At 48.1% G+C, this 71,119-nt stretch overlaps 3 protein-coding genes and 1 non-coding gene across 17 annotated transcripts in view; all 4 read left to right on the top strand.

The window, feature by feature from the left end:
• Positions 1-1,538: 1,538 nt before the first annotated feature.
• Positions 1,539-26,993, top strand: LOC119457779 (reticulon-3-B). 2 transcript variants are annotated; one of them, XM_037719478.2, is made up of 8 exons: positions 1,539-2,336; positions 4,435-4,470; positions 13,950-14,157; positions 16,142-16,280; positions 19,478-19,547; positions 20,979-21,025; positions 21,111-21,169; positions 25,333-26,993. In XM_037719478.2, exons 1-8 carry the CDS (start codon positions 1,724-1,726, stop codon positions 25,388-25,390), a joined length of 1,230 nt encoding a protein of 409 aa, XP_037575406.1. In that variant the 5' UTR covers positions 1,539-1,723; the 3' UTR covers positions 25,391-26,993. The 2 variants fall into 2 exon arrangements, with proteins under 2 accessions (XP_037575406.1, XP_037575407.1); XM_037719479.2 differs by lacking the exon at positions 4,435-4,470.
• A 1,131-nt stretch (positions 26,994-28,124) lies between these two features.
• Positions 28,125-28,206, top strand: Trnal-aag (transfer RNA leucine (anticodon AAG)). The gene has a single exon. It is a non-coding gene; the product is annotated as a tRNA-Leu (tRNA).
• Positions 28,207-29,064: 858 nt separating this feature from the next.
• LOC119457783 (MAP/microtubule affinity-regulating kinase 3) overlaps positions 29,065-71,119 on the top strand; it is a 171,240-nt gene continuing 129,185 nt past the window's right edge. Inside the window, exon 1 of one of the 13 annotated variants that reach the window (XM_049670455.1) lies at positions 29,065-29,534. The gene's annotated coding sequence lies outside the window, so the exon portion shown is untranslated. The remainder of the gene's footprint in view (positions 29,535-71,119) is intronic. The other 12 variants (XM_049670439.1, XM_049670440.1, XM_049670445.1 and 9 more) reach the window with 12 other exon arrangements.
• Positions 53,703-55,448, top strand: LOC119457785 (uncharacterized). Its single transcript, XM_049670458.1, has one exon. It carries the CDS (start codon positions 53,847-53,849, stop codon positions 54,426-54,428), a length of 582 nt encoding a protein of 193 aa, XP_049526415.1. The 5' UTR covers positions 53,703-53,846; the 3' UTR covers positions 54,429-55,448.

Here is a 71,119-nt window from a genome sequence, read left to right on the forward strand (position 1 = left end):
ACACTAGAGTAGTCGCAGTGGTAACACTAGAGTAGCTGATACTTTTATTAGTCGATTACATCGTTGGTCAGGGGCCACTGTCCCGATTTGATTAGCGTCAAGTGAACAGACATACATTGCGACAGTCTGCCGTTGCAACTTGACATCGTGCGACTTGAGCAGTACATATATACTCCAAAGCGGCAACGCAGCGAAGTTGCATCTACCAGTTCTTGTACACAGTGTACGCACCTGGCAGAGCACTTTGCTTTCTTCTTGACGGAAGGCAAGCTACAAAGTTCCCATGCATGAAAACCCCCAAAATTTCCCACCGCAGCTCGGTCAGACGAGCAGATATACACCGCGGCGCTTCTCATTCGTTTTGTACTACCCGAAACCAGTAAAAGCGGCATAGAGGGCGCTGTGGACCGGCGTTTCCGCACCGCCGCCTGGCTAGCGCATCACACCCATGCAGTAACTTTCCTCTGGCATGGTGAAAATTGTTTTGACAATTTGTACTTACGGATGTTCTGGTAAGATACTCTACCACACCAGAGGTTCTCCATTGTCGAATTCGCCACGTTGTCGTAGTCGGGTTTGGAATTTCCCGTTGATCTCCCGATTCAAAGGTATGGCGCTGCATACATCATCATCGGTTGGCCCACAGGGCTGCTACCACGGTTTAAAGTCGGTATCTATAAACGTTGGCCGCTACGGCATCTCTGATTGGCTATAACATCGCCATTGCAGAAAGAGATAACCGCAGGTCGCGATGATTGGACCTTGCGCACCTTTCGTGCTATGTTTTTTGTCCAAGAGCACGACTGAATTTGGCAATGTATAGCAACCTGAGGTCTGCCTTTCCTGCGAATACCAACAGTATTCACATTTTCACTCGCATCAACAAGCCCCACTAGCCACCCTAGCCCCACTACAACCTTCTCAACTGTCTCGTAACAAATCACTGATGAGACATTTGATAGTGGGGCAAATTTAGCCGAACGTCGTGGTGACTTGCCACAGAGACAGCCGCTCGAACAAAATTTAAGCGTTTTGTTCAAGCGGCCTGTGCGATTATCTACTTTCGGCCTCTGTGGCGAAACGGTTTAAAACTCGGTAGCAACGCGCTTCAGCAGTACAAAATACTAGAGCGTGCACATTCCTTGAATATGTATATTTTTCTTTCCGTACGTCTTGTCATACATTTGCATAGCGCTTCCTTCCGTGTTCTGCCAGTGCAGTCTCCGTTTAAAGTAGACGGACGTCGCTTTTCCAGAACGTTCTAATAAGCGGTCGGAAAGTCGCACTTTTTTGTTGTTTTCTGGCGCTAACTTCGAAACCATGTTTTTGTTTTGTTCGGTACCTTCGATCAATGCACAGGTTACCTTAAACAACTCCTCAAGTCCGGAGGTAAACTGAGTTTTTTTTTTTTTTCTTTCTAGGAAATAAAAAGAAAAGGGTGAAAGAAAAAAAAATAAACGTCAGAACGCTACAGCGATTCTCTTTTTGAAGGGCCATTGTGCGTTTTGACAACTGGCGCTTCGGGCGCGCCGGCGTGCTTCTCTCCGCATCTCCGCGAATGAGTCACACTCCACTGCGCGCCGCCGTTGTGTTTCCCGACTACGCTAGCAGACGACATCACTCTGACGGGCCTTCTTTCTGCCAGTGCAGACGTCGTCGACGGCATCTCCACATATAGGGCCCTCCCATCACATCCTCGCACAAAAGCTCTTCGTTCGCCGGTATGGATTTCTTGAGCAGCGACGCGGCGGCCAAAGACAGCGGTGACGATTCTCCCAACCCGCAGAAGAAGCCTTTCGTTTCCGAATCCGTGAATGCCTTGAGCGAGGACCTCGCCCAGTTCGCCACCGGCAGTGCGCTGACTGATGCGGCGCGGAGCGCCACTACGGCTTCCTCTGCATCTCCCGGCGGCAGCGGCGACGCGATATCTACGACGACCAAAGATAACCGCGATCAGCTGGACCTCCTGTCAGATTTCCAACCGAACGCCGCAAGCAGCCCCTTCGCTCCGGCCGACAGCAGCACGCCGTCGTACGCCGAGGACCTACTTCACGACGCATTGCCGGCTAGCGCGCCGCTGTTGAAGCCCAGCGCCCCGCCAGCGCCCGACAAGGTCGCGGCGCCGTCAGCGGCGCCCGATTTAGAACCTCGGCGCGAGCCGCAAAATCTGCCACCACCCAAACAGACGACGCCGGAGCCGGAGTTGTTGCCCGTTACGGACGTTAAGCCTACGCTCCCGCCCGTCACTAAGCCTAAAGCCGCCGAAATGCCGAGAGAAGCGACTTCGACCACGAGTTTCGCGAAGGATAGGCCTTCGTGCTGCATTTTTTCGCCGGGTGAGTGACTCATTTGACGCACGTTTATACTCTACGCTATTGCATCGCCGTCGCTCCTCATGTCGCCGGCGATGCGCCGCCCCAATTTCGCAACGCACGTCGATCGAGTCGAGACGATCGCCTAGCGAACGATCAAAACAACCGCCTTTTTTTTTTTTTTTTTTTTTTTTTTTCCTGCATGAATTCCCCTAGTAGCAGTTTGTCACCGGTGCCGGCAGAAAGTGCGTCACGTACTGCAGGCTTCTCTCTGCTAGATTGGGAACTTGATATGAAGAACCGGTTGTTACGCGCTGCAGTTGCAATAACGCGCAGTTTCTTCGGCTGTTCTAGCGGTGTTGGTGTGTTTACACCCGCGTGGGACGCTATTGTGTTCATCATGGCAATCATGCACTTATGTTCCGTTGTTCTGTAATAAATACGGTATAATGTATACATTCTAATCACGCCATTAACCGATTTTCATGGGCATGCGTGGTCGTGCGCGCGTCCAAATCGGCGCACTGTGCATGAAACCAATTATCTAAATGTACCCACTAACATCGAGAAAGTCGCAATAAGCTGCATCACAAGACAACCGCTGTTGTAACGCTGTGGTGGCCTAGCTGTCTTGCCGACGACGTCTTTCCTCGAGTTCTTATGAAGATGCCCGGGAGGTCGTAGGTTCGAATCCCAACGTGACGCATTCGAACTGACCATGGATGCTGGTTCCTTTCCCTTCCGTGGTCCAAAGCAATGCAAAAACAAGCGTGAGGTCGTGCGATGTTACGCGTGGTCGTCCATGCGTCGCTACGCGAGTTCACGACAGTCTCTCTCCCACGCCGTGCCGTACTCAATATTTTTTTTTTTTTTTCTTCCGACTTCGCAAGTTGCGTAAGTTGCGAAACACGACTCGGTCGGCGCCTTGAATTCCGTGCTTCCTCGTGGAGGTCAGACAGCAGAGGCCGAATGAGTTCAAGTTCGCCGCCCTCCCGACGAATGAGGAAAAATGTTAAAAAAAAAAAAGAAGATATTGGATTCTTATGTTGGCTGCCAACATCCCAAGTTGGGTCGCGGCTTCCCGCAGACCTTTATACTCTGATTTACGAATTACTCTTTGTAACGCTCTCTGTAACATGGATGTTCTGTATTCGTTCGATAACGTTTGCCGAAAGCATTAACCTCGGTGTAACGAATTAAATCTGCTGGGATGTTCAAAGGGGAAAAAAAAAAGAAAAAAAAAAAAGAAAGCATGCATGTTGTGCATTGTGCTGAATAGCGCGAGATGACATTTCGGTGATGGGCTTCGGATCTTCCCGTAGGGGTCTTTTCGTTTCTTTTTGCGCTCTTCAACCTGTCATCAACCCGACGTAATGTCCAGCGTATTGCTCTTCATGTTCAGCGTATTGCTCTTACTGCTAAAACTTCATTAAAAGTGGGAAAAACGATATTGCGGCGAGGAATTTTCGCCTGTGTGTCTACGCATATGACAGATATAATTTTCGAAGTAAAACGAGAACGTTCTCAGTGAGTCCAAAGTGGTGTGGATATGAAGTCGAGTCTTGGGTGCCGGTGAACTTTCAGGCAGGCAATCGGTTTGGTGCACCTGACCTTTTTGCCACGATGACTGCCCGTGCCACCATGGTGGTTTTCGTTGTGCGGGGAAGGGAGTTTAGCCATGTCGAAGTGCAGCGAACTAGTAGCAGTAGTAGTACGAAAAGGGGGCATTGACCTCCGGTCGCGTAGCACGTACACCATCGAGCTATTTAGCGGTGGGGCTGCTTACGTCCCATTATTGTGCGCCCCCACCGGAATGCGGCCCAGACGGGGTCTTCTTCCCTGCCTCGGATTCCGAGAAAGCAAGCCGCCTAGGCGTCTTGGGCGACGCCTGCGAGAGGCCTGTAGCATCTACGATACGCTGGACAGTACAGGGTTCATACGTTGCTACGCAATGTGGGAGCCGTAAAAAAATGTATATTTTTTTTACTGTGTGTGATTAATCTGCGCCCCATCTTCTAATTGCACGAACCCGCGCGCATTGAAGTGGTGGTTGGATAGCCCTTGTCTTCAAATAACGTGCACGTTTGTCTGAGCCCCCTAACATCGCTGTAACACTTTGCAGGATCCGGCTGGAGTCCAGCATGTCTGCATCCATGCGGTAAGCATATACAGCATATATGCGCACGTGCATGATGTTGCGATAATATGCATCCACACGTTGGTAATAAACGGTCACATGTGACAAAGCGTTTCCTGGAGACCAGGATGATCTGAAGCCGCGTATTGCGGACCCCGTCATTCCGTACCAGTGTCACCCGGGCACTTTCAATCGGGATCCAACTTTTCGATCGCGATCGACAATGATCGCTGCTTCACGGTCCAACTAACCGGATCGAGCTGAGAGGGCTCCGTGTTTGCACACGAGAATCGACGGTCGCGCCCGATCGAGGTCGGATTTACCGGTGGCGCAAGCATGGACACTTTCGATCGCCATCGAGCCCGATCACGTTATAATTTTTCGATTGGCTCATTTGCGCAAGCTGCTAATGGGCGCCAATCGCAATCGAAGAATTCGATCCCGATCGAGCTCGGTCGTGATCGGAAGTGCGCCGTGTGTGACCTGAGGGATTCATCGCGATTGCCTCCCTAGCTCCTGCGGCTTGCGCCAGTGAAGCCAATCGCGATTGCTCCGTGAGACAACTGGTACTACAATTATCGATCGATGGACGGATCGCAATTGACTAAAATTGGTATCGAACAAACTCGCGATCGGAAGTGCCCGTTGGACCGGCATTAGTTTATTTATGCTCCTTGAGCTGTTACGTCAAAGGAGCCAGCTTTAGTCAGCGTGACCCTTGATGCTATAAATGGCTCGGTCAGCCGAAAGCGCGGCCGCTAGACGCGTGTATTTTTTTTTTTTTTTAATTTTTCTTTTAACTCCAGCGAGGGGAAAGCGGTATACGTGGAAATTAAACGCGCAACTCGCTAACGCAGCGTGTCGAGCTTCCGCTGTAATGGAACCGTGCGTGACGACACTCTCTTTCCTATCTCCTTTCTTCTTCTTCGCCGCGCTCAGCATATTCCGCATAAAAAGGAAACAAATCCGCATCAGACGAAACCGGCCGACGACAGAGTCTCGTTCAGAGAATGCACAACCGTGAAGTTGGCGCGGTCTCTCGCGTGCGTCTCAGTCACGACCTACCGTGCCGTGTGCTTGGTGTTCTTTTAATTCATTCCGTTTCTTTTTCTTCTTTAACGCAACAACACAACGACGACAAAGACGCACCGTACGAAGCGCACCGTTCTGCTGTTGCCGCCGCCGACGGACGTACTACGCGACCGGGGTGCCCATCGTCGTAACATTTCCCGACGCGACGGCCGGCGCGACGTCATGTTATGTAGCAGTAAAAGGGGGGATAAGAATAAACATAACAAAAGTGCAGCTCGTTGTCGTTGGGGGGGGGGGGGGGGGGGGTCAAAATATATATAGTTGCTGCTTGCTACCCGGCTCAATCGATGTCTGCGAAAGCTGCCCGTAGCCGCCATTTTTTTTTTTTTTTTTTCGGTCGTCTGCTAACCGTCGCCTCTGTCGTCTGCTGCCGCCGCCGCTCACTCACTTTCGCTGTACTTTCGCTCTGTTTTCCGCACCTCGCTCGCGCTATGCATGCGCGAATTACGCTCCGCGTAAGAAACGCGAGGTCGTTGGATAAAGCGTATAGTTATCGCTAAAGAAAGGAGGAAAAATAGGTAAAGGAAAAAAAGAGTAACAAGTGTCGGGAACGCAGCGGCCACCATGGAACGGCAGTTTCCAGGCGGAAAGTGGACGACGACATGGGGACGAGGTCGAGGGGGCTCGACGGCGGCGCTGCGCGGGCTTTTCCGATAGCGCGCATGCGCGGTGGAGCGCGAATCGGCGTTTGGGGAGGGGCGGTGCGTTTTATTTGATTTCTTGCTCATCTGCTGCGCCTGCCTGCCCGCTGAACGGCCCGCTTCGTCGTACTACACACACCTCTCGGCAGGACAAGGTTTGGGTTTTGGGTCGGCCTGTTTTTTTCATCTCATCTCTGGAAGTGAGTGTGTAGTGTGTGTTTGCGCGCGCATCGTCGGTGAGCCCAAGTTTTCTCTCCTGGCGCCAAGAATACGGACCAAACGAACTAGCCGGCGGCTCCTGTGTGGATTGCTTTTGGACGACCGGTGGAAGTGAGAGAAAAGGCGGCCCTGCAAATGGAAGCCGATAGCAGCAACGCGGGAGACGCCAAGGCGGCGGCGCCGCAACAGTGTTCCTGCGTTTTCAAGCGCATTTTCACCGTACCGCAAGGTGAGGACGACCTCCCTCCTTCCCGGCGCTGGCTGGAGTCCGAAGGAGCGACGAACGCTTTGCAAACGCGCACAACCGATGCCATCTTCCATGCACGCCTCTCTTTTGCGTCGCATTGCTCGCTGCATGGGAAAGGTGCGCCTCTGTAGCCGCGAGCCCCGAAGTTTTCCTTTCCTTTTTATTCTCCGGAGCGCTGCGCGTGAAAACGAGGAAGCCATTACAAAGGAGGAGCTGTTTTATGGACGACGTGCGCGCGCCTGTGGCCATTATTCTTTCGTCTCGGCTTGTGTAGACGCGGGCAGCGCTTATCCTGAGCGATTAGTCCCGAATAGGCAACGCTGGTGCGATCGCCTATAGCGCCGTAGCGCTGGGGTGATAACGAGACGCGCTCTCTGCCAATGGGGTGGGTGCTGCTATTTCTCAATCCACCCGTTGTTGGACATATTATGCCATTACACTGCCTGAACGCGGCGCAGGTTTTGCACATGTATCGCGGCGCCGCATTGCAACGAAAGGGGTTACCTACCAGCGATTGCGTCAACTTTCACCCCCGTTTTTTTTTTCGATCGGTTAGTTGGTTGGGCGCTTTCGTGCGTTCGAGCCATGCTGCGGTTCGCTCTATTTTCCTGGTGGTTTTTTAAGAAGCGTAATTAAATCGCGCGCCGCGTTCCTCGCTTTGTTCGAGTTGGAGGAAAAATAAAGTTGGCGGACGAAAAGGAAGGAGGCGTGCGAAACGGCCCTGACATTGAAGAGAGAGAAAGAACCGTCGTCTTCGTCGTCTGGGGTACCTTTTTTTTCGTCACTGTGCGGAAAGAAATCCTTCAGTTGCCCACGAGTGGGTCGCTTGAAGGAGTCCCGTCTGCACCGCGTATCTGCTTGCACGGTTTTTTCTTTTTACCATAGGGTGATGTCGCAATTGTGCGGCCAGAGGTTTGCTTTCCGCTGCTTCACGACCGGTCGGTGAAGCCTGCCCTCCCAGTGTGGAGGGCCCCCCAGTGCGTTTTTTTTCTTTTTTTTTTTCCTGCACTGAACAAGCCTAAAGCAACATTCTTGCCTGCGTTTTCGCAGCCCGGCTTTACCCTAGGTCGCCATACGGTTGCAGCACCGCGACTCGTACGTAGTGTCCAAGCCCTTGGACCCCCCCCTCCCCCCTCGTTGTATCGTTGACATTGTCGCAACAGCCGCAATTTGACCTCTGGCGATCGCTCGGCGTAGCCTGTTTCCAGGAGAGTTCGAGGCTCTCGATCTGCGTGAATGTATCCTCGATATGGACCTGGAAGAAAAACGGTATTTTTTGGATACCGGCTCGCGGTGATCAGACTTGGCTTCGACAAAGGTTGCATTTTTGTTGAGGCAATTTCTTCTGACTGGTCCAAACAGCAACCAAAAAATCAGTGACTTCGTGAGCTTTGAGCTTGAATCGAATACGATGTCTGCTTTAATTTCCTCCGGAGACGAAATTGTGGTAGCGATTGCAGCAGGCGAAAGCTTCGAATCACAACGAAGCGAAACCACGAACGCAGCGAATCTTGCTGCGTGCGATACGGCGATTTTGACGATTCTGTGTGAGTGAAAACAAAGTGTCAAATCTAGACTTTCAAATCAAACGTTAAAATTCTGCCCTTTTCTCTCGCGATGCAAATTTATTCTTTAACGACGCCGTAATTTTGGCATCGTCCGCAGTGGCGTTGTTGACCATCGCTTCGTGAGCGGCGGCGTAGTAGCTCCTTTCACCGTTTTTGTCTTGTTCTTGTTCCATAGTGAAATGGCGCAACCCACTTTGAGGGTTCGGCCATGCATGAATCGGGTGGTTAAAATACTTATTATTTATTTATTTTTTTGTCACTGAGGAACAGCAATATCGTTTTTTGTTCTCCATCCTCGTTTACTGGTAAACACCGACGGCCCTGCACCCGTTCACGCTGATGATCCCCAAACCCCGCGCCTCTAATTTGCTCCTGCTAGAGAGATGAATGCAGAATGATCGGCTAGTCTTACTACTCGTGCAAAGTGAATTAGGCCTACGCTATTTGTCTTTAGTTACTTCCCTCCCTCCCCTACCGTGCCCCTCTCTAGGCCGGCGGGCCAGTGTGCAGGTCGTCGGCCCTTTTCGTTTTCGGGGGGGCCCCCACCGGAAATCGCCGCTTGGCTGGCTGCTGCATCTTTCTGCGGCAGTCGGCGGTCACACACTCGCTCCTGCTTGTTCGTGCAGTCCACTACCTTGTGTCTCAATTCTTCTTCCCCGTTCCTTCTCCACGCGTCTCTCTCCTCTCTTGTCACGCTGCTTCTTCGGCTTCACCTCTCTCTCTATCTGGAACGCCCTCTCTCGAACCTCCTCGTTCCTTGCGCCGTGTTCTGTAGCTTGGCGTTCTTGTTCGGCCACCGAGGCGAACCGAGCCAGCTAGCTCGATCGAGACCGAGGTGGTGTGTGTCTGCTCTTTTCATCCGCCAAGTTATGGGCCGAAAACGCGACACGACCGGCGTAGCCGCTTCGACCGAAGAGCCGAAGTTGGACGAGACCCAGCGTAAGCCTTTCTCAAGTTCTTGACTAGTTGTTGGACGCGGGAGGTGAAGCAACACTCGCTCTGTCAAATTGGCCCTCTTTTGTGGTCCGTGTTAGCGCGTCCCTTTCGCTTGCTTGATCATGCTTTCGCTTGATCGCGCCTGTCGTCGTGTTGGCGTGTTTTTTTTTTTTTTTTTTTTTTTTGTACGTTTTCGTCCGCATCCGCCTACACCCGTCGAACGAAAAATTGCGTAGCAGGTAGCGTTCACAGCGAGCGGTTAGTCGATTAGCTCGGTGAAATTACAGCTTCCATTTTTTTAACGGTTCGGAGGTTTCAAATGAGGAAGATGCCCGACTATGACGTCTGTTTCGTGAGCTGGCTGCCCCAGTTTTCTGCATACTTCGTTTACCGGGTCTTTAAGGAAGTAAAAGTACCCCGCTCGTTGCGTTTTTTTTTTTTTTTCTTCCTTTTCTCCTGAGAGCTGTTTGAGGTTGTTTCTCTAAAGAGAATTGAAAAGAAAATTGCGATTGTTGGGATTCGATCTAATTCGAACGCCCAAGTTTTCCGGTCGACGTCTGCTCACACGAGCATCGCCGTTAACGTGTCGTCCCGTCATTCCACCTCAGGGTCGGCACAAACGTTGGAAAACGACGAGCGGCCGATTGACCGGGGCTCATCTATCGCGTTACCAAATTTGTGTTTGCGCAGTCTTTCAAAACTAACCGTGCCTACACATTAGGTATGGATGGACCGCGTAGAAGGCGTTGTGGAACAGACGTTTTACTCTCCGTATGGTCTCTGGCGATAGCAGACGGCGTGTGTAACTTGCGGTAGCTAGTGCATTCGTGGCTGTATGATATCCCGCGTTATACATTTAACCGTAAGCTGCAGATGTGGCTCTGAGAGGTAGTAAATACGGTAGTAAATCCCGGTCGCCGTGTGCGACGCTGGAAGCGAGCGACCTGACGAGTCTATGCACGTGTTGCCACGTTGGACGCACGTTGGCGGCGCGGCGGTTTTCTTTTTTTTTTTTTTTTTTTTTTTTCACATTCACCTCAGCAGTGCAGCAGGCTGACGTTTGAGCGCACGAGATACTATGTAATGCATGGAAAGGGGTCGCCGTGGTGAACGGAGTTAATTCCTTGCTTTTTTTTTTTTTTTTTTTTAATCTTGTTTTCGGCGTTGCCTGACTTGGCTACTGGGATCCTTCTGGGTCGGTGACCTACCGGCGCATTCGGAATATGTGGAGCACCGCTCGGCATAAATTTCGAGTGGGTTATAAGCGAGGCCAGAGGTGACAAGTTTTGCATTAACTATAGGGAAGACGTCGAGTTATGCAGGTGTCACACTTTCGATCGCGGCCTAGTTGTCCTGATCGGGACCAAGTTTCACGGTCGAGATTCGGCTCCTTTGCGCAAGCTGCGGGATATGGGAGCCAATCGCGGTCGAGAACTTCGATCGGGCTCCGAATTGGCGTTTAGGGAAAAAGCACTATTATGTTTCAGGATTAGGTTTAAGTGTAAGCTTTTGATAATCAGTGTCGACTGAATTTAGATGTACGCGTGAACGTAATTGCAGTTGAATTTTACAGTTCTCTGAGGAAGAATGTAGTTGTCCTAGTAGTCGTGACCAGGCTCTGATGGCATGAATGAAGTTGGGGCATGGTAAACCTATAAAAGCTGATTGAGGTCAATCAATGGTGCGGCGTGTCGCTGAAGTGTGCCTACTTGCCGTGTACATCTCGGAGGAATCCTAGAAAAAAATATCCTAATGACTGCAGCCTGAAAATGAGAAATCTGCTGTGGCTGTCGCAACTGAAAAGTATGCAATGGCTGTGCAGAACTTTTTTCTTAACGCTTATCTCCTACGAACAACCTGTCTAAATACGAATTGGAACACGGCTGAAGCGGTGACCAGATTTCAACAAACTATGAACGTATATCGCTCTTCACCAGCTGCGTACCAATTTTTCTTTATCCTTGCCACGGTGAAGCCAGGCAAAATTTCGAAGACAGCACGCAATTCATTTCTCTCTCGGCACATGTGCCTCTATGTGCTCATTAACCTTATTTCTTTGCCCCTCTATTGCAGATTGCAGCTGGTCTTTTGCTGTGTGCGACATTTTTTTTTTTTTTTCATCTTCCTCCAGCTTTTCATCCCAAATTAAAAAACATGTTCTTTTAAAGCCAGATATTATATGGTTTTCTATATTGCCATTGTGTGTTGCATAAAGTTCAGATTTACCACGTTACGTGGTGATATAGATAACGTCAGGGACACACAACTCTCTTTGTGGTAACTGTGTGAGGGTTTATGCCAACTGCAAAAAAAAAAAAAAAAAATATGGATCAAGTAAAATAGTTGGGTTTCAATAGTGTAGATATAGCGCAGCCTCCATGCAAAATTTTATATTTAAAATATGAGTGGATGCATTACGAAAATCTAGCAAAGAACGTTTCTGATACTGCACTTGAAAAAAATGCCTTCATCGATGCTCTTAGAGCTTCGAAAACTGAGAACCAGTGCGTATTCTGGGCATGGGGGGACCTTCAAGATTAGGTGTCGCCCGTGGCAGGCTGAAAGTCGGGGTGGCGATGTGCCGAGATTTTTGTTCCATTTGCAAACCACCACCAGGTGTGGTGTCGGCTAAGGTGCTACTGGACGTCTGCTAATAAGGAAATTCGACAAAAATTAAATTGTGGGGTCTCGCGTGCCAAAACCACAATGTGATTATGACGCATGTCATAGCGGGGAGTTTGACCACGTGATGTTCTTCAACGTGCGTCTAAATCTTAAGTACACGAGCATTTTTGCACTTGACCCCGAGCTTAGCAGTGCAACGCCATAGCAGCTAAGCTACTGCGGTTGGCATTTTGACAATTATTAACCCTGTGGCTTTGTCACGATCGATTCTATAGTAAACACTGCTCATTTGTAGCTGATCTAGCCAAAGTGCAGTTTTGTTGTTGGCCTTAAAATTCTAACCACCCAAGTGTTTCGAGGTGGCTTCCTGTCTGAGCTGACATACACGTGATGTTCTTGCTCGTTGTGTCGCATGCCCCACAGTCTTGGCAGCATAGAGGTTAGTTGGCTCGGCAGTGCAGTGTTCTTTGAAAGCATGAGGAAAGGCAATAGCACTATTTGTGTTTGCACTTGGCACCAGATCAGGCTGTTCTTTTCTTGCAGCCATTTTGACTGCAGTCCTAGTATGCATTAGGCAAGTTGCCACAGCGCAGATTGTTTTACTTCAATGTGTCCTTGGCTGCTTAAATCATTTGATTGCAGTGCATCGCTGGTGTAGCTTTTCCTGTGATCAGCTCTGAAAGAGTTCCAAAATTTGGGGCGGTTTTTCTGCAGCGCTAGAAAGTATTGCGGGCACGCCTCACTAGAGTTACAGGAACACTGAAGCTAGATGGGTAACCATTGAAATGCCTTTGAAACCACTCCGGCATTTGAATGAACCATTTAGTTAATTTCCAGCCAGCAGTGAAGCAGTTCAGTTACCATTGGGTGGAACAGATGACTGAACTTGGGACTGCCCGCACATGGAGCTTTGGCAGCCCGCAGTTTTATAGCTTGAGAGCCTCACAATCCCAGGACCATTTTGGCACCGGTTTTAACAGTTAGTTTCGGCCAATAAGCGGTCAAGTTATGCTTCTGGAATACCAAATAGGTCGGCTATCATTAGTGACATGCCCGGAAAGCCACGAACACGCTTTTCCTCCCTTTTCTGCAACAGCTCGCTGTAACATAATACACCTTGTCATCTTCTTGGTGCTAATTAAATAATTTATTGATCCAGAAGATTTAAACTGCTTCACGAGATTAAGTCCCAGCTGCGGTGGCTGCATTTTTGATGGGGGCACAATGCAAAACGAGCAGCGTACCATAAATTGGGTGCACGTTAAAGAGCACCAGATGGTTGAAATTAATCCGTAGTCCCTCGCTACTGTGTGCCTCATAATCAGATCGTGGTATTGGCATGTAAAACCTCAGAATTTAATTTTAAAATACAATTACGTGCTAAAGCAGGCAAACACTGGGGCTGGGAGCTGTTGAGAACTTTCCCAGCATGCAGAAAAAACAACAAAAGTTTACATGTAAAATGATATCGTGAAGTGTAAAGTTTAAGTACAGTACTTACGAGGCTAATGAAATATATTTCTTTTCGTTTGGCATCTCATGGATATTTTGTGCATGCATCTGTAAGATGACAAAGTGGATTTACTTGCATCATTGAAGAACCACTTCTTTTAAAGGGACAAAAGTCATTTTTGACAGCTTGTTCTGAAGAATTGAAATATCAATCCTTGTTTAATGAGAAACACGCTGCTCGTTTTAGTCAGTGCGAGACGCTATCTTTCCATCAGTAGGCTTATCTCGTTTGATGTTCGGAATGGTTGTCTATTCCATTAATGTACCCCCTTCCTTGTACACATTTTATGTATACTCTACCATAGATATTACGTCTCGCCACAGCCCTTAATATCTTTTTGTATCATAGGCATTTTCTTTTCTAAATGTTGGGCTGTGCTAAAGACAGTGATAGTCTGGATGCTTAGCACGAACTGTGAAGTTTTCTATTTGATTTGTCCTAAAACAAAGGAGGCAACTTTACTGAGATAGAATGCTGCACATGACTCTTCAGGCCTCTTGCTGTCCTGATAGGTTATGCTTTTTTTTTTTTTTTTTTTTGAGGCTCCAGAGGCAGATCTGTGAACTCTCACAGAAGCTTGTGAAATTCTGTGGGCCACAGTTTGTGCAGCAGCACTGGGCTGTGTCATTCATGATTGCCACGTCTCATCCGGCATGCAGTGGAGGAGCTGGTGTACTGGCGGCAGCCCAAGAAGAGCGGCCTGGTGTTCGGGCTGGTGCTGGCAGTGCTGTTGTCGCTGACCTGCTTCTCCCTGATCAGCGTGGTGGCCTACCTTGCCCTGGGCTCCTTGATGGTGGCCATTGCCTTCCGCATCTACCGCAACGTGCTCCAGGCGGTCCAGAAGTCCTCCGAGGGACATCCCTTCAAGTGAGTCCCCCACCCACCCACCTTGCAATGGACTACGGGCTGGGTTGATGAAATCTAATGGGCACGTTCTGACAGAACTAAGATGCAGGGAGAAAACCAGGAGGATAACGAAGTTTAGAAGTCCACCAAAGTGTTTATCTATGCACAAATATTACCTTGGGCGTTCTGGTTGTGTCTTGATCATTTTTGTTAAGTGGAGGACAGATTAGACAACCAGCTTGCAACGAAAAAGAGTGCCTAGTTTAGCAGTGCAACACATCTGTCTTTCTAAGACAAGCGTCTCTAATTTTGGTGTAGTGACATCTATGCCAGTGTATCTTTATCAGCACTTCACTTAGAGTTCAGGCTTGCATAGAAACCGAGCCAATAAGAATGAACATAGTTTGCAATTCTCGTGGTGTAGCGTAAAGGGGAGTCAATCTATAGAAACTCTACGCCCGGTACTACGGAATTAGTTGGGCAGGCCCTTGGATTTTCACAGGCGTTAGGTGTATCCCAGCTTTCAAAAGCTTTTAAGTGTCTGCATTGACACTGGAGTCTAGAGAGAGAGATAGCTGTGACTCCGTATTGCACAAGTATGGTAGAATGTTGCTAAATGGAAAGCAGTCAAATGGACTTGCCACTTGAACTAAACAGCAGCTTCAAATTTTACTAGTTTTCGGTTGATAGCAGTTAAAAGAAAAATTTAATTGAAATGTAATCGGGTTGCCTGTCTCCATGCCGTTTCCCTCACCGTGCAGAAAGATGGTTTTCTCTAAGCCTTTCCTTCAAATTATGTCATTATGTGACAGAAGCCCCTCTCCCCCTCAATGTTTTTCAAATCACAATTGGGCATCACTTGACTAGGCAGTTACGGTTTGTTCTTGTTTGAGGTGTAGTTACGTGTTTGAGAAAACATTCTTAAATAGAAACGGTGTCCTTGCCAGCTGATGCAAAAATTGAGTTCAGAACTGCCGGTAGAATTGACGAAGGCCTGAAATCGCCACAGCAGTGTCGGAAACAGCGCAGAATGGCAGCCAGTACAGTTACCTGTCATCTCGGCGCTTGTACTGTGACTGGGGACGGTGTGCATGTATAATTAAGGGACACGTACAATGTTCCGTGACAGTGATTCCTTTCCACTCCCGATATGCTTCCCCGGAATTATTTGTGTATGTTTCAGTGCATAACACGGCTCTGATGTGGCAAAGCTGACTAAAGAGAGCTGCCAATTATGGAACACATATAAGACTCTTGCCGGCCCCAAAATAAACGTAGCCCTGCGCTCGCTGGATTTGGCCCAGTGTGCGTAGTTCCCGATAGGTTTTAACCCACGCACACATTTTCAGGTGCTTCACCAAGTGCTCTGTGCAAGTTTTCTCCCAATATGCTTGTGCAGTGCCTGGCTTGTGCAATTTCGGTTGCTTGTTGCAGTATATCAGTCACTTGTGCGAAATCAAATTTCCCTCTGGACCTCTAAATCTAAAATGTGGGAACTTAAAATGCGGGAGGGAAGATTACAGAATGGCGACGTGTCAAATGGGAACATAATACATGGGAGTCGATGGGATTTAGGTCGGGACGGTGAAGACGCGACGTAGCAGCCATATCAGGACCAAGATCGAGGAACGTGTCAACTGGATTCCACTGTATATGAAGTAGTTTTCTATGGATCATCACATATCAAATACAGCTGCACTGCAAAATGTGTAGGGTGAAATTTGTATGACCACACTACTCGCATAGGTTGCACAGTGTTGCCTGCTAGGTATGAACCGAAGCATGGATGTAGCTAGCCTAGGGAGTGGCGGCGGATGTGAACATTGGCCGCATGGACATGCTAAAGAAATCAATACTTATTACCTGCGGGAGCATGTTGGTGTGTGGTTGGGTCTGTGCATTTCACCATAGTCATTTCCCGTAGCCATTGCTGTTAGCACAAGGTTCGATGGGTGTGTGTGTGTGTGAGAGAGAGAGTGATGGTGGCGTTTCTCGGTTGTCCCAGGGAGTACCTGGAGAAGGACCTGTCGCTGCCTAAGGAGCGCGTGCACGAGACGGTTGACGTGGTCGTCAAGCATGTTGATGCAACAGTGGCTCGCCTGCGCAGCCTCTTCCTGGTCGAGGACCTTGTCGACTCACTAAAGGTCGGCCCACCAGCTTTGCTTTCCTGGCAGTGTTTTGGTTGATGGCGTGTTGCCTTCTATGTGGTTTCTCGCACACATTGTATTCTTTTTCCTTCCTTTACCTTCATGTTGGGGTTGTATTATGTCATAATTTAATTTCTTTATCCCTCTTAGTAGTCATAAGCGGGCACGGTGCTAAGCCTTCATTATTGCCAGTATCAGCCACTCACTTCAACAGGTGGTGAAATATTACATTTTGGATCATTGAAATGTGCAGGTAGGTTTACATTCAGAAGATTAAAAAAAATAATTTCATGTTAAATTAGAACTCACTGATGGAAAATGACTGTCTAGGCACCACATATCTGATAGAATACATTTTATAAAATGCACATAACCGTTCCAGCACCGAAACGCAATTGACCAGCCAACTCTACTGGTCTGTGTCAGTCCAACAAATATTTATCATCACTGTCAACTGACATGACCACAGGGGGTGCTCTCTGTCTTGGGCACCATCCAGGGCTGCCGCGCTTCATGCAGAAATGCGCAACTATCGCTTGTGGGAATGCCTTCCAAGAGCCTCGAATTGATTTCACAAGGTCTGCCGGTGCAAGAGCGCGTTCGTACCCAAGCAGCTGGTCCTTAATAGGTTTATGAAGGCATACGTCTAGTAGCTGCAGTTGCGATTTCATGCCACCGGGGATGATCGCCAAGTCACTGTGGCAGGCTGCAAGCTTCTCAAACACAGTCAGTGACCTGACATTTATAAGAGTTGAGAAAAAGCATAGCACACACACCCAAGTCTGCTCTTGCCTCTCCCTCTAATGTCTATTTAGCATCCATCCACCCGTTCGGGTGCACCCGCACTAGTAAGTCTTCAGGAACTGTGATACCAGCTGCAGGCATTTTCTTTGCAAGATTAGCTAGTGCTTGTGCCCTGCACTGCTGTTATCGGAGCCTTCTCATTTCTAGAAGCCCCGCCGTGGTGGCGTGGTGGCTTTGGCGTTGCGCTGCTAAGCCCGAGGGAGCGAGATCAAATCCCGATTGCGGTAGCCGTGTTTCAATGGGGATGATATGCAAAAAATGGCTGTGTACCGTGCATTGGGTGCGTGTTAATGAGCCCCAGGGGCAAAATTAATCTCGAGTCCCCCCATGCCTCATAATCATGTCGTGGATTTGGCACGTGAAACCCCAGAGTTATATTATTGCCAGAAGAAAGTGAGTGTACCTGCTTCATGCCTTGAGCTTTCATATTGTCGCGTCTTGTACGCACGTCCCTCCGCCTCGCGTGATGAGCCTCTACAGTTCGATGACGATCTAAATACGTATCAACAATTCCTAAATCATTACGAATTAGGCAGAGTGGTACTTCCAAAAGCGTGTAAGCAGCTCACTAAAAGCAAAGAGGTTGCGTGGCATAAGCTACAAACTGGAGTTTTCTCAAATCTCCAGCTTTATAGCGAGTGGCACCCGGAGGTTTTAAACCCCAGGTGCAAACATTGCGAGGGCATAGCAAACGGGATCCACAGATACGGACGTGCCCGAGCTTTGGAGAGCCTGACATAATGAATGAGTGCTGGGAGGCACTGCTTCTCAACCAGGAAGAAAAAGGACAGCGTGAAGTCATTCCTCTCACCCTGGCTGCTGCTGCGATCCAAGAGATCCCGGTCGACGGCAGAGGGGAAGGACATGACTAAAACCGAGCTCTGCCTCGGATCCCCATCACCCTTTTGACGGGTGCTAAGAAATGTTATTTCTCTCTCCATATTGTAGTTCGATGGCATGTCTAAAAAAAAAGTGTCTATTTGGCGTTTCTGATCATGCCTATCAGATAGTCGCGGGAATGCTGTAGCGTTTGGACAAACCTCTGAAAGGAAGCTAGCTTTCTTCATAGGGGTGTCCGGCAGTTTCTGACAAATGCTGGCCCGTAGGAGCAGCGAAAATTCCCCATGCTTCATGAACTCCTACTAGCTTTAAAACGAGAGCAGGGAGATGTTCAGGCTACCGGCAAGTTGAAGCACCCTAATCTTGACAATTTCCCAGCTGAGTGGCTGTTGGGTTAGTCATTGCTTCTTGGTTCAGTTGTAGCATTTTGATAAAATTTGTCGGTGAGTCTTCGAGTTTTGGAAAATGTCCTTGCTTGGGGGCCGGTAAATCTTGCGTGAAGCCTTGCATAAAAATTTGGTGTGCACAAAAAATTTACTCCAGCACCATTGAGTTGGTGGCCATGGCAATGCTGCTAGTGGTCGCTTTGCAGCCAGTTTTTGCAGTCCCCCAACCCATTTTCAGTTTTCGGCCCGATTGGAATGGGCGCACGAATTTGAGGGCTCTATTTCTAGTGAAACTAAAAAAAAAGTATGCTTTAAAATTATGCAAATATATAGTAGCATGATTCAGATATAACATAATTAGTATTTTTACACTATAGATCAAGGGAAAAGAAAAAGAACCTTCTTTCTTTGTGCAGATATGGTATTAACTTTAAGCATATCTATTTAGTTAACATTGCAATTACATTGTCAATGTTAACAAACTAGACTAGTAAGCCGTTATACTAAAACATTGCATATTTGACTCATGTTAACTTTGAAAACTTCGTAATTCCTACTAGCTGTCCTTGCCAGCCTGTGCCTTATCAAATGCCCGTAAACTCAGAGGCATTTGACTCTGTGCTAGTCGTCACTCATCGCACTTGCTGTCAAGCAATAAGTTCATAATTGGGGGGGGGTGGTGCTGCAAAAAAAAGAAAAAGTGCACTCTCGCTGTCTCCAAACTCGTGCCCCTTGCTACTGAGAGGCTGGCTTTCCTGTAATGTTTAGACATTTAGTGGCTAAGTGTGCTTTAGTTGCAAGAGAAATTTCGCTAGCAGCATGAAAACATTCCAAAATTCAGCACTAGATCGCCCCAATATTCTTAGATTAGATAGAAACGAATGCTGAGAACCGTGTTTGCTCCCGCACAGCCAACTATGTATTGGATTTGATTCGACTATTAGTATCCAACCGAATATTCGTACATCTTCGAAATATCTATTTTTCGAATAAAATACGAATATTAAAAATATACTATTCGATAATATTCAAACTTTTCAAATATTTGCACACCCCTACTATGTAGTAAACCATCGTAACTGGATGTCGCAAGGTCAATTTGGAGTTGGTGTGTTCTTGTCATTGTTGTAAGCAGACTGTGAATGAGTTTCTGTTGCCTTCCAGCTTGCCCTCCTGTTCTGGGTGCTGACCTATGTGGGATCCTGGTTCAACGGAATGACCCTCATCATTCTGGGTGAGAACACGCAGTGGGGCAGTTTCTTTTTTTTTGCAAATTTATTTGAAATAGATCGTAAGGAGGGCAGGGCTTGGTAGCTGGCGATGCTGAATCGGTCCCTGTTGATGCTCTGATTATTACGTCGGAAGTCACCAATGTAAGGAACCGATGGGTCGCCGCGGAGTGCCCTGACCAAGAGGACCAGCTCGGCAGGCTTTCAGAACAGACTAGCGCCTGCCGTGCTTGCGCCGCTAGCACGCACCGCCCAACTTTATTCTCGTCGTTCACAGCACGCCGTCTTATAGGCGCTGGTTACAGATAGGCGAAAGGTGAAAGTGCAGTCAATGTGTGCACCGAATCTTCGTCCCCTGGCAACATAACAAAAGTTGACTGAGCTGTGATAGCTGAATGATCACGACAGTCATTGGTCCCGCGCGTTCCCCTCGCTTAATCACCACCCTTGTCGGTGCGGACATCAAGTGTGGAGTTGGTGCCAGTCGAAACTGCTTGAAGAAGTCACCTGGGACTGTCGCTATAAATGTAGCACATAAATGAAAAAATGCACGAAGCTTGCACAATAAATGCAATTATTGCAACTTAGCGACTTGGCTTTTCCTGTGGTTAGGGTGCAGTTGGCGACTACTGGAATGCCTTGTATTCACTAGTTAAGGTTCTGAGGAAGTGTCGACAGCATGGCCGACAACCATGCTGGCCACATATCAAAATTTAGCTATTTCTGCTTCACTCTGTGGCTAAATTAATATGTGGTCGTGCAGGCTGGGTCCAAATACCAAATGGTGCGCTGTAACGTGTCCTAAATTTAGGAAATTTCCGCCTAAGCCATGGCATTTTCAATAGCATGCATAGGTGCTGGTCAGAAGTGTGCAGCTAAAAGGTGTCTAACATGGTGATATTCAGTTTTTTTTGTTATAAATGGTACGCTTGATATTTTTCTTGTATTATACACCAAGGTCGCAATATATCATGTGAGAGCATTGCGGGAATGACTGACATATCAAAGGGATTCTAATACATAGGTACCTATGATCCCTTTGCAGGGACCAGGCTTTAGCAACATTATACCTGGGAAAACGTGTAAGCGAGGAACGTATCAGTGGGGTTCTACTCTACTGTGGCATACCTGGCACACGTTAAGATTATCCCAGCTCAATCTTACTCTAGTTTGCCTGAATGTGAATGGAGACAGCAGTCCCATCTATTCATTTGAATGCCCTAGTGACTTGGCGCTAGCCACAAAGAACATTTGTGAAACACGGCTCGAGAAAGTAGTTTTGCATAAGTGTTTTGTTTACTAAGGAGTTAACAAACTAGACAAAGCTAAAAAAAGTGAGTGTGTAACAAGCATTGCTTAGTGCAAAGTAAGAATATAATCAATAGAGATCATTTATCTGCAGATTTTCTTAGTGTCTTTTTCTTTTTTTTTTGCAGCCTACGTCTCTGCATTCACGCTCCCCAAGGTCTACGAGACCTACAAGGTTTGTCTTGCTTGATAGCACACCTGCCTCGATTATGGTCAGTGTGTTGCCCGTGTGCTCACTGTGAATGCGCTTGACCATGCAGACGGAGATCGACCAGTACGTGGGACTGGCCAGGACACATGTGTGCAACGTGATTGGCGCGTAAGTGTTCCGGTTTATATGCAAGATTTTATTGTGCTGATGATCATGCCTGTAGGCGGAGGCCGTTAAGGGGTTTAACACTTTCGTGACCACGGGAAAATCTGTATTTTTTGGTTGGGGTCTAGGAAATATTTATTTTCCTGCCACAGAAAATTCATATCAAATTAGTATCAAATAGTATCAAATTCTAGTGTTGGTGGTCGCACAATCTCGTTTCCGAAACGCGGTGCGAAACGTTCACTCACGTTGTGACTGCGAGTTCATGGTCATATAGTGGGATCTGTTAATGTTTGCCCGAGTTAACATATCAACGATAAAACTACGAACCTTACTTCGGGCAGTTGTCACTCTGCTATCACCATCAATGCGCTGCCTTTCTGGCAAAACTGAGACTTTTCCACTAAAGATGAATATCCGTATCTTTTTACACTTTCGTTTTTAATTTGTGGGTGCTGGCTGAGGGTACTGAGTGCGGCCAGCCATGACGTCCAAGATTTACGGCGCCGCATGACGCAGCATATGCAAATCCCTGACACTGTATGCCACGTCGATATATTCTTCTCGGTGCGATCTACACCGCCCACGCTGGCACTCATAACCGCGCTATTATGGCCTGAACTTCCTGCGATTTGTTCATAAGTGCTGACCAACAGGTGATGTCTACGAGGAATGCTTTGGGAATTTGTGAATTTGGTTTTACTGCTGAAACCTTAAAACCTCGAATGAGTGAAATTGGCGATTTAACGCAGTTTTGCGCTGCAAGTAGAACTTGGGTATTTCGAGGTTTCACTCTATAGTTAGCTAGATTTAATGAAGTCGATGGTACCTGATAATGATTTCATCCAGTCGAGCACTACAGTAAATTTGGAGCAGTTGAGACTCTTAGACTTATAATTATGCAAGAGAATTTTTAGTGTGTGTCGGCAAACGGACTTATCATAGTCAGCAAGCCCATACAGTGAGTCTTCTGTTCTTTCGTGGGATCAGCAAGTAGCATACGTCACCTGAACTGAAATCCAGCAAGCCACGTGCTTCTCTCCCAAACTTCATTAAGTCGGGTGAGACATCCAGTCAGCGTTGAGGTTTTCAGTGCATTAGGCTTCATGAATATGCGTCGTAGCAAACGAAAGCACTTAAATCACTTAGTTGGATTGAAAATTTTGTAAAATTGGGTTTTGTTACAGTGAGCTTTGACTGTACATCACAGCAGGTAACACAAACACAACTTGCATAGATTACGTACTACCGGTCGCAACTGTGCAATGCGATTCGACCAGGTTTTTGCCTTCGTGGCAACACAACTGGCCGCTTGCTTGCTTGGCATGTGCACTCCGTTTGAGGGGGTATAGAAAGCTCTCGGGGACAAAGGAAACAGTATTGCAAAGACAGACAGAGCGTTCAATATTGCCATTTTTATACAAGAATGCCAGCTAGCTACAATGCATAGAGGAATTGTTTCTCAACGAAGTATGCCGAGTAATAGAGGCAGTTCGACTCGCCATGGGGGAGGGGGGCTTGACCCCAACATTTCCGTCACTTGTGGGTGCAGTCCCTCGAATGAAAGCGCGTCTGAGCAGTTGCGTCCTTCCATGGGCGGTTGCTAAAACATAATCCGGCAAATCGGTTCTGTCGAAGCCTACACGGTGTAGGAAGTTTGATGAAACGGAAAGCTGTAATCCACCTTCACTGTCACACGAAGCTACAGTGTAGACCGCTTATAACGTAAGTCGCCGGAGTCGCGGATATCTGCACTATAAGCGGTACCGCACTATAACCAAAATGATTTTCAAGCCCTGCACGTATGCAAAACGTGTAGAACAAGAATGTAGACACACTTGTACGATAGCGCGCACATCGCGATTATGTGAGCTGGCGAAAACATAATCGCGATGTAGCCGGTGCTCTTCAAGCTCGACAGCTTTGCACCGAGTCAAAACGAAACTGTTTGCCGCAACCGCTGCGGGAAAAAACGTGTCCGCTATCGACGCGATTACGAACGGTGGCTTTGCGGTGCTGAAGGCACGCGCCCGATGCACGCTCCGAGTCTGGACGAATTAACTATCGATCTGCAACACCTGCAGTTGAAATCGCGGGCGCTATCTATGCGATCATCGATGGCGACTACGCAGTTTTTTTAGGCGCGCGGTCGACGCGCGTACCGAGTAATAACGAAACTACTGTTCGCCGCACCCGCTGTGGAGAAAACCGCGACCGCTATCGACGCGATCGTGGATGACGACTACGCAGTTACGAAAGCCCGCGGCCAACGCGGTGTTATGCGCAGCGGTAAACGCAAGAATACAGGCTTTAAAGACACAAATAGGCTCGAAGCGTTCCGGCGTTGCTGTCATTCACATACGTTTTCCACTGATAGCTGTGGCGATGCGGACTCCGCCACTTCGTTTCGGTTGGACGCTAGCGCCGTTCTTGCTCTTTTGCGTTGCACATTTGCGGCGCGCCTCGAGCTCCGAAAGTAGTATGAATTAACCGATGTGCACACAATAACGATAATGCACACGCCGGCTGAGAGCACGCACCTTATTGAGAAGCGTGCTCACTGCCGCCCTTGTGGGCGAGATTTTCCCACGGAAGCTGCATTATAACCGGTATTTCGTCTCACGCAGCTGCACTGTAAGCGGTATGCGTATATATGCAGTTCTATGGGAGGGTAAACGGGAGTCAGAAAAGACCGTACTATATCCGGTCCTGCACTATAAACGGTTACGTTATAAGTGGTCTATACTGTACAAAGGAAACCCCATATGGCTTTCTCGGGCCAAAAAGCTTTGCAGTTGATGAAAAATTCATCCTGGTTCGGGGATTTGAATGCGGGACCAATGCTATTTTGGAGCGGTCGCTCTACCATCTGAGCTAACCAGGAAGCTAGCAGATTGCGTAGCGAGGCCAAATTACTCGACAATTTGAAGTGCTGGGACACTGATTATGGCAAATCAGTTCTGCAAAAATGCAAAGGTGGAGGAAGGTTTGCGAACGGGAAAATTGTCATACATCCAACCGCAGCACGTAGGTAAAGATTTCCCTTTCGTGAAATGACAATTGTTGGTTCCGTCCGCCGCTTGCTTCACGTGAAAGGGGGTGTTTTCCCTATAGGCAAGGTTGTGGCAAGAGCAGGAACACATTGTGTGGCTGTTATGCAGGCCCATACAGTACCCAGGTGTGAAGGACCATTAAAGCTTGTGCACTACATTAAGACACGTATGCGCTAGAAGAACGCTAGCAATGTTGCAGCCTGTTCAAAGGAGAGCGTTTCCCAGCGTTGGCATTCCACCCCACAAGTCTTGAGGTAACTGCCAGTGGCGCAGTGTGCCAACTGTGCCCGTCGGCTGCTTATTGATTATTGATCGATTAGCTATTGATTGGCTACCGCAAGGCATTGGCCACGTATTTGGGCTAGGCTTGAACACTTTCGCTAGTTCACAGGGGTATGTGCCATTGCGCTTGGACCCTTTCTGCACAACCACCAGGATCGGTCCACATTTTCTGTTCGCTCTGCACGGACTAACGGTCGGCTTAAACAGCTCCGCTGTTAAAAGCAGTTTGTTGAATGCGCTGTGATATTGCTACCGAAAACAGATGTTCTGTGTCATCGAGGGGCTTAGGGCCGAAATGTTAGCTTTCGTTGTGTGATATTGATTGTTTAAGCGCCGCACGTACATGTCGAGTAGCTGCAAAGAACTCGCTGCGAATGATTCTGAAAAAGTAGCTCAGGTTGCGCTAGTCAACTTCATAAAAACAATTGTACTGTGTGCTACCCAACGGAAAATACCCTTTCAGCGAACAACGAATCGAGTGGTCAAAGATTGAATCCTCGTATACTCTCTACCGTTTGTGTCACTTAATATGTCCAATGAAGTTTCCGTTTCGTTTCTCATTTACCCGGCTTCACCCCATTCTTGCTTGTTCGTCACTTTGAGATCCTAATTTATTCGTGGACAAACAAATGAAACTTCTAACATTTAAGTGCCGTGTCGAGCGGCCTCGGCCAATTCCTGCTGCAGACCTTTGGTCGACCTGTTGTGCACCCGTGTTGCGGAGTGAATGCAGCGGTTCAACAAGCCGCGACACTGCCCGTGCACGTTCCTGTGTGGCTGTGGTTACTGATGCTGTGGTAATGCTTGCGTGTCTTGCTCATCTGTGCGCAGGATCAAGTCCAAGATCCCCATGGGTGGCCAGGCAGCCCAGAGACCCAAGGAAGAGTGAAGGGGCTGTCCAGATTCTCTTGTCCTCCAGACGCAACAGATTCCAAGATGTTCCAAGAGAGCTACCAGAGGAGAGGACTGTTATTTTTTTTTTTTTTTTCATTCTCCCCCCCACCTGAGCAGTTTCTTTTTTAAGCAAGAGTAGCTGCATCTTGGAGCTCTGATTGTGTTAGGGGTAGACGAAATGCCCCACCTTTTTTTTTATATTTTTTTCCCCTTGTTTTTGTAACAAAAAAGGGTACAGCCCTCGAGAAGATGTTTACGTAGTCCAGTTTCATTTGCTTAACTTCTGTTGTCAAACTCTCTTTTCTCTTATCGTTGGTGTGGCCGTGTAACGGTCGCAAAAGTGAGTTCTCCTGTTCCTTTTTACTTCTGTTTCTTTTTTGATCTGTTGTTGTTTCTTGTTCTCAGATGTCTTTTTTTCTCCGAGAGAAGTTGTTTACTGCACTCTGAAATACTTCCCTTCACTCATATTTTTTTCTCGCTGTAGGTGTGTCTGACTTGTGGTTATTTTACAGGCATGTGATGGCTCCGTTATCGGTTTCTCTTGCCAGGCATGTAGAGGACCATCATCAATTGTAGCCAACATCAAATTTTTTTTAGCGTGCGTCCCGCCCGACGTATTTTAGGGGTTAAAAAAAAAAAGTTTAAAAATTGTTTTTGATCGTGAGAGCATCTGGGAATGCAAGTCTGTTCTATTCAAATCTTGTATGACATACTTAATGCATAACACATCTAGCTGATACGGCTGAAAGAAAGCTTGTGCTCGATGTTCTCTTTTGCAGAGTGCATTTTTGTTGTTGCTGCTAACGTGTGAATGCCGCACAAAATGTGTCCCGTTTTCTTGAGATGCTGTGAAGTCTGTACCTGCCTAGCTGCACTTAGTGCAGCAACCTCTCCACTCGTTTTCTTTGGGGGTCGAATGATGAAGGCTCGCGTCCAGTCTCAAATTGCCGTTTCGGCATTTGTCAATGTCTGCCATGTTATCAATGCAAACCGTTGCGCAAGGACGTGGAGAGGTTGCTCGCGTTGTCAACGGTTTCTTGTTTAATCCTCTTTTTCTCCAAATCGTAACCGACATGCGTGCATGTGTGCTGTTTCTTGGGCTTTTGCTAGCCCGGGAGGTCGTTCACCTTTTTTTGTTACAGTGTGTCTGTGTGTTGGCAGGGGTTGCTGAGGGGTTAAAAGAAGTTTTCAGTGGCAGGCTGCCATAATCCAACATGACTGATGAAACCGATTAGCTGTGTGATGTGTGTGTTGAAGCTTTGCAGCACTGTGTGTTGATGTTGACGTTGCCAAGTGGAATACTTGGGAGATGTGGAGAGGAAAAAAAAAGTTGTATTGAAGAATGAATTGACATCTCCTTGCTTTTGAGTGTTTTTTCATAAAACAAGGCTTTTTCTAAACCAGTGCAGTTAGCGAGACCTATATCTGGGCTGTTGTGACCCTCTTCACTCCGCCTGTTTGCAGCACATATTTATTGCATTGAGGACGTTGACCTGTGCACTTTTCTACATTCGTGTTCAGGAGGTGTGGTTCCGTCGTCCAGTGTAGTAGTTTCGTTCTCCGTTGGAAACTACAATAAAGCATTCCCCTAGACCGCCCCCTCTGTGTGATTGTTTACTTCGTGACCATGTGAACTGATCAGGACTGAATGTAGGCTCCTGATTGATGCTAAAGCATTTATCAACCAACGACGTCATTAGAGAACTTTCGCAGCTTTGCTGCTGGTCGACGTAAGTACTGGGAGAGCATGACTTGGTGAGCTTTCGAGACGAAATCGACACTTTATTTCGAGCCATTTTTTCACGGCACACTTTGGATCGCGATCAAGCCTGGTGGGGATTGAATTTCTCAATTGCGATTGGCTCTTTTTCGCCACTTAAAGCAGCCAATCACGATCAAAGTGCCCTGTGTTACGTGCTGGGACATAAATCAGGGATAATGAGGCATGAAGAAAGTCCATTTGTTATTGTGTGGCAACAGCGCTAGTGAGACGGAATGGTTTTCAGTAGAAACGTCTAATTAGCAATTAACAATGAACGCTCAACTATCTTCTAGTCTGATGCACTTGTTATGCAAAGTTGCCCTAACTGTTGGAACTTCTAGCCACATGACAACGTAGAACTGCCGCTACGTGAGCCGTGTACCTTCGTGATTGGCCATTGACCTTTGTCACCTAACCCAAGCTGCGCTTAGCTGGAGGGAGACCACGTAGGAGCGGCGACTGCACGTGATGGTGCCGTCCTGTTAAATACGTCCACTTAAATAGCGCGTTATGCTTGTGCCGTGAGCCTGATAAACAGATAAACATGCTACGCTTAGTTAATTGTCTCAAAATGTTGATTTAAGTGCAGGAAGCTTTACGCAAAGTCCTCAAATGCATGTCTGATGTACTGTAGAGCTCTTGAAGTGCAGAAAGCCTTACGCAAATGCTGAGTGTACGCTCACGCATCGATTACTCATCATCAGGAAATTTTTTGGGGTTCAGCGTTCTTCAAGGTTCTGTCCAGCATTTACGTTGCACGTATTGCCGAGCAAATCCAGCAGATTAATTAGCGAATGAGACAAGCTGAGGTTTGCGGCCGTGTGTTGAGAATGCTCTCCACTGTGAACACACCGACTGCGCTTGCAGATTGCATGTTATGACGACAAAAAAAAAAAAAAAAAAAAAAACGGACCGAGATTCTATTCAGCATAGGAATAATTACGCCTATTACAAAGCCTTCTGTGTCGGTAGCGTGGCCGAGCGGTCTAAGGCGCTGGTTTAAGGCACCAGTCTCTTCGGAGGCGTGGGTTCGAATCCCACCGCTGCCAGATTTTTTTTTGCTGACACTTGTAATTTTTTTTTTCTCCCCTGCTCTCGAACCGGCACTAAGTAGACTCTTTTTTTCCCCCTCCTCTCGAACCGGCACTAAAACTGAGACATTTTGCGCAGAGGGACAAAATTTAGCGATTGTCATCGATTAGACACGCTACACATGCCAGGGACATGTGCGCTTGCTGCTTCCTCAGTTATGAGCGTAAGGGCAGGCGGGAGTTATTTGACAGTCGGTTTTTTAAACGCGATGCGCAACGTGCGTGCGTATTTAGTGCAGAGCAGTCGCCATGCTCGTGTTCAGTGGACCACCACACAGTCCACCACACATTGGCGCTGGCTGTGTTGGTGAGCATCGTAGCAAATGAAGTCCCTAGTTTTTTTAGGGACTTTAGTAGCAAACGCATCGTCGCGCCACAAAACACCTGTTTCGCATCGTCGCGCCACAAACACCAACTTTACTGCTGGCTGCTAGCTTAAGCATAGCATAAAGAACCAACTAAGCTTTCAACTACTGTACTTTCTTCAACTTAAAGTGTGTCGCGTCATAACATAACTTTTGCATGCTTAATGTCTTTACTTGAAGAAAATTATTCATTTTTTTTTTAAACTAGCTGGGACGAGTCGTCGCTAATTTCAGAGCTGTGTCACAAAAAGTTGTGTAAGATTTCATACCGGCGTAGGCGGTGTTTCACAGCTCGGAAACTTCAAGAGGTTGTTTGTGAGGTGGCGCCCCCTCGGAATCAAAGTTTGACCTATTTAGCGCGGCGCCCTCTACAGCAGCTCATAAAAGGTAATCCTCGCAACGCTAGCGGCATCGCGCCAACCAGAGAGAGAGGTTGAACGAGAAGTTTTTTTACCTTTATCGCTGGCTCTTTTTCTCCTCTCCCGCACGCCTTCCTTCGCCGTTCTTTTCAGAAGCCAAAGTTATTCGCCTGCCCTACCGGAGTGGTACGTCTGTGTGTGCGTTGTGTTTGGTGCTTCTACGAGTTTTGACTCAGGGGGGGTTTCGTGCGTTTCGTGCTCTTCACGGATCTTGTGGCGTTGGATTACCCCGTTTCATTTTGCCGTCGTTCGGTGCCGACCCCCGTCCGGTGCAACACGGGATCAGTGACACGGCCTTGTGCTGCATGTGGGAGCGTGGTCGTGCGTGGTCGCTCTTTGCAAAGTGTTTTTGCAGCAGCCCGCAACCGATCGCCGCAAGTTCGTTGGGCGCGCCAAAGTGGCCAAACTTTGTGCAGCCAGCGACGCCCAGCCGCTGTTCGGGCAGGAAGAGCGCCGCCGCCCCAACACAAAGTGGCCCGAGAAAGTTGGAAGAGGTGATTCCGTAAGTTCTCGTTCTTAACATCACCTGCGTGTGCTACGAGTGTTTTCATGAATCGATTGCTTTCGCGCGTGCTTTTAAGTCTCCTCGCCGCGGGTTTTCCGTGCAATCCTTCCTTTGAATCCTCTCGAGCTGTTAATTCGATTAATTTTTTTTTCTTTTTTTTTTTACCGTGTGACCCCACTTGCAAAGTGCGGCGTTCGCGGTCACGGTTGCGTTGCTGCATCGCTTCCCCGAGCGCGTCTCGTGAGGATTCCGTAAATGGCAGCGTGACCGAAGCTATACGAAATGCGTCCGCGAGAGGATATGCCAAGCGTGCGTGCGTTGCCCGCTTCCTCGATTAAACCATTGTCCGTGTGTGTGTGTGCGACCCGTGCCAAAAAGGAAGCGGCGTCGCATCAGACAAGGTTTCCGCGGCAGGGGTCCCACTGTTTTTCTTTTATTTTTCTTCTTTTCTTTGATACGGCATTAGGACGCGCTTATAAGCGATCGTTGTCCCGTCGTTCGGTAGCTGGCAATCGGCGCTCAATCTGCAACGCGTTTTTCCTCAGATCTAATCGCGCCGACACGCAATGCTCGTCGCCGAACCAGGCAGATGCCGTCTGCTACTTCTCGTTGTACCGGTGTAGTATAAATAGCCGCTGTGTTTAGCTATACCAGAGTTGTAGTATACACATATATACTCTGCAAAACTAAACACGAGAAGATCGTCGTGTTCAGAGGCGCCAGGATAAAGGAAGTTAGTTGCTGGGGACGAGCGGTGATTTGCAGGTGGCGCGATGGCCGTGACTTCCAAAATAGCGCCGACGTGATCGCTTGGGTTTGGCATAGCAGCCGATATCGGCTTCGCTGCTAACAAGGATGAGCCTCAGTCTGCGAGGAGGCGTAGGATGTTTTCTGAAGGCCGCGCAGTTCGACGCATGCGCCAAGGTCGTCTGCGTTAAAGAGCCACTCGTTTCGAGCACTTCGTCAGTGGGTTGCGACATCGTCTGTAAATCTTTGGCGTACGTGTACACAGTACCGGAGATTTGAGTAGCTTTTCTAGACTCCTTTAGAGAGTAATAATAGTTACAACGGACAAACAATCAGCGGGCGATAGTTAGCGTACTTGTAGACGAGTCGTATAAAACTTCTGTTCGGCAGCCGAGAACGATGCTTGCCAGCAGTCGACGCGACGTAAGCGAGAATTTAGGAATCATATTTGCAACTTTAGGTCGATAGTTCAGCTCTTTAATTCGGCGCCGACCGGAAATGCGCTCCACTACATGGTTCAGACATGTCCAAAGGAAACCTATGACGTTGCGATGTCGTCGCAGACGTCATTTCACGTCTGCTGATAACAACTCTCCCCTAACTCCTTCCTGCCAGCCATTACTCGAGGAGTTTAGCGTATCTTATCCAATACTAGTAAAATGTGTTGCCCAAGATTTCTAAGCGGTCGAATTGAGCTTGTCTATGTCAAACAAGATCGGTAGTCATTTTTTTTCCCGTCTGAATTCCCCGTAGGAATTTTTAAAGTCTTGCGCAAACTGCGTTTGACTGTGGTACCCCCCCCCCCCCCCCCCCCCATCTTTTAATGCATTTAATCAACTTTATATTAGACCACGCTCTAACGGAACGCAAATGGTGCGCTAGCTTTGTATGAGTTATCATTCGGCAAAGCTAGCGCTGTTAAGTTTCCTGTTGAAACCAATTTAGCCTCCTCACATTCACGGTAACAATAAGCAGCAGTAAAAAGAAATAAAGTTGGCTCTATTGCTAGTGCTGAGTGATTCTCCAAGATGTACGCACGGATGGCGTACGAGAGGATATACAAAATGAAAGAGAGAGAAATGAACGTTCACACGGTCCCCCATTTGAGCGACTGCAGACAAAAAGCCGGAAGAAGAAGATTATAAATTTCGAGCCCGGCCCCGGATTTCAAATGATAAAACGTTGAGGCGGGTGAATATCATATATTTTTTTTTCAAATACGAATCGAATGCGAATAATAAGTATCGAATGTCGAATAATCAAGCGCTGACGCATGCATATTCGTATTTACAACGGGAATATTTGTGTAGAATTCGGCACCACTCCTGGGCTGACTAGTCCAAAAAAAGACAGCTAACCATCAGGGACAAAGAATCAGTTTTAAACGGATCACCAATTGTCATTAAATAACTGCACGAATAACCTCTAAACACCTTTAGAGCTTTGTTGCTGCTGCATGAACAGCTGCTGTTTGGAATGGAGCCTTGCCAAAAAAAAAAAAAAAAAAAAAAAAAAAAAAAAAAAAAAAAAACCGACCAGAAGTTGTGAAAAAACAAGAGGAGAAGAAAAAGAAAAGCACACGACTTGATTGCCAAAAGACACTAAATGGCAGGCTACAAGCGAAACTCACAAGTTGTCATGTAGGCTTCCGCCGCGAAACCCAATACAAGGTTTGCATTACCCATTTTGTTTCTACATTCATTCGAAAAAAAAAAAAAAATGTCGTTGCTTCACTTCTGATAATTTGCGACACTTTGTTTAGCTGACTCTCCGAAGAACACAGTAACAAGACCTTAATTAACCACGGTCACTTTAACACAGTCGGTTGCTGCTGCAAATTGTTTGGTTAGTTTCGAATATCAGAAATACCGAATAGAGGGGGGGCTTTTCGAACGTGAAAAGTTAGTGTGTAGTGTTGTTGCATTCGGAACTACGAATATTCGTCCTCCTCTAAAAATTTGGAATGGAACGCGATAGCATTCAAAGATCCCTGGCTGCTTATCAGGCTTCCCGGCAACCGAATTATGTTTTCTCGTATATTCAAATTACAACCCGACGTCATCACGCCTGTAGGTTGTGGTTAAGCCGTACTTTACCAATTTTCGGACGGATTTTACTTTGAGAAATTTAATTTTTGTTCACTAACGCATTGCGTCACGCGGTGGGCCTGCGAGGTCGGCGTGGTTCGGGACGATTATTTCCGCCAACGACGTCGTCGATGTACATTTTTCTCCGTATTTATTTTCTCTGTGTGAATAAACGTTTTCTACTACTACTACTCGCGCTTAAGCCGACACCGATGCCGTATTTCCTGCGGCATGGGGCCCTTATCATCGTGCCTTCTTTTATTTATTTTCAATAAAGTTTTTACTCAATCACTCACGAGGCCCTTAGCGATGTCGTGATAATGTAACGAGATCTCGATATTGTACTTCATGTCCTTCTGTAAGCGGCCTTTTTGACAATGTGACCTTGCATGCCGTCTGCCGTTCCTGCAAGTTTCGTGACGAAGGCTGGAAAGGACAACAACAACGATGTGACGATGAATCACGCCTGGAGAGGGCTGTGGCCATGCTAGGGCGACTGACCGCGCTTGGGGGAAAAGATAATTAAATGCGCGCGTGCTTTTTCACTTCGTCTGTTGCTTTCACGTGCGAGTGTGTGTGTGTGTATCACGACCCCCTCTATAAACTTCCGACCTGCTCATGCCGACGCTACCCCTGACGCCAGATTTGCTTTTGCTTGTCTTGTTTTTTTTTATTTCGCCAAACTGCCACCGCATGCCGTGGCGCCACCACTTACCCCTATCGCTTCGCAATCAGTGCTGTGGCCGCATGTGCTCCGCGTGGTCTGCTTCTTCGGTTGGTGTGGTAGGCGCTTGCCTTTGTGGCATTCGGAGTTGATCGTGTGTCACTTAGCGACTGCACAGTCAACAACAGCATTAGGGTACGGTAGCAGTAACACCGTTTCCCGGAAATGGTGTACTGTTCCGTCGCTATCTGCAAGTCGAGCCGGCGGCGGTCAAGAATCGCGACTGGGATATCGTTCCACGAGTTTCCCTGTGACATCTAAAAATTATTGAAAAAAAAAGGATGATGGTATAATGTGGCGGACAGACAGCCAAAATGCATGTCCTTTTCAATATGGAAATCTGATGAAAATGAAAAGTTTCTCTGCGCAAGGTTTTCATATGGGTAGAGTATCAAAATTAGTCGCACTAAATCATTTAAGCTTGGCTGTTCGTATCACGACCTCCTCCTCTATAAAAAAGTTTATAGAGGAGGTCGTGGTTCGTATACACAACATTTCCATGGATCAGTATAGTGCTAGCAAGAGCTGCTGAATTGAATTGTTTCTCTCCTGACGCTTTTATTTGAAGCTTAAGACGATACAGCAGAAGCAATGATGAGAGCGCGGGAGCAGTGCCGATGCGAAGCTCGAGCGGTGGCCGCAGTGGCGCACCGACGGGGGGGGATTCGGGGGTTGTAACCCCCCCCCCTGAGGCCGACTTAAAACCCCCTTTTGTTTAACCCCTTTTCTTTCCTTACGCATTTGAGTACTGTAAATAAGATGTAAGACGCGCAATCACCTGCACACTCGCAAAAAGCGCATTTTTTTGACAATTTCCTGTGAAGAAATCGAAATTAGTGCTGTTTAGATGGTATTGGCAAACTGTCAACCCCCCCCCCCCCCCCCCCCCCCCCTGGCAGAAATGCTGGGTGCGCTACTGGGTGGCCGTAACCGTGAGAACTAACCCTGTTAGGGATCATTTCAAAAATATTGTAGGCGCGAATAGTCGATGTAGCAACGTAGCGGTACGCCGACAGTTAAGTTGCACACTTTCATCCTTAGAAGGTCGCTATTACTCTAGGCCCCGACGCGTAAAGCACGACCGTTCCTTCCGCTCGCTTTTATTTTCCCGTGTGGACAGCATAATAAAGGTAATCTTGAAACTCGAGCTTATGCAGCGGGAATTATAGGTCATGAAGGTAAACGACTTAGGCGGATGACCGTGTACGTCGTTTATATATATGTTCTGTTCATTCGTGCTGCAGAAACTCGGGTTTCTATATCAATGTACCAACTAGTCCATGCACGAATTACCCCATGGGCTAGTTGTATCAACTAGTAAATGGATGTTGGCAGCAGCCAACGAGGCGGCGCTGCACGAAATGAAGCAAGAAAATGAATATAAGGATTGCATTCTCCATGCCATGCGCTGTATATTATTTTTGTTTGTTTGTTGTTACCTACGCGTTCGATCCCGCTGCAAAATCGCTCGTGCAACTGGGTCAGGTAGTCAACATTATTTCGGAGCCCTCTGCTACGGTCCTTCTCGTGGCCAGACAGTTGCTTTGAGACGTTAAACTCCGTGAATCCGTCAATCTACGCGTTAGAAACACGAAAAACAAACAGAATAACGTGCACAGCAGTGCGCCAGGACCGCCGTGCGCTCAACGTGCGCTACGTCGCATCGTCTGCTGTGGGGGTTAGTTCAGGCGGCACCTGGCGGCACTTTCGGTCTCTACGCAACAGTTTTTAGGCCCGCGCGCCGCCGTAGGGGTGGCGTCAGTGAGCAGGTCGGAAGTATAGAGGAGGTCGTGGTGTGTATGCGCACGTTTCCTTACACCACGTTTGCAAGCAGGCGCACACAGATTGCGATCCGCTCATCCGCCGTCTGCGTTTTGCCCGCCGGCTATGCGTCCCGTTTCACGAAACTATAGAAGCATCGTGTACTCGCTGCAGGAGAGCTGCGGGGTCTGCCGTCGGCCAGCGAGAGCCGGCTGGCGTCCCCTCGGAGAACCAAGATGGGCTCGCCCAATGTGCGTCGCTAATTCGTCCGTGGTTATCAAGCGTCATTTCCTTCTCTTGATCTCTCTCTCTCTCTCTCTCTCTCTCTCTCTCACTAGCTTAGCAGCAGAAGCTGTAGTAGTAGTCGTATTCGGGGTATGTGTGTCTTTCACGTTGTAGTGCAGTTAAACCTCGGTATAACGAAGTTGATAGGCTCCGGCAATTATTTTCTTAAATCCGAACACTTGAAAACACCAGTGCAATTAACAATGTTTACCCGGAAAAACAAAAAAAAAGTAATTTGCCTGCGTGCAAGCATTCATTGTATAGATGGTGCCCGTTGAGGGTCGCCTGAACTGAAACCCGACCGACATATCTATATTTTACCCCTCCCCCCCTCTCTTTCACTCCCCAAACAAAAAAATAAAGATATAAAATAAATAATATAACAAATAAAACTTTTCTTAAATAATATAACAAATAAAACTTTTCTTACATCGGACGATACCTATAGATAGAGCTCACTTGTCGGTTCGAGGTATTCCACGCATTATGATTTAAGAATGCGTCTGGGAATCGAAAGCACTTCGTTCAATCGAAGGTTTCGTAAAACCGGTTATCGTTAAATCAAGCTTCGACTCTATTACTTATTGTACGAAAAAAGGGGTGGGGCTGATAAAAGGGGCGACCATTAATTAGGTTGGTGTAGCGGACCAGCTGACCCAACTAGTGTATCATGGGCCTCTATATATCGCTACTAGTACTTAGTAAAGGTTATGAAGGTTAAGGTTAAAGAACCCCAGGTGGACCAAATTATTCCGGAGTCCCCCCACTACGGCCTGCCTCATAACCAGATGGTGGTTTTGGCACGTAAAACCCCACCATTTAATTTAATTTTATCGCTACTGTGTGTGCATTCAGTTTGTGAGACTGTTGGGGACAGCGTCGTCTGTGCCCGATAGCATAGTCGAACAACCGACTATGCTTTTAACATGTATCGAAGGTCCACCTTCTGCTTTGGCTGTATTGGTACTACGTGGTTACGCTTCTAAGGTGGCACCCACGATGACTTACGAGCAGGAAATGGAAGCGGTGTTTACGTTCAGTGGCCCTGTGTGTGGCTCGCCGTGTGGCATCGCAACCATATAGTTATACCGTATACGCCATACAGTCATGCCATACCAACTATAGTCCAAGCAGAGATTGGAACTTTCTTCGAGAGAGAAACTCTCTTCGTCATGAAGGGCAGTGTCAAACTTCGTCAGGGCAGTTTTAAGCATTGAAACTACCCTGCTGACGAAGAGAGTTCGCTCTCTAAACTGTTGGCATAAATAAACTTTTTAAGTTATCGTTTAACCACAACGTCTTCATTGGGCCATCATTTCTTCAAATAACAAGTGGCCCATTGAGCTCCTACATTCTCCTGATATATATATATATATATATATATATATATATATATATTAGGAAAGAAGTCCTGAGCAATCTTACGGGAGAACAAACAGCACATAAGAATGTTTCGGCCGTTGCACGGCCTTTTTTCGTAAGTGTGTATGCCCCTTCTTTCTGAACTACATACGTACCGGACCCACTATTCGAAAGGTGTTCGATTCGATTCGCCTTTTGCACTGTTCGATTCGTATTCGATTCGGCCTCAAAAATCACCATTCGCGCTCCCCTATGCACGTGGTAGCACGAGTGATCGCGGGATCACAGATCTCTCTGTAGTATTTTTTTTTCTTCTTTTTTTAGGAGAGACTATGGTTTTATGAAGCAGCGTCCCGCGTATTTCCTGTTTGGGCCGTCGTGGGCTCTCGCGCGAGGGCTCTCGTGGCGTTTTTTCGTGATATATATATATATATATATATATATATATATGGTGTGTGTGTGTGTGTGTGTGTGTGTGTGTACACACACACAGATAGACGAATTCGGCCACAGACAACCTGTTTCCGACGCCGACTGTTGTGCATGGTATTCGCAAAAGCGCGCGTTCCAAGGTGATTCCGAGAAAGGAGCGGAAACGATCGGTCGGAGAAGCGAGCCTATATACTATCCTTCAGCCTTCTTTCTTTGTTTCTTTCTTTTTTTTTTTTTTTTTTTTTCCCTGGTGCGACAATCGTCGAGGTGCGGTGAAATTGGGAACGAGGACATCCGTACCTACCGCGCGGCGACAGCGGATGATTGACGCTGAATTCAAGTGACAAAAAGTGACGTCAAGGGTGCCCCGGTGAAAACGGCTGTATTTAAAAGCTCGTTTTAATAGGTTGTGAAGTTCCTTGCGTGCGGTCGCCGAAAATGACGCCGGAAACGCACGAAATAGGCTTAGGTTCTTGCGTCGCCAGTTTCAACATAAAAAAAAAGAAACAGAAAAAAATTATAATAGCAAATAACACGAGTACAGCCTCCACAACATGCAATAGCGATACGCTTTTGCGGTTGTGTGGGATCAGTAATGCAGAAAGAACAGCAGACTTTAAAAAGCTATACGAGGTATGATTTGGCACATCGTCGTCTGCTCAATCCTGGTGTGCCGTCTGGAACGCTTCGCGGGCACTCCAGCAGCAGCATGTTGTGCTCTCGAGGTGTAGCAGACGACGCTCTGAGGCTGAGGCACACGTACTCTTTCGCAAGATTGCGCTTCTGACTGGCTCAGACCAGCTGTATTCTATAGCTTCCACTGCAGTTGCCGCCTGATTGTTGTGAAACGCAGTACATCGCGCACGTGCGTGAAACGTACATACACTTGTCGCGAACTGCGCGCGCGTCTGGCGGATCCGTGGTCGCTGCGTGCAGCGCGGTTCGCGCGATGTGAACGTCCTCGACCTGCAGCGGTGCTTCCGGTGCTGCCCCCCCCCTGCGGAAGTCGCTGGCGTTATTGAGTGGCTGGGTTGTGGGTGGCGTCCGGTATTACGTATGTGCATTTGCCACGAATAAAGCAGGCCGGGGCCATCGTACTAGGGGGGGGGGGGGGGGGGGGGGTAGACGCCTGTGTGCTTCGAGCTCTGCATTGCGTGCGCAAGCGGTGGCGACCCCGCAGTTAATTGTTTCGCTGGAAGCGAATCGCATTGGCGGCCCGGCGATTCTCGCAGGAGTGCGCGCCTTCCATCGTGCGGACACGGCGTTGGTTGGGAGAATTGCGAAATCTCGCGAGTTCCCGTCGCGCGAAGCGGCGTTTCGCGTGAGCTGTGCGTTGCGCCGAATTGTTTCTTCGCCAGTGAGGAGAACGCATTTAGCAGGGGGCATGGATGAATCATGGAAGTGCACGACCGACTGCATTGTGCGCTGCAGCGCATGCCGTGTAAACCTGTACACCTTCTAGGGTGTAAACATGTTAACACCTTTTCGACACTCTAATATGCGTAAAACTACACTCAGTCTTCACCCTGTTTGGGGCTTTGAAGGTGCAGTGTTGTTTTCTTGGAAGTTTGGTGTTGCACGGGAAATCGAAATGCCTGGCTAATCGCGCTGCACAATTTCCCTGATCGTCTTTTACTAACTGATTAGGCTTATATTGCAGCGTACGAATTGAATACAATTAGTTCTCTAGTTATACGTGTGTCCGCCTAGAGCGAAAGTTGAAACAATATAGGCCTACCCGTTTTTGAGAGAAGCGCCGTAAAGCTTGCGTCAGAATGCACTGTTTCTTTCGTTTACATATTTAACCAAATGCCTTTCATTAGTGGTGCAGTGCCCAGATTTATACCTGGATACACCAGTGCCAGTTGGTCGCGGAATTTCTAAACGCGTATCTCGAGAAACTAGTATACCAGACTGAGAATTCCTTCTCAAAGTGAGTATAAGCGTTCCGAATCGCACCGGCTCCAATTCGTGCGTTGCAATATATGTGCCCGTAAGTGATTAGTTAAAAGTTATATAGTTACCGATTTGTTAGTCGAGCGTGCACTTCGATTACGCGTGCATGTCCGCCTTTAAAGTATAATCGAACTCCAGAGAACTATCCTAACATCAATGTTTCGAAGGGAAAATAAAGGAAAGAGGAAAGCCCATATATATATATATATATATATATATATATATATATATATATATATATAAAGGCTGCGATTGACGACGCAAGCAACCATGCCCTGCCAATACAATGCAGGAATAAGGAGCAGATAAAACAGAATAAAAAATAAATAAAGGGGGAGATAGAGCATGAACACGTCGTTATTGTGCTTAACTTTACACTCCAGAAAGCAGAGACGTGAGAGTCGGTTACCGACTTTAAAAATAAAGAACCACGGCGTTTCATATTGCTTGTTTTGACTCCAAGCGATAGCGCGTTGTATACAGCAGACTCAGGCGGTCAGATTAGCAGAGCTCAAAGTTTGTTGACTTTAGCACCACGGTCTCATCAATCGGGCATGTCACTGTCAACTGTAGACGTGCCTCTTATAAAAGTGCGTCATTATTTTGAAGCCCAAGCAGAAGTTAAAAAAAAAAGGAAAGTAGATGTTCCTGATAAGAGCAGTGACGCATCTAGCTGTAACGCTAAACGGCTTTTCTTTTTTTCCATGGTTATGCGAAACAGAGGACAAGGAGTTATATTGATTGCGAAATAGTTCAAATCTAGCTGATCGCCAGAGACGAACCACCTACAGCGCAATTCCTTTTGGACGCGAAAGAACTGCTTCTGTAATCTTGTCACCTATACGAAACATTTGATCAGTTACCCCACTGCGTTTACTGTGTATTAGTGCACTGCACGGGCCGATTTTTGCGGCCCGGGCCCGGGCCGGGCCCGTTTTTACATTGGGCGGCCCGCCCGAGCCCGATCAAAACATTTATGGCGAGACCCGGGCCCGGGAAGTAATCTACGTTACCCGCCCGGCCCGGCCCGCCACCCCTTTACCTTAAGCCCGAGCCCGGCCCGAGCCCGACTCAAAATCGGCCCGAACCCGGCCCGAGACCGAAAAATACATGTTTTTCAGAGTTGAGGAGCCCGAGAATAACTCGAAGAAAGCCCGAGCCCGGCCCGGGCCCGGGTCAAAAAGCACACGCCGTGCCCGAGCCCGGCCCGAGCCCGTGAAAAAACTCCTCTACCCGGCCCGGCCCAAGGGCCGGGCCGGGCCCGGGCTTTCAGGTAAGCCCGAGCCCGTGCAGTGCTCTACTGTGTATGTCGTCCTCCTGTTTGGTTTACGGTCGCGCTTTTTTAGCCGTGGGGATCACATGATCACACGTTTCATTTCTCGAGGGGATTCAGAATGTGGACTTTTCAACCGATTCATCGCTCGTTATCTCTATACCGCATACGCCGATGACGTCACAGCAGACGAGGGCGGCTCCGCGAGCAGACGAATTTTTGCGAATCCCTTTTGTAGACGAGGCAACGAACGCCTGTTTTTGCGCACGCGCCCGGCAACAGCTGTGGCTTGGCAAGTCGTGTTATGGCGGCAGCGCGCGGCCTTCCGGGGTTGTCACGATGCCGCGGGTGACGTCATGACGTCGTTAGCCGACGGCTTCTTGATACGCTCCCCGGGGCTCGCGTGGATGACGTCATCGTGGCGCTTGCGCAGTCGATCTGGCGCGACGGCTTTATGTATATATATGTCTACGGTTGGAAGCAGTCCACCATTATGACGTCGCGAACTTGCGGAGGGCGAAACAATCAGCTTGCGACGGCAGTTCATTTTCTGCGCTTTTGATTGATTGATGGGCGGTGCGCTGTGTGTGCGGGGTGATTGGCGCTCGCTTCAACAAGCGAAGGACGCGTATTAGGGCAGGCGTTTTTGACAGTCAGTTGCCGGGCGCGGAACGGGAAAACACGTGCACAGTCGGGCCTGCGTCTCTGATAGGTGCGGTTGAATCATCGCGGTGTTTTCCATAGCGGGGAAAAAATGTGCGACGTCATCCGCCGACACGCGCGCTGAGTATTCATCGCTAATTATACGTGCGCCAATGACTGCAGCGTCACTGAGCTGTAGCGCCTAATAGCTCGCGTGCTATTTAAGGTGCGAAGCTGTCTTGCCCCACAACACACACTTCTGTATACACACAGCGCAGACACTGTGTTTGCGCTGCTTCGTGGAGCTTCTGTGCGCGCTTTTAGAACTCTTGGCGGCTCACTGTAACCAAGCGTAATTGCACGCGTATACCTATACATGTTTCTGCAGCGCAAAACGGCATCCGTGGTGGTTCGCTGTCTGATGGCGCTGTATGACTGCTGAGCACGAGGTCGTGAGTTCGAACCCCCGGCTGCGGCAGCCGCATTTCGTGGAGGTCGGGTGCGAAGACGATCCTTGTATGAACCATATTATAGGCGGTCAAAATTCATCCCGAGCCCCCCACTATATACGCATCGTCTCTCATGACCAGTGCGTTGCTTTTGTATGTTAAGATCGATCAATCAATCAAGTCAATCGTGACGCGAAACTCGTTCGTCCTCAGGTCCTGCCTATAACTATGCAAACGCTGTGTCTCGTCATCCGTCCGTTTTGTGCCTGAATTGTTTCAGCGTTAAGCACTAGAAAGGTTGCCTAACTAGTCGCGCTCACAGATTTCTGTTTGTGAGCGGTGCTGTATGATCAAGAATTAGCTTTCCAGTGGCGACCGCGCGTCCTGCGAAATGTTGCAGTCGAATGTGCGCATACCATTGGGAAAAGAAAAAGTCATATCGAGCTCTCGTGAACATTTAGTCGGAAACTCAATTATAGGGGTGCTATATCGACGCGAAAATCGAGAACGAAAGCGAAGCACGCAATCTGTCGATCTAACCTCGCGCAGGTTGTTTGTTTCTCGCGCCGTCTGCCCCGATGGATCACTCCCACCTGAGCCATATATATGTTATATGTTACTCCAAAAGCCATGCTGCGACGTTTTGGTGCAGCAACGTAATAAGGAGTTCGGGCAGTGGGGCTCGCGCTAGCAGACGTCTAGCAGACGTCTAGCAGACGTCGTCACAGCGCCTTGCACGGTTTTAACGAGACTGCACGCGTTTGACGACAGAACAGCTTCGGTCATTCGCTTTGGTTTACCGTGTTTGCACACTGCGAACGATGTTAGACCGGGAGGGAGTGACGTAATAGCCACACGTTTTCCTATAGCGGCTGTGGTTTGTGTGTTCCCGCGGGCACGCCTGTTGAAACAGACGGCCTTTTTTTTTTTTTTTTTTTTGTTCTGCGATATATAAAGACAGCAATGTGAAGAGGAAGGTAGGCATAGGAAGGACACTTCCGGGTAAACTATAGAGGGCTTTTGTGCGTTGGCGGGGTCCACGTTTCTGTTTCCCCGTCTCCACGCCTCTCGGAACACAAGTGCGCGTTTTGCAATGAACAGCGCCGTGCGCATATAACTGTGGCCGCGGATCCGGCTTTCTCGACGTTTTATGTGTATACGCTGCGCGCTAAATAGAGACAAAAGAGAAGTCGCTCGGCTTTCAGGCTTAGCAGGTGGCGCTCGCGAACCTCTTTTCCGCGTGTGTTCTTTTGGATAGCGAAAGTTTTTTTTTTTTTTTTCGTCTCCCATTATCTGGGGAAAAGAAAATATAACACAGGAAAAAAAAGTGCTTAGGTACCGTGCCGTAACGGCTCGTGTACTGTTGGTCTGTCGTCTGCTATATCAGCACCGCGGAAGCTTTGGTCGTTACTGCGCGGCTTAAAATAGTGCCGTGTTTCGACGGTGGTAGTTTACGCCTAATTTAATACGCAATCAGGAAGAGGGATAAAGAAATGAAGAAAAAAGTACAATAAGATGAAAGTGTAAAACAGCATACGAGAAAGTACGCAGGCCTGCGTTTTTTTTTTTTTCCAGTTGTGCTCGCAGTCAGACATTGGTCACGTGATCACCGGAGTGACGTGCTGTGACAGAACAGGTATAGTGTCAGTCCACATCTCTTTGAGAAACATTTGCGTTCACTCTAGCAATTTAAGTAGTAACTATAAGGCCGCGTTATATGCGTATAGTGCTTATAGCCGGCGTTCTGTTATATTAACAGAATGGGTGTCTGGAGAAGGTTAGAGATTCGAAACATTGCCTCTGATCTAAGTGCTATCAAAGAAGAAAACACGAGAACCAACGAATCCATAACAGCCGTACATGCTAAAATCGACAAGCTTTCACCTCTAGAAGGTAGAATAACTCCTGCTGAAGAAAATGTATTGTCGCTGGAACGCAGCGCGAACTGCATGGCTAGACAAATTGATGAACTTGAGAACAGAAGTGTGCCTCGCAGTACCGCAAGGCACACTACTGGCCCCCATATTTTTTCTAATTTTTATTCACGAATTAGCGGAGAATACAAATGTGGCAGTCCGAATGTTCGCAGATGATTGTATAATATATATAAAGAAGTCACTAGCACTACAGATCATGTTATCCCGAATAATGCACTTACAAGCGTTACTGATTGGTGCCGATTGTGGCAGATGAATATTAATGTAGATAAATTTGTCTGTATGACAATATCGAGAAAGAAGAAACCTCTGACGTTCACTTATATGTCATAGATGAAGTTCCATTAAAAGTCGGTTACCACTATAAATACATCGGGGTAATTATTTCGACAGACTTAAAATGGGATAAACGTGTAACGTATATTTCTTATCTAATGCCTTTTCCGCTCTTTCCTCACTAAAACTCCCAATTCGGACTACTTCACAAAACACAAAACTATTAGCATATACATCGTTAGTTCGCTCAGTTCTTGTATATGGTATTATAAGTTGGTTTACACACACGAAAGAAATGCATTGATTAATTAGAAGCAGTGCAAAGGAAAGCAATTAGAATTGTGTACAAGTATATCGACGCCGTGATTCGCCTTCGGAACTGCTTGCGAGAGCAGGTCTTTTCACCATAAGCAAACGGGCAAAGCTTCTACGCCTCGAGTTCCTATTCCAGCGTTTAAATAATGAAGTAAACGGAAATAGCGGTCGATTCCTATCGTTCTCAGACGCCAGACCCACTAGAACAAAACGTAGTAGACACTTAAAACAATAAAGGTTCCACGGTGATACATTTAATTGCTCACTTTTCGCACATACATTAAGAGAGTGAAATGCACTACCTGATCACGTAGTTAGTAGGGGTTCAACTGATAGGTTTATCATCAAAACTAGCTAATTATATTTCCCTACAGCCTTAACGAGAAAAATGAAATGTATATATCGTCGTTTTTCATGACCATAAATTGTTCATGCTACGTTTTTTTTTTTTTTTTGGGGGGGGGGGGAGTATAATTTTAAATAATATTTTTTACAGCGTTTACAAGAACTATAATACCTTTGCATAAGCGAACTATTTGCATTGACACGACTCGCAGGAAAGTGTTTGTATCGCCCTTATTTTTTGTTCACAATCTTTCGCATTGTTATTAACAGTAACTGTTAACCATGTTTGAAACCATGCACTGTCACAGTTTTACAGAGGTCGATACACTTCTGGAGAACACGCGAACCACGCTCTCAGGAATGCACTGGAGATATCTGAAGATGAAATGTGGCACAAAATCGGCTGTATGTGAGGTTGTGTGAATAAATTTACAGTTCCCATTGATTTCTCTCGACATGGTGGTCGGCTCAAGCTTTGGTAGCTGCTTTTGTTTTCAAGAGTGTGTTCTAGACAAGTGTATTGACCTCTGTACTTGTGTCTCGACCCTGGACAGCATACATATAAGGTTATCAGTATGTAATAAATAAATAAATAAATAATAAATAAATAAATAAATAAATAAATAAATAAATAAATAAATAAATAAATAAATAAATTGGCGTGCTACGTTTCTTTTTCTCTTCTTTTTTGCGGGAAATACCAAGCACACGGGCGTTTTTTGCATTTTCGCCTCCATGGAAATGCGGCCGCCGCGGCCGGGATTGAAAACACTCGTGTATCTAGATTTAGGTGCACGTTAAAGCACCCTGCAGGTGGTCCAAATTATGCCGGCGTCCCCCATGCACTATACGGCGTGCCTCATAATCAGATCGTGGTTTTGGCACGTAAAACCTCATCATTTAACGACTGTTTTGGAAACAGCGTATATGACCCGAGCGCCTCTGCGTGCGGAAGAAACCGTGTAGCGCCCTTCGCGTTCTTTCTTGCTCCCAGCGGGTCACTCTCCCTAACTATATGGTATACCATTCTTCATATAACTATGGATTCCATAATTTAGTCTATCACAGAGGTGACGCAAGCGGCTTGCACACCCAAGAACCCTGCTTGGCTGTTGCTCTGGTAGCCAATTAAGCGGCTTTCGTGCGCAATCGGAACGTTGAGCCTCTTGCGTTCCCTAATCTAAACCTCTCTAAAACACCTTAAATCTCTTTCAAAGTAAAGCCTGTAAATCTTTAGAAACTCCGAACCTCTCTAAAGAACAGGAACCCAAGCCGAGGGTGCGTTGTGTACACGCGCAGTGCCCGCCTACGTGCCCGCTGAATCGATGACCCTCCGCTATTTTTACCCCCTCTCTCTTTCTCTCTCTCTCTCTCTCGATCTCTGATAAAACGGTCTATAATGGAGCAAACGCGGCCGTGGTTGGTCGGATGGACGACACCGTTTTCTATGGACCACCTGTCGACGGGTGGGAGTCTACCCATGGTATAGCTCGAAGGAGCGGATAATGACGCACCGAGGCGGGTAAATAAAGCCCCGCTTTTGGGTACATATAGTTGCCGTTCTTATCTTTTGTCGGGTCAAACGAGGGTGCTTCCATGTATGTACACCTCGGCGGCTGTGGTCCGCCGAAGAGAGCGACCGCTGTCCCTCCGCGTCGTAAACTCGAGAAAAAAAAAAAAAAAAAAATGTTGCAGAAGTTTACCGGTTTCTTTTCTCGTTTTATTTCTTTTCTTCCTCTCCACCGTGAGGTGCCGTGCCGGCCGAATGCTGAACGCGACACTTTTTACAGCCGGTGCGGATGTGTTGTCCTGTCAAGTTACGGCTCTTTCTTTCTTTCTTTCTTTCTTTCTTTCTTTCTTTCTTTCTTTCTTTCTTTCTTCATTGCTTTCTTGCTTGCGTGTGTCTGTATCGTCGTGTCCGTGGCAGGGCTGCAGAAAATGGTGCAGCGGCCATTCTTTATCTTCGTCCCTCGCTTGTGCCAGGTGAGCCTCGTTACTTTTTTCTTTTTTTTTTTTTTTTTTTTTTTACGATGAGTTTTACGACCGTTCTTTCTAGCGCTCGGAGAAACTAAGAATAGAGAAAAGGAAAAAGTTGCCGGGGAGGGGGAGGATACCGTTGGAGGCCTCCGGCGGCTCCCGCGCTGGATCGCGCCTGTATACGCCACACTTAGCCGCGAAAGCTCTCTGAAAACAACCCGGGTTGTGATCCCCGTGATGATGACCTTTTACCTGTGACACCCTCTCTACCTCATCCGACACTCCCCTTCTTCGCTCCTCTGTAGGTGGTCGCGAGGGATCATCTAGATTAGCTCACAGTCGAGGTTTATCAGCTGATTTGTGTGTGTGTGTGTGTGTGTGTGTGTGTGTGTGTGTGTGTGTGTGTGTGTGTGTGTGTGTGTGTGTGTGTGTGTGTGTGTGTGTGTGTGTGTGTGTTCGCGAATCTCTTAGACAAGTTCACGCTATACAGTACGTTCTGCAGACTGCGCAGTAAGTAAATGCAAACTCGATCGTGCGATTATGTCAGTAGGTGCTTTATTTTTCTTTTTTTTTTGCGCTAAAATCATTCGTCAAGACCAACTGTCGATCCCACCAACAAGCTGTTGCGTCGTTTTAGCGCCATTTCCCGAACGAACCGTTTGCATGTGTTTAGCAACTATATAGGTCAAACCCGGATATATCGAATCTGAAAGGGATCACAAAAGAGTTCGCTATATAGGTAATTCGATATATAAAATACAAAATTTATACAATAATTTTCAAGGGTATTTTACAGCTGTTCGATGTACACGGTAGTTCGTTATATGCGGGTTCGAGTGTATTCCGTTGCAATATACACGCGTTCCGTTCAGCATCGTCGAACCGCAGTCCGTGCATGGGTCGGGCTAATTCAGCGTCGTGAATATCGGGAGTAATTATACTCCGAGCCAACTCCTTTCACTCTTTACATTTGCTCCGTGCCGTCTTGCGTTTAAATATATAATTATTGTTTCTCTGGTCTGCTTCGAAGCGTTGCATGGGGGCGCGCCTGTGCGTCAGTCCGGATCACCCCACGGGCATCCTTACTGTACTGTCGTTTACGTAGCTAAGCCGCGGCGACATTTTTCTCCGAGTTCCAGTCGGGACAGACATCCTATTTACACGAAATGAAAAGCGATAAGCGATTCTCGAAGCGCGCTAATATCGCCTTATCTCTAGTGGAATCTAAAAGCGTGACACAAAAAGGAGTGATATGAATCTGCAGTCACTTCCCCGTTGGCATATTAGTTGTGTAATAGCGATCACTGTATACACATACTTTCGCCCGGCGTGAAAAGGCACAAATGGAATTCTTAGGGGGGCGCTCTGCTGCTTTTTGTTCTGGCGTACGTCGCGTGCAAGCACCGCGCACAGAACACGTGACCTCGTTCTTACGAGGTAATAGAAAAGAGCGCATGCGCATATAACGGCTCTGCGACGATGAATTGCGAGAGAAAAAGCCACTGGCCATTTGCCTCAGAGTCGAACGTCCTTTGCACGAATTGCCAAACGCGCTCGACTGTGGCGAAACTGGTCAATGCGCGTAGCGAAACAATCGCTGCCTCCACGCCCTCCTGCCAGTACACGCCTTTTAACTCGGTAGTAACAACGAAGAAATCGAAACTATACGGAAGCGGCGTTCACTGAAACGTTGCGTATTCAGTCCGTTATGTTTGCACCGTCGCCTGCGCAATTGTAAGGCCCGGGAGTCGACGATGCTCTCTAAATGTATAGGTGTGCAGGCTGCAGTACAATTGTACAAAAAAAGAAAAAGAAAAAAAAAAAAAAAACGTGCGCGTATATTCGTGAAAGTCGAAATTTTAATAGTGTGTGATGCGCTTTGGGTTTGTATTCGATTCGATCGAGCTTGTCAAAGTTATGTTTTCTGTGGAAACGCGTAGTGGGCACGGAGTGAATAACGGTTGAGAATACCAGCCCCATAGAGCAGACATTTATATTAGTATAGGTAATTTCTGCTGGTGATTTATTTTTATAGTTATGCGAACAGTAGTTATTACCTGACATTGCGCTGCCACAAATGCCTTGCTGTTTGTGTGACCGGCAGATGTGAGAGTTATTGATTAGCAGAAGCCTGACAAGGGAACAAGAATTCAGGATCGCCAGTCAGCCTCTAGAGTCTGTAGAGGAGTACGTTTATCTAAGTCAATTACTCACAAGAGACCGTGATCACGAGCAGGAAATTTACAGAAGAATTCAAAGGAGTTGGAGTGCATACGGCAGGCATCGCCAAATCCTGACTGGGAGCAATTACCACTGTCGTTGAAACAGAAACGTGTACAATTATTGCATTCTACCGGTGCTAACACTTGGGGCAGAAACTTGAAGGTTAACACTTGAAACTCGGGAACAAGTTAAGGACCGAGTGACGGTACGAAAAATGCCAGGCGTCAACTGTATCCCGTGCTTAATTAACTCAGACTTTGGAGGCATAAACTTGGCCTGTGAGTTACGATACATGGAACATTATACAGGGCATATTTACGTCTCTTTCCGAAGCTATCGTCCGTAATAACCGCTCGGTGACCCCCGCGCGCCTTTCGGTGCCGTCGCCCCGCCGTGTGTAGCCCTAGGCACAGTGCCAGCGAGCCCGAGCGTGCTGAGGCAATCGGCCCGCAGTTTCTTGCGCACGAGCAAGCCGCATGGAGAGGGAGTGAAAGGCCTTCGCTCGCTTCTGGAGCTTCGAGTCTCCGCGGAGCACCGCTGCGCAACCCGCCCCATACTCCTCGCTTGGACGGCGTTCAAGCAGCTCCGCTATAGCGTGTGTTATTTACCCGAGGCTCGCTGAGGCCGTTAGCTGCTGCTGCTGCTGCTGCTGTTGGCCGGTCAGCAAGCGAGCGTCGACGCCAACAGGAGAGGAACGCCCTCGCGTCGGCCTCGGCTCCGCAACCCTCACCCTCCCGTTGTTGTTGTGCCGTCTATATTTTTTCTTTTCTTTTATTTTTTTCCGCCTTCGCAAGAGTATACCTCCGCCGAGAAGCGGAAACAAAAGCACCACTTCGTCGTGGTTCTGTCCTATTCTCGGGTACGTGTGTTAACTTGGATTGGCGGGGAAGGCGAGGGGTCCGAGCCAACCGCCCCGGGGCGCTGCTGCTGAGATAGCGCCAAAGAGAGAGAGAGAGAATGTGCGCGTTGTTCTTCAATGGGTAGACAACTGCGAGAGACGCAATTTCCTTTCTTTCTTTCTTTCTTTCTTTCTTTCTTCCTTGCGCGTTTTCCCGCGTCGTGCTCCATCAATGGGCGGGACGCGCGTGGTTGTCCGCCTCCCCGACCTCCCTAATTTTTGCGCCTTTGTGTCTTTGGCCGCTCGTGCGTGCGTGCGTGCGTGCGTGCGTGCGTGTGTGTGTGTGTGTGTGTGCGTGCGTGTGTGTGCGTGTGTGTGTGTGTGTGTGTGTGTGTGTGTGTGTGTGTGTGTGTGTGTGTGTGTGTGTGTGTGTGTGTGTGTGTGTGTGTACGCGGAAGGGCTATTTTGTCTATCTGTCTGTGTGTGTGCGTGCCCAAATTGGCAACGTGTTTGCGAAAGCAAGAGCAAAAAAGAAGAGAGTTAAGTACGCGGAGAGTCCGAGACACTTCCTGAAGGCGCTGGACGGTGCACTCCCCCCTCCCTCCCTTCCCGAGAGTGACTCAAGGGCCTGATTGCGACAGGCCGCTCAATCACAGCCCGCTGTCGCCTCGGGTCGTGGCTTGCGCCGTCCGGCGGCGGCGGTTGTGTGTCGTTTCCGCGCCATGGTGAAGATGGAGCAGAGCGCGACCGTATATAGCTTCGTTGTAACGAATCTGAAGCGAGGAGGCATTTCGTTATAAACGTGACTTCGCAGCATCAGTGGAGAGGTGGGTATATCGCCCACTCGGCGAGATACGCGATAAACAATGAATAGAATCGGAGGAGAAGAATGGTTGCAAAATAAGCTGTAACGAAGGATAGGATAGGAATAAACTTTATTTGTCCAACGGTTATGGCTGTTGGTGCCCGGGGCTAGGCTGCCAGGGGTCCATCGCCGGAGAAAAATCTTCCGAGATCCTCGGCAATGGCCCTGGCCCGCTGGACGGCCCACTCCTGGTCCGTGTAACGAAGGCTCGTATTAAAATTACGAGTAATTCGCGGCATTGCACTACGGCACCTTTCGTAAGCCCTGTGTTACTTTATGACGTTGAACGCATAGATCAATCAGCATGGGTCCTGGACACTGGCATTGACAGGGGAGCCACGAATACGCCCATACGCGCGGCTGCTAGTTTTTTAAGTAATTAGCCGTAAGGCATATGTAGTAAAAAAAAAAAAAAAAAAAAAAAAAAAAAAAAAAAAAAAACAACGAAGAAGAGGGGCATCGGCCCCGTGTGTTGCAAGTACATTGAGCTTGAGCATTTGTTGTCCGTTATATTCGAACTGTGTCTCTGGAATAGTATGTGGCTTGAGCACGGCCTTCCTGAGTATCTCGTGCCTAATATCCTGAGTGCCCTGGCACTCAGGATACTGGATGTGTACATCATCTGTACACATTCAGTGCCAGGGCACTGAATGTGTACAGTCCGGTCTGTTATTACAGAGGAACACCTTGTAATAAAGCCAATTTAACTGAAGCGCTTCTATATTAATCGAGACAAAACAAAGACTGATACAGAACGTGTTCGGTTTACGTCTACGCGTCAAAAAGCAGTGTGCACGCCTTCGTGCCGTTCTTCAATAGCTTTAATCGGTAGCCAATTACTAAACAGGTTGTTGTTCTCTTTAAGTATGCACCATACCGTACAGATAACCTTCTATCGTGGCCATCTGCTTCGTCTCGCGAGAAGGGCCACGTAGCTGCATTCACGTCCAAGCCAGTGAATTCTTTATTCGCTCGAACGCAGTCCTTTAAGCGCTGCCCGCTTCGGTGATATGGGCGGGTGTTTAAAAGGACTATACGTCAACACCACCTAGAAACTACAAGGCCCGTTCACTCCGATCCATGACGTCATGCCATACCTGGCCCGAAATTTCCATTGCCGAGGGCGTGACGAAAGCGGTGACGCCGAAATCGCCGCTGATTACTCGGGAGCTTCCCCGTTAGATTCTATACGGCAGTCGGGCCAGGTATAGCGTGACGTCACGAATCGGAGTGAACCGGCCTTTGTCTAGGTTGTGTTGCTGAAGTCCTCGGGCGGCGGGTGGTGATCATGATGACACACTGGATGCTGCAAGAGCCGCGGTTAATTATGAGCACTGCTCGGAGATAACGTATTTCCCGTATACCGTGTAACAAACAGCGGTTCTCGCGTAACGGAACCAAGAGCCTACGAGTAAGAGCGCCGTCGCTGCCTGGTCGCTGTGTGAACGTTGCTGCTGCTGCCCTGCGTGGGTTTCCACAGTACGTGGTGAGATCAATCATTTCGCTCTGTTTTCTTTTTTCTTTTTTTTTTGTCTTCGTCGGCGAGTTGAGCGCACCGTAGCAAATTGCAGCTGCCCTCGGCAATTACGGGGGCCACATACAGTAACTCTGTCGGATGCACAGTTACTGTATGCGGCCCCCTACATAGCACATACACTGTACTCCATCTCGCAAGTAGTTCGCAGCGCTGCGGGAGATGCCGGACCCCTTAGCCAATGAGGAGGCCGAATGCCCCCCTCGAGATATGTGTTCATCTGCACCGCGTCGTCTGATCACCGCTACAGTAATTCGCGGTATATGCGACGGGTATGCGCAAAAGTCCTGATATATGTCACGTGTCCTTGTAACGTATCATGTATATTAAGCAAAAAATGAAACTCTCTAATCCCGCCAGTAACCGGACAGTTACGCCCGGAACTATATTTCGCTGCGCAAGGATACCATCTGTGTACGCCTCGTATGCCTGCGGCAGTGCTGCAATTGACTTGTGAGATGGACCGTGCAAGTTCAGTGCGTGCCCTCTCCCTCGACTCTTTCTTCCTCTCTCAATCCTCCGAGCCTCCTTCCTCCCTTGTATATATGTTTGACAAAGCGACGCGTTCGTTGAGCTCTTCAACCCGAGCACTAGCTGTCGCAATTTCTTGCGAATATTGTACTTAGACAGCATTCGAAACCCGGTATATCGTATTATGAATGCGGTAGAAATATTTCGCCCGAAAGTAAGATCAAGTAAGCACATATATTGTGACGACGAAAATGCTGTAGGAATGCATGTCGAAGTCGTGTATAGGAAAAAAAAAAATTAATGAAAAGTTCGCTGGGACACCCGATATATTGTGGGCGTGCGTGCGTGCGTGTGCGAAAAGGAAAACTCGAGAAACGAAGTCCGTTCTGCGTCTTTCTCTAGGCAGTTTTATGCTTTCTGTTTTTGCCTGCTTCCAGTTTTCGTGCGCTTTCCCCGCCGTTGCAGCAAAACTTACCCAAAGCGTGCTTGTTATCGTGGGCTCCGAATCGCGTTTCGCAAGAGTATGCGTGTGTATATTTTTCAGAACATTCGAAGTCAGTTTGCTCCATGGCACGCGCCGTCGTCGCAATTTTTCTTCGTTCTTTCTATTTTATTTTGGGGGGACCGGTGGGGGGGGAGTGAGCGACAGCGCCGCTGTTTGCTTGTCTTTGGTGTCGGCACCTACCGGCGGATGGAAACACAGCGTGTGTTACGGCATAGCCTTCTGTGTCTGTATGCAACCCTTCGTGGAGCACATATGGTTATCGTCATGCAAACGGTATACTGTATAGTGCTGTATGCGTCTCTATATATACTACGTATGTTCCGTTAGCTAGACGCTGCTGCCTATTCTAAATAAATAGGAACACTTTATGTTTATATATACTGTGGGTGTTCTTGCGTAATTTTTCAATGCATCTTTGAAATTTAGAACGAGGTAAAGCTTAGCGAGTTTCACGCCATGAATATTTTGGAGTGTTTCGCGAACCAATTAACCGCCGCGCTGCGGTCGTCATCGTCAGCTCGATCGTATGACTCCGACATTCGCATCATCATCATCTCGGGGCGATTGATTGGATATATGTATGCGATCTTTTTACGTGATAAATTTTAGAAAAGAAAGATTATTATTTTAATGTTTAGTATTTCTTGCTTCTTTTACGCTCTTCTTTTCTCTTTACTGATTACTTCACATGTAATTAAGTTATCCTAATTCCTTACCAGTGCAGGTCTTTTATGCCTCATTCTTAAATACGTTTTTCATAATTTTGTTAAGTTACGCGCTATTTTCTTGTTTTTGTGGCGTGTTTCGCATTTTTCACTTCTCTCCTTACAGTAAGCATTTCTTTGTCTCACGTTTCTTCCTGCCGTCCGATAACTGGCCTGTCGTCTCCCTTTGCGGCAGCACACGTCATAGTTGATCATTATCATCATCATCTGTAATCTGCGAAATTCCTTTTTTTTTAGATTTCTTTTTCTGGTATACCGCCCGATTCGTGGACTGTATATAGTGGGTCGAGCCATAATCACCTTGTATTGACCAATCAACTACAATCAACCAACCTCGATTCTTGGCCTATCCCCCTTAAGTGGGTGCGAGCCATGACAGAGGTTCATCATCATCAATCATCGTCGTCGTCGTTGTCTCGGGGGTTTGTGCCGAAGGCGTCGCGGACCATCTGTCAGCTTCTGTATGCCCGTGACCCTAGGAAAACGAAAAAAGATTTGCGAGCCGTACTAGTCCCCACAACAACAACAACACCTTCCCGTGATAAGGTTCAGCGACACCGTCGTCCGGCGAGCGAGCAAGATGTTCGTCCTGGAGTGGCTGAGCGACGCCCTCTCCTACCTGGGCATCTGGCACAAGGGCGGCAAGCTGCTCTTCCTGGGCCTGGACAACGCGGGCAAGACGACGCTGCTGCACCGGCTGCGGGAGGACCGCATGGCCCAGCACGTGCCCACGCTGCACCCCACGTCGGAGGAGCTGCGGGTGGGCAACGCCCGCTTCACCACGTTCGACCTGGGCGGCCACGCGCAGGCCCGCCGGGTGTGGCGCGACTACTTCCCGGCGGTGGACGCCGTCGTGTTCCTGGTGGACGCTGACGACCGCGAGCGGTTCGCCGAGTCGCGCGCCGAGCTGGACGCGTTGCTGGCCGACGAGCAGCTGGTCGGGTGTCCCGTGCTCGTGCTGGGCAACAAGATCGACAAACCGGGAGCCGCGAGCGAGCTGGAGCTCCTCTCTTTCTTCGGCCTACAGGCTCAGGTCACCGGAAAGGGTGCCGTGCCCCGGGCCGAGCTCGGGGAGGTCCGGCCCCTGGAGACGTTCATGTGCAGCGTGCTCAGGAGGCAGGGGTACGGGGACGGATTCCGCTGGCTTTCGCAGTACATCTAGGGTGGTGTCTGTCGTCGGCCACGATGATGTCGCCGAACGACGAGGGGGAGGAGATGGCGTTCCCGAGTCTTGCTTGAATCGCGACGGCGCGGTCGTGAGAGGGCGTTGTGTGAAGGCTGTGGACCCTGGCCGAAATTGATGCTGCAACGTTGTCCACGAACTTTTTTTCTCTCTTTTCTTTTTTTTCTTACTTTTCTTTTCTCATCTCCACTGCGAAGGAATGGTTCTAGGAACGTTACCGGACGTCGAGGCGCTTAAGTGGTCTGTGCAACACGCTTCCACACTCTCCCTGTTTGTTGGTTTGTCTCCTTTTGTCATTGCTTCTCGTTTGTGCTTTCCAGCGCAGTTAGTTCCATCTCAACGAACGGAGTGTGCGCGTAGTTGTGCGAAACAAGCGAGAAAGGTTTCCAGCTTAAAACGTCAGGATCAGCTGAAACGTCAGGAGTAAGTGTCAAGGATATCCTGACCAGGACAGAAGGGACACGCGGTGTGTCCTCGTTCCACGCGCGCCGCGCCTACCCGGACTACCGACTCTGTTTCTTCTTTTCTCCCTCTGTCAATTCCTTCTATACATCCTTCCTTTACTTTTCATTTCTTTCTTTTTTATTCTTCTTTGTTTCATCCGAGCTGTGAGCTTGCGTCCTTCAATACACGGGCAGCTTAAAGCGTATTGTTTCACCGTGCCTAACATGGACAACGTACTCGCTAAACCACGCCCGAAAGAAAACGACAGTCGATACGAAATGCCAAGATTTTTTTTTTTTTTTTGCATACGCATCGTCGCTTCGAGAGCTGTGCAATCTGTATTCGTTTGCGAGGCTTCCAAGAGAAACGCTGGCCATGCACGGCGTTTCGTCGGTGTTGCCATTCGCGGCGTTTTCTCTTGGGTGCGGTCTGGCTGCGCGTGCTTAAAATTAGCAAGTGTTCTCGCACTTAAAAGCCGGCTTCGAACCACCGCGATAGCTGAGTAGACGGCTCCGCCCTGAGCTGTTGTCGCTCCCAGCACCTTTGTTATTGACATTCGAGGCGCATGTGCATGTACTTATTGGTCAGCGCGAAAAACAACCGATGACACATAGGTATAGAAGGACACAGGACGGGTGAGCTGTCTTCGTGAATGCGTGAGTGAGACGAGGCTGTGGGCGTGGCCTCCGCAGGTGGTTTGGTTTGGTTTAATTGGTTACCTTCGGCTGATGGCGGGTATAGACGCATTATATTGAATTGGCGGCAGAGGGTTGCGTGGAATTGAAGAACACATCTTGCTCTGACCGGAATGTAGCGGAATCAATTCGAGAAGGGTAAAGTAGGATAACGTGCTAAGAATTTACCTAGAAGATCGCGTTGAAACGGGTATAAATTTCTTTATACGGCCACGCGAGCATCATTATCACAGCGTCCAAGAGAGGAGGCTTCCGGAGAACTAATGCCAGGAATTGAAAGGTCTGCAGTCAGGTTGTCGAAACGGTATACTTCTGAACTGCTATTTTTTTTTTTCGCCTACGGTGACAAAAATGAGAATACAGTGATGCAATCGTCTCGGCGTCTCCAAACATTAGTCGCGTGGTCACCGAATCGTCCAGACCATGTCCTATGGCGATAAAAATGTCCTTGACGGACAGGTAGCGTCTTCGGGCTCCTTTAACATTCGTTATCCAGGAAGAGTTAATTCAGCGCTTACGAAGACGTCCTGTAGACGTCCTGCAATAGCGATAATAATCTTATGAAGGACAGCGTGGAGACTGGTCTCGAGGACGAGAGGGGGGCACGACACCGACACTTCGGTACGTCCTCGAGTCTTGTCTTCGTGCTGTTCTTATTGCTTAAGCATGTTCTCACACCAACCACGACGAAGTTTGAGCCGTTCTCGTAATGGCTACGGTTTGTTTATACAGCGATAGCTTGTAAAGGCGTTTCTACGGCTTGGCGCGGTCATTTGCCACATCGAAATCGGCCACTAAGCTGTGCACACGCTGACTCCCGAACAAGGACACGAAAGGTAATTACATGACGTTCAGCCGTCCAGGTTATTACGCGTGCGCAGTGAGTCGCAATTGAGAGTTTGCGCAGCTTGTTCACAAGTTCATTACACCGCTTAGAAGGTTTACTGCAGTGTCCACCCGTGAGCAAAAGTTTACGCACCAGAGAGCGCGATAACGCGGATTTTCTCCTCTGCCATGTGAGTGTAACTTGAAGTTAAAAGACTGCAGTTCAAACTTGGCATTGCGAAATTTCCAGTAAACTCGTCAATTGCAGTTTATGCATGTTAATGTCGAATAAATTCAGTTTTTTTTTTCTTTTTTCGGTGACCCTGTGGGGTCCGTATACTTTTGCTCACGTTACCCGACTTAAACAGGTTAGCAGGTAAGAACTTGACTATATAACTATCACGCAGGCGTACGCGTATCCCAGTGGACAGCAATGTAGAGCTTCGTCTCGCGCTGCATCCTTTGTTGTTATCTTGCTAAACAGTTATCGGCATCTGATGTATTGCTGCATGTAGTAGACTTCTTGTGGACGTTGCGGTAAATGCCACAGGAAACGTTTTTAGACCAATCGTCCGAATTGAGGGCATCCCATGCAGGCTATAGCGGTTAGGTTGTTGGAAGAATGTTTATGCACGAATAGCTTCCCGTTACGTAGAGCTATATACTATGCTGTATTTTTGTTACCTTCTGTTTACTTCGGCAGCAAGCATTGGTAGACTAGTTTTCCCGCGTCCACTGTGAAAATCGGCATCATTAAAGCGAAGGGCGCAAATAATGAGATGCGCAGCAGTGGTCTGATTACGTGTCAAGGGGGCTAGAAGTGCATGTTCTATAGTTCGATCACTATAGGCAATTCCTCGGCCTTTCACACGTATATCTCCGCCATCCCCAGCGCAAGAGTAGCGTAAGTGCAAAACAAATGTCCGCCTGTATATATGTGTGTCATGTCCTGCCTTTGCGCTAATGCTATTAGGCCGCTTCCATCTTACCCTGCAAGGAGTGTAATTACCGGCCTGCGTACTTCGTCTTTCTTTCTTTCGTTCATTCTTTCTTCTTCTTTTTCTTTCTTTTTTTATTTCTCACTCATATCACGCTGTGAGCTAGTATGCAACACGCTTAAAACCTCCTGTTAATTTTGTTTCCGGCTGGTTGTCTATAGCTGAACGTTATAGGAACGTCTCTACAACTGCTGCTCTTCTTAACTAGCGCTTTGCATTCTTGGGGGACGACCAGCGAAACGCGCTGGCTGGTCGCCCTCGGGTTGCGCCAACGTCGTGACGTATGGGAAACGTCGTATAGAACGCGTGACGCACTGTGTAGGAGAAAGCGGCTCGGGCGTCACGCTGCGTCTTTCAACTCTCGTCTCTTTCGTTTCACCGTTTTTCTTTCTTTCTTTTTCTTTTTGACGACGATCGAATTGTTTGTTTGTTTCGGCTCGCTAATTTGTTCCAACACGCGCACTGACTCCTCTCCTCGGCTTGGCACACACTGTTCCTGGTTTCGTCAGCGCGCACTCGTATAAACGACTTGCCGTTTACTCCATGCGTCCTCTCCCTCTCTCTCTCTCTTCTCTGAGCCATTTGTCTGCATTGCGGACTCCTCTTCACGAGCTCTTTGTGGTTTACGATGATACACTCGAACGTCCCCTCAACTGCGCAACGCAAGACGCGGAAACGTGTGCGCGTCGGGGCTCGGCTTGGCGTGGTGGCCTACGCGCAGGTGTGTGTGCGTGTGTTGCAAGCCCCCCTCCCCCTCTTAGAGCTCGCGGCTAAGAAACCACCACGCCCCCCTACACCCCAGCATCCTCTGCCTATTCCGCCTCCCCTGCATGCGCATCGCTGTCACCGACGCCTTTTTACCCGACGAGCTCACTTCTGGCGGTCTCTTCAAGGCGGCAGCTGTCAGCTTTGTTTACGGCTTAGCGCCGCGCCGCTAGCTCGTCGCTTTCGTTCACGCTTCTTATTCTTCCGTGTTGCCATGGCTACGTGGAAAAAGAAAAAGGCTTCTCAACGGAAAGTGGGCCGGAAAAGTTTTGGTTTTCTCTCCGTTGTACGCGCACGTGCGCGTATACAGCAAGTATTATTGTTGTCGGCGCGCGTTTCTCAACAGCCGAAGCGTAAAAACGCTCGCGCCAACTCGTAAACAGCGGTTTGTTAGTTTTTTTTTTTTTTTTTTTTTTTCGTTCTACCTCTATTGTGGCTCGCGACTGCTGCGCATGCGCCGACTTTTAGGCAATCGGTAGCTGCTGACTATATAGCCTGTATGCACGGCCGGGGGATATCTGGAGCCGCGAAAAATCTGCGTTTGATCAAGCTTGGCAGTAGCTCTGGTGATATATATCTATACCACGATAACAGAACGAGGTCGATTAGAATAGTCCCCGTGTCTGTGCGAATTGATTTTTGCATGCGTGAATATTGGGGATTTGAGTAATCCGTGTTACCGCTTGCAGAATGCGTTCAGTTGAGATGTTTCGAGAATGTGAATTAACATTTCTGTACAAGCGTTAACAAATTTTGTCCGCGACTCTAACGATTACTGCTCTGTGGGTTCGTCGACATTTCTCTTGTTTAATGGGCGGTGCAAATTTCACACGTATACTCTGTCCGTTGTGGCGCCGGTTTCCGATGACTGCTCTTATATGCTGCCGCTGAACATCGGAATGCCCCTGCAGGGTGTATATAACACGTGACCCGGTGCGGAAGAGGAATGAGCGGGACTGGGGAGCTCGTAATTTAGCCAAGTAACGGCCACTGTGAAGTCGGCAGACACTGTATATTAAGCTAAGGAAAGCACACGTGAAATTATCTTTTTTTTCTAATCATTACCTAATCATTAATATCTAGTCATTATCCCTGCATTTAGGCCGAATCTCTATCCTTTTGTACATGAAATTTCTTCATTGGTTTGGTTAAATACTTTTCAGAAAATCCTTTTTCGGCAATTCTAAAATGTTTCTCACGTAAGTTTCGATAGCTAATATGTTTTTTTTTTTTTTAGTTTTGGAGTTTTAAGCTTTATACGTTTTGTAAGGAGTTTTAAATTTGACTCTACCTTCATATTCCTAATGAAGTGAAGAGACGGTGTGTTAGGACAAGTGGTTGCGGCCAGTCGCGAGTCCATTAACCCACAGCCTTCTCACGGTTCGTGCGGTAATCAGTACTAATTGAGAAGTATACAGGGCTGCTGTACTAAGGAATGGAAGCTGTATATAGTCGGTTTGACACACTGTACTCCCAGTCCTCGTGACAAGTTTTTACTGGAGGCAGTCTTATAACACGTTGTCGTCAGCGATCACTGAGGCCAGCCACGGAAGAGAGGAGAAATGAGTTTGGCAATGACGCGTTTATATAGATTGACTATCGTACATCTGATTGGCCGGCGTAACTTGCGCACGTGGCCGAAAGGGGGCAGGCTTGCTTCTTAACGTGAGGTTAATGAACCACGGGTTACCTTTACCTTTCGCTCCGCACGCCCTACATATATAACGCTGTCTGAGCTAAATAGAAGATATTGACTATATTGCCTGACTTCTCTAACTCAGGCTGCCTATATATAATATCAATGTCATAATTTTTTGCTGTCTTTTTTTTTTTCCTTTCGATATACCGCGTTAACACTGTCCCTCCGGTGCTCATTCGAGCTTTTCTTTTTTTATTCCTCTCCCCCTTTTGGTTAATTATATCCTCTTATAACGCGTATAAGCGGACTCATTACGTGGCCCAGCTGCGACGTCTGTCTCGTCCTTCCTATCTCGTATGACGCTGATTCGTTAGACACACAACTGCGACGTCACCTTCGCGGTAAAAGAAAGAAAGAAGAAAGAAAGAAGAAAAATCTCGATCGGTGCGTCTAAAAACGGGTCGACAGCCGCTGCTACGCCAGCAGCGTTCGTTTCGTTCGTCCCGAACTCGCGCGTATCACCCCGTGTTCTTCAGCAGCTCAGCCGCGCGCGGTGGGGCTATAAACGAGGCCAAATCGCGCCGCCGCCGCACTTTGTGGAGGAAGTCCACTTTTTCCTTATGGGCCGCAGCTTTCACCGAAACTATAACCACGACTCCGCGCGCGCTGCAACTTTCTCTCTCTCCCCCATCAATTCGCCTCCGTTGCGTTTGCAAGCTATAGCTCGGCGTGCGCTGCAAACACGGAGCTCTGCGTGCATGCAGCGCCGACGACGAGCAACGTTATAACGCTGTGTACGCGCTGTTCGTTCACCGGTTGTTCGTCCTTAAATACGCACATACGCTGCCGGCCGGCATGCGCCAAAACAACTGGCGGCCACTGTGGCGCAGCCACGCTTCACGAGAGTCGTCCTGCTCCCCCGCGTATATTGCGCGTTGCGTGTGGTTCTCCGCGGCATCGCGCCATGCACCGACGTCGTCGTCCGGCGATTGTGATCGGGGCTACTGTTCGCCGAAGCATTATTATACGCTATATGCACGCTTGCGCGAACAAACGCCGTTCGCGCGAGTTTCACAATGAGCCCCCCGACCATCGACTCGACTTCCTTCTCTCGGCTCGGAAAGCGTGTGTCTCTACGGTTACGCCCGTCTCTCTATGGCGTACGTGTGCCGGTCCATGCGTTGTGCGCAGACAGCTAGCTCACTGCTGCCGCCTTGCTGCGGAGGAATAGGCGCGTGCACTGGCGATTGTTGCGGCTCCGTTCTTTCTCTTGTACTTTTGTTCGTTTTTTTTTTTTCCGCTCCCGTCTGGCTTTTAGGCGGCGGCCGTGAGTCATGCGTCCTCAATGAGGCCGGGCCGCCCGGTGCACGCTCGCCGGACTGGACGCGTCGCTGTGTCTCTCCCGAGACGTTGTCGTGGTCGTCCTCGTCGTCATCATCGCCGGGGAAAGACCGCTCGCCGAGTACCGGCTCTGTTTTAAGTGACGCGCGCCTTGCAAGCTCGGCGGGTTCTCTCTCATTCTAATACCGCGCAGCACTGCGAAAGGCAGAGACGGCGTTGCGGAGACGGCGTTGTGTCGCAGTTAACCGCGGTAGCTCGTCCCTTCCTGGATATAGTTTGGGCGTAGGCATTTTATGTATAGAGCGGTTTGTACGCCTCCATGTTTTTCTTTCTTGTTTGTCTGCGCGTAATATAGAGCACGTCATGTATACAGTCAACCGCAAAAGTTAACGGACCCCGCTGGTTATCTCCGCAGCCTGGGAGCACAACTTGGTGTTTTCGTTTCCAGCCTGCACTATAACATGAACAACACTGTGAACAACATGTACGCTGTAAGGTTTCACTGGCTACAGTCACAAAACAGCTCGGATATTCACCGTTTTCTTTGATCCCGCGGTCCTAAAACTTTTTTCCGGTTGATTGTGTACGCAATTGATTTAAAGCGTAAGGCTGCATAATCCCTGCGCCTGTATATAAAAGCAGCGTGTGAAATTGTGCTCTTGTAATACGCTCTTAGTCATTTCGGGCGCCTATAAAACTATGCACGCCCCGGCCCCGTCCCTTAAAAAAAGAATTTGTCTACGAATTGCCCGTAGAATAATGCCTGCACAGTTTTTTACTCACCATGACAATAAAATTTTTGGGCACCCTGAGCTGGCGCCTGTATATATATATATATATATATATATATATATATATATATATATATATATATATATATATATATAGCTTGTCCATCACTGATCCGTTCTCTAGTGAATCTGCAGCAGAGTCTCTCCCTCTCCCGGACATTGTGATCGCAATCTTCCATCCAAGCCGCCGCCGCGGTATAGCGCTCGTATTCGTGGTCCATGATAGAGGGTGGTGCTCGCACCGGTGCTTTATGAAACACCCCGGTAGCGTATAGACGAGATGGGTTCGAGATAAGGGTCCGGCGTCATCGGCGGTGTTGTGCCTCGAGATCGTATAGTACCTTGCGGCCGCGTCTCTCGCCCTGTTCGTGGCAATTACAACGCCGATAATGTGCGGTGAAGGGCGATCGCCGATATGCAACGTTGACCATGATGATGATGATGAACCTCTGTCATGGCAACGTTGACATTCGATCGCTTTCTCTCTTGTTCCTCTTCTTTCTCGAAAGAAGGCCGCATGGTGTTCGGAAAACGTAACGCGTCCCATTTTGAGCAATTTTCTTTTCTTTCTTTCTTTTTCAGTTCTTTTTTTTTCTTCTTTTTTTTTTTATTCGCGAAGCGAGCATCTTTGAGCATCCTGACGGTGGTCGCGTGAAATAAAAAGAAATGCTTCAACGAGGAATTATCGAGAAGTACGAGTCACATTCAACAATCGTCGGGGGTTAAAAAAAGAAGCCGGACAACACAATCCGACTTTGTGTCGATTTTCGACTAGTGATCGAAATACTACGAGATGACTGCGAACCGATACCCCGAATAGACACCATATGTATGGGAATGCGTCCCAAAAGACATACTTCTCAAAGATAGATTATGTAAACTGACGCCATAGTAGATAGGGCTCGAAATTATATACATCACAGACGTGCACGGAGAAGCATCATTACTGACTGAACTTTATTCTAAGCAGACAGATAATTCGCGTACAAATTATTATTCTGCTTCGAATAAATGTCGGTTGGTACTGGCGCTTTGTGCGATCTGCTATTTATATGGCATGAGGACACCAGGGGAGGTATTCCGTAAGGGTCCACCTAGTGTACATGTCCATTTCGTCTGCAGTTGAAGTGCTGATTGGCTGTGCACGGTGCCTGGCTCCTGTTGGAGCGCACTTCAGCCCAGCCAATCAGCACTTCAGCAGCAGACGAAATGGACATGTCCACTAGGTGGACCCTTACAGAATACTTCCCCAAGTCTCAAAAATAAGCCCAAACAAGGAGTTTTGCTGCAGTAAACTGAAATTTAGCCTCTAGCGTCCGTTGTCAGTTTTCAGTCTCCTGCAGCCTATGCTGGATGAATGTAGATTTGTTTCGCTATAACTTACCACTGAAGCGGGAATAAGCGGGGACTGTACGAGGCGACCACTGGCGTTCTTAACGGTTTTTGGGACGTCAGCAGACGATGCCGTGTGACGCGCAGCGACACACGAAAAATGACGTACACATATTTGGCACGACATCATCGCTCCTGTTTAGTTAAAACACGATTTGTTGATTATACACTCTATACTTCAATGTCGCATACTTAATTGTGAAACGGAGTGGTATTGGTCTTTCACATGGGTCTGCATGCAACGAAGTATTCCGCATGTAGTCCCGAACTCCTGCAGTTGTGTAGTAGCTGCTAGCAGCGTGGCTTAGTGACTGTGTGCCGTCATCCTGTTGAGCAGAAGGTCATGGGTTCGGTTCAAGATCGCGATGGTTGCATTCCCATAGGAACGAAAAAAAAAAACGAAAAAAAAAAAAAAAGAAACGCTCGTGTATACCGCGCATTGTGTGCACGTTAAGGAACCACAGCTGGTCGAAATTATTCCCGAGTATGCAGTGGCAAATCCATAGCCTGTGCGTTGCCTTTGGGTATGGTACAAACCTTAATTCTATGCTGTATCGTTTCTTTTTAATGGTAACGCCAAACGGCTGGTTGAGGCTTGTGTTTCCCGGCACGGTCAAATCCCGCGCTTTGAATGGTGGTGATCGCGGCTGTCTCTGGAAGCAAAAAAGTGGTGTTGTGATACATGCAGTATATACTCGAGAATATCTTTATCTATACACCTCCGCGTGGATATTCTTCAGCGTGACGTTACGAGGGAACAGATGAGCACTCTCTGGTAAATCTGGCAGAGTGACGCGCTGTGAATTCCCGTACATAACAACGTATTCACTCGCGACTGTAACTTCTGTAGGACAGGACTGCAGCATAAGCACCTTAATTTTGGTCGTCGTCGTCGTCGTGTTTGGTCAGCACCGACTAAGTGCCTTTATAAACGACGCTTATACGGCGAAGTGCGTAGATCATCTAACTCAACTCGTGCACGTGATCACCTGTTGTGTATTACCGCGCTGGCCGCCTCAGCGTGGACTTCCTCGAGGCATGACTGAAAGTAAGTGCTCTACATGTTGAATTCCGTGTACGCGGGCAACTAGCGCTGCCATGTAGTGTGTGAATCGCACTTGTCTGTCTTATGTAGGGTGGTCGCATGACCGGGTATACTTCAGATTGTGCGTGCGTCCGCTTCAGTTCCCCATAGCTGTATTAGCTGCTGGATTTTTAATTCTTTTAGTGGCACGAACATCGAGTGACGCTCTTGTTTCTTGCGCAGCACTTCCGGTTCACCTCCTGAGACTACCGGGGACGAAATTGAGAAAAGAAGGAAAGAAAACAGTACATGTACCAAATTCAGTGGGTTTCATTATAGATACGATATCAGAGCGTAAGTTTAGTTACAAGTTTAGCTACTGAGGTGTCTGGAATAATTAGAATTAATTAGAAATCAGTGATTGGCAGCACACCAAATCACAGAACTTGGTACCAAGGCCAAGGTGCGAGCGCCACTAAGAGACGCCTAAGTAAAGATTAGGGTCGCCTACTGGAATTTCTTTTTTCTTCTTCTTATAGAACATGGACCGAGCATGCGGAGTCGACAATGCTTGCACCTTAGCAGGGTGGCTGATTTGGGTGGCTTGTTTAATTTACCTTCGCGCTGCAGTGTACACTTACGATTATTGCACTTACGATATTGCAAAAAAAATTGCATGGCGATCAAATCAGCCGATTGGGCAAGGCTATACAAGTCTGATCCACACTGTACTATATACAGAACACTGGTGCCCAATCAGTTCAGATGCTGGGCACACAAGTACGTGCCTCATTGAGATGAGCTGTGAGTTTGGTGACGCTATAGATATAGATAGAATAAACGCTAATTCGCAGCCTCTCCTACTGAAAACTAGCTGTTTCGATCCTCCGCATGTTAGGCTGTGCGGTATGCGGTGCTGCTGTCGGACACACGAAGCTTCAGCGCTGGTTGCCCACTCGTAAACAAGCTGTTTACGCGCTGGGGTTTTACGTGCCAAAACCAGTTCTGATTATGAGGCATGCCGTAGTGGAGGGCGGAGGGCTCCGGAATAATTTTGACCACCTGGGGTTCTTTAACGTGCACTACAACGCAAGCACACGGGCGTTTTTGCATTTCGCCTCCATCGAAATGCGGCCGCCGGGGCTGGGATTCGATCCCGCGACCTCGTGCTCAGCAGCGCAACGCCTTAGCTGACTGAGCCACCTCGGCGGGTATTCGATTGGGTCTTCGAATCAAATAACTTTTATTTTTTGTAAATACGAATAATTTTCGAGTAATTTTCGAATACTTTATAGATAGTCAACTGAGGGCGTTAATGTATATAAAATTGGTGCAAAAGTGCACTAAATTTCATCCCGGCGGCCGTGGTATACCGGCGGCCATAGTAGACATGAGAAGTTATAAGTAGTGGAGCACGCTATTTGTATACGTCGACCAGGGAGTCGGACTTCTCAGGCGAAACCGCTATCATCCGCTCTCACCGTATATAGTTCCGAGAATACGTGAACTATACTCGTAGGTTGCTTATTCGTGATGCTCTGCACGTGCTCTTCAGAAAGAACGCTTCGTATAATTTGCGATGCAATTGCTGAAGCTTGCTAACGTTGTGAATACAGTGGAACCCGGATATATCGAATCTGAAGGGGATCACAAAAAAGATATATAGGTCATTCGACAAGTAAAGTAAAAATGTTATACAAAAGTATTCAAGGGGATCTTACTGCTGTTCGTTATACGCAATCATTCGTTATATGCGGGTTCGATATATCCGGGTTCGACTCTTTACTGTATAGATGTGACTATCGTTTTGTATTAACAGGGAAAACGGCTGTTCATTATTCGGAAACTACTTTTCAAGTATATTCGTTTCGATTCGCTTTTGGGCTGCTCCCGGCACTATTCGATTCGTAGTCGAATTCGGTCTCAACAAAATATTATTATTCGCGCTCCCCAGTACGCGCTTAATTCGCGACCGGATTTGACTGTCCGTTGCGGCGCCGTCGCGCTCGCATGCGCGTTCTTCGGACGCGCCAACCCGCCCTCCCCCGCAATGTACGTGAGTCGTGGTGCATCATCACCGATGCAGTCTTTCTTTTTTTTTTTGTGCATCATCACTTTTTCTTCTCTTCTTCTACTTTCTTTCTTTTTTGTTTTAATATAGCTTCGCGCCCGTCTCCGCTTTTCGCGCTCGGCCGACCGGCAGATGTGGTAGAACAGGGCCCCGCAGAGAGAATGGAATTCACGACGCAGGGGCGGCGTTGATGGACCGGGGCGGACCCTGATGATGGCCCTTTCTCTCTCTCTCTCTCTCTGGTTGCGGCACTCAATCGTGACTGTGTCACGCGTGCATGCTTGCGTCGTTGTCGTCGTCGACCGGCGGCCGCGCCGTCGTCCTGCGCTGGGCGTATACGCAATAATGACCAGGGCGCAAGGTTTGGTTGGTCGGTCGGTCGGTCTCCGCGGCACCTGCAGCTGCATGCGGGAGGGTGTGTTTCTGGAACACACGACGGCTGACGCACCGCCGGGCGTCGCGCTCACCAACCGTGTGAAGTTACTTATGTGCAGTGTGCAGGCGAGAACACCGCCAATATATCCACTATATATCAACACGGCGAACAGCGGCGCATCAGTGGCGCACCGACGGGGAGGGTTTCGGGGGTTGTAACCCCCCCCCCCCCCCTGAGGCTGAGTTAACCCATCCTTTTGTATAACCCCTTTTCTTTCCTTGCGCCTTTGAGTACTGCAACTAAGATGTAAGAGGCGTAATCGCCTGCCAGTACGCAAAAAGTGCATTTTTGGACAATTTCCCGTGAAGAAATTGAAATTAGTGCTGTTTAGGTGGTATTGGCAAACTGTCCCCCCCCCCCCCCCCCCCGGCAGAGATTTGGGTGCGCTACTGCGGCGCATACACCGTGGCACAACTGAACAGGGCAGATGCGCTGGCTAAGGGACTACGTTGGAACCCTGGAAGCCTCACTAAGACGTGTGTCATAGCTGTCATAGCTGTACTTGTCTCATACGTATCTCATAGCTGTAACGCACTCCGTGGGGTACAGCTATGGTGGCTATAGTGTACAGCGAAGGCTATAGTTGGCTTCGTGTCAGCCAGTCAGTGGCGAGAGCTGGTTGCGTGTCCAACTGGAGGGAGGAACTAGGAGGCCTCGCCCAATGTACGCTCCTAATCCTTCCGTGAAACAGACGGTGTGGCGGGGAACGCGATCAGAAGCGGAGACTGCAGGAGCGCGCCCTTCCGCTCGTTCCTTTTTACAGCGTAAGCTGTTATGGGTTCATTCCAATAGCCGTTTCGGTTCGCGCGATGGTGTCCGCCGCCGCCGCCGCTGGTGACCGTAACCGCTATCGCCGGAAATGCGAAAAAAGTACCCGGTCCCCGCCGGGATCGAACCCAGGCCCGCTGCGCGGGAGTCGGATACCTTACCGAATTTACCACAGGCAGCGGAAAAATGCCTTATAAACGCGCCCTATGCAGGCGCGCAGGCGCAGACGAGATGCGATTCAGACGAGGCGCGCAATCAACGCGATCCCGAGCCTCCGCCAGTATGGCGGCTCCATCTAGTTAAGGTGCCTGCAAACGCAGCGTGCCCGACATGTAAGTTGCATATAGCAGTTGTATGCTGCATGTAACTGGACCTGGTTAACTCAAGCAGGCTAGGTGACTATTTGTCACCAGCCTGTTTTGAAGATTCCAGTAAACAATCATCATCATCATCAACAAACAACGTACCGTGCCACAGGTCAAGGGATGTGAGTTGTGCGCCACGTATTCCGGATACTTCTTCGGTACACGTTATGCCGTCTCCTCGCAAGGTACGAACCGCATCTGAAGAAGCGAATCGTAGAGCTACGTGCGCGGCTACAACCAGCCATCATCGGGCTCAGTAGACTGCTGTGCAGAGAGCATTACAAGCCGCAGCTCGCCGTCGACGCCGGGCGGACAGTTCAGATCGTTCTCGTCAAAACGAGGCGAAGAGACATGCCGCGAAGACCTGTTGTGCGTGGTGCCGAAATTGGAGCTACTCTTGAGCCGCTCTACAGCTTACGCTGTGACTGTCCTGCGTGGCGCCGCGCAGGCCTGTGACTTTTTTTTTTTCTGGTAGGCTCACGCGTGCCACAAACTTTAGCCGAATTGCACGGTGTTGGTGAGGTGTTTAATTCCCTTCCTGTAGCGGCCGGATGAAGACAAGTTTCTTTGTCGAAACTATGGCCCCATGCAGCAGCGTCAGTTGTTCAATTCCACTGTTAACCACGAAAAGAACACGTGGAGACATGTAGCAGCAGCTGCAGCGGAAAAATATTAGCACAAGTGACCGATCACCCGATCGGATAAATTGCGGCACGCGACGCTCTTGTGCCCTAGCACGCCGAAAACGAGAATGCCAGGCACCCTCTCTCTGAAACATGAATCATGTGGCACTTTAGGTACCAGTGGGCATGGGAACAAAAGCGCCGCGTACCGCAATTTCCCTGCTCCGGTCATCGGCCACTTTTGCTACTTTTTTCCCGCAGCAGCTGTACATCAAATCCTTGTGACATATGCATCCATGACGTGCATGTCTAGCAGTGTTGCCAACTTATTTTTTCGAGTGTGGCTATACTGAGACAGGAGAGGTTGTACTCTAAAAAAAAATTGCATCGGCCCATTAGGGTTCATCTTGTCTCACAACCATAATCGTCGTCTATCTTGCCCGCATTTCCTTTCTCTAACGCTGCGCGCCCGGTATACTTCCCGGACACGAACCGCGCATGCGCATTATCAGCGTGACATATAGCATTATCGACAGGAAAGTAGCCAGCGCAGAGTTCTCAAGAAAGGAAACGCGAGCAAGACAGATGACGATTGTCGTTGTGGGAGAGGGATATATTAACCCCAAAGGGTACAAACTTATTTTAAAAGCGTGCTAAATTTTCGCTAGATTTTGCATCAATGTCGCTGAAATTGTCGCTAAGACCGATTGCATAACCTTGAATAGGTTGGCGTTTTGGAACAGTGCACTATAGGCTACATCATGGCGTAACGAATCTACCGAAACCTTGCACGTTCGTAATATACAGTGAACTTACCAGCTGGGGGGTGGGGTTGAGTGCTTCTTATATACTTTACTAATGTTTACAGAATAACGGTTAATGACAACTGAAAATTTGCGCGCGTTTGCATGCATCATGTTAGAAATCCAGCACAGCTCCGAAGAACGCGGCCTGATTTTCCTAGCACAAAAACGCACTTGGTGCAAATTTATACTGTAGCGTTCGGCGCTCGTGAAACGTGAAGTACGTCACGCTTGCTAAATTGGTTATGTTGTTAACATGGCTTTGGCAGTTACGCGACCTTTATGTATACAGGTCAAGTACTTCGGTGTTGCCCCTTGATCTGCCTCAAATATCCGTGGAGTATTGATTTATTGTCCGAAAGGTGTGAGAAACACAATCGCGGTGCATTCAAAATCGCATGAGCTTCGCGACGAACGAGGCCAGCCGCTCTGACATTATTATTAGAAGTCTCAGCGAACACTTTCAAAAAATTTTAAAGGTTGCCTGTAGCAGATAGCACAATTCTAGTTCATGAGGTGGTCCACTCAAAGAGGCGGACAATACTGGCACAAAAAAATGAAATGCATAATCGACTAATTAACAAAAATTCACTAATTATGTTTTAACTAATTACCGTATGGCCCATATTGCAATTTACAAATTCTAGCCGTGGAGTTCGCAAGGCGGATCCGCTTGGAACGAATTCTCAGGATGACACCAGTTTCGAGATATTTATTCCCGAACTTTGCGGAGAGATGCATTGGCGTTCTAGTTACTTTCTTAACAAAACGTCATTTTATGCATTGAAGCCCAAAAGTAACTGAAACACCCTGTATGTACGCCTTTATATACAGTTTATCTGGCCTCATATTCGCCTGCTGCATTCTTAACCTCCCCAAAAAGTTTATCGCAATAAGGTTTGGCAATTTAATTTCCTGCTTAACATTCACCAATCGAACTCATTTGGAAAACGACGTCACCAGCAGTGTAAAACCCATTCTGATTGGTTTCCTAAATTAAAATAATAATAATATGTATGTTTTTTTTTAATTGTGAGCAGAATGTGAAGGCTGTATACTTCGGCGCAAATAACCGCAGCTTACGGATTTCATGAATGGAAACACCACTTCCTCCATCGTGATCACTGAGCCCACGCGCCGTACAGCCGATTTCGATCGCGCCTATCATTTCGCTTTTCAATAGTATAAGTGTGTATTAGAATCCCATTTATGAACCGGCTTTTTTAAATTAGAAGTTACTAAAATGTCGCCAAGTTGTCCTGTCATGTCGCTAAAAAGAGTCGCCGGTTGCTAAATATCAGAATTTGTGGCTAAACATGCAGACGAAAAACGTCGCTAAATTTAGCGACAAAATCTCTAAAATAGTCCTGTCATGTCGCTAAAAAAAAAAAAAAAGTTGCCGGTCGCTAAATAGCAAAATTTGCCGCTAAACATGCAGACGAAAAACGTCGCTAAATTTAGCGATAAAAATCGCTAAAATAGCAACACTGATGTCTACTGTCCCTTTCTCCGTGGCCGTGTATTCGCGTTGCATAGCCAAGCATGCAAAGCGTTTTCCTGTGTGGAAGACCTTGTCAGATTAACTCGGGCTCTTCGGAGGCGTCACGCTGTTCTATGGGTCACGGTACGATTGTCAAGTCCGAATGGGCAAGGCGAGGATGTGCTTCATCTACCATCAGCATAAGTTGAA

Source organism: Dermacentor silvarum, chromosome 7 (assembly GCF_013339745.2).
Source record: "Dermacentor silvarum isolate Dsil-2018 chromosome 7, BIME_Dsil_1.4, whole genome shotgun sequence".
Lineage (NCBI taxonomy): Eukaryota > Metazoa > Arthropoda > Arachnida > Ixodida > Ixodidae > Dermacentor > Dermacentor silvarum.

Coding starts and splice junctions, on each gene's coding strand:
- LOC119457779 (XM_037719478.2), top strand. CDS start 1,724: ATGGATTTCTTGAGCAGCGACGCGGCGGCCAAAGACAGCGGTGACGAT. Junction 14,158..16,141: donor TCCGAGGGACATCCCTTCAA/GTGAGTCCCCCA, acceptor CGGTTGTCCCAG/GGAGTACCTGGAGAAGGACC. Junction 19,548..20,978: donor AATGACCCTCATCATTCTGG/GTGAGAACACGC, acceptor TTTTTTTTGCAG/CCTACGTCTCTGCATTCACG.
- LOC119457785 (XM_049670458.1), top strand. CDS start 53,847: ATGTTCGTCCTGGAGTGGCTGAGCGACGCCCTCTCCTACCTGGGCATC.